Raw genomic sequence first — 72,089 nt, forward strand, 5'->3', positions numbered from 1 at the left:
ATCCGACTCTAGTTACGAAGCCGAATGTTTGTAATACTAATTTAGGCCCTGTAATGAGAATTTTTTTTTTTTTTTTTTTTTTTTTTTTTTTTTTTTTTTTTTTGGTCATCAGTCTACTGACTGGTTTGATGCGGCCCGCCACAAATTCCTTTCCTGTGCTAACCTCTTCATCTCAGAGTATCACTTGCAACCTACGTCCTCAATTATTTGCTTGACGTATTCCAATCTCTGTCTTCCTCTACAGATTTTGCCCTCTAGTACCATGGAAGTCACTCCGTCATGTCTTAGCAGATGTCCTATCATCCTGTCCCTTCTCCTTATCAGTGTTTCCCACATATTCCTTTCCTCTCCGATTCTGCGTAGAACCTAATCATTCCTTACCTTATCAGTCCACCTAATTTTCAACATTCGTCTATAGCACCACATCTCAAATTCTTCCATTCTGCTTTTGATGTCTTCCTTGCTCCGTCCGTCATTGGTTATTTTACTGCCTAGGTAGCAGAATTCCTTAACTTCACTGACATTGTGACCATCAATCCTGATGTTAAGTTTCTCGCTGTTCTCATTTCTACTACTCCTCATTACCTACGTCTTTCTCCGATTTACTCTCAAACCATACTGTGTACTCATTAGACTGTTCATTCCGTTCAGCAGATCATTTAATTCTTCTTCACTTTCACTCAGGATAGCAATGTTATCAGCGAATCGTATCATTGGTATCCTTTCACCTTGTATTTTAATTCCACTCCTGAAACTTCCTTTTATTTCCATCATTGCTTCCTCGATGTACAGATTGAAGAGTAGGGGCGAAAGGCTACAGCCTTGTCTTACACCCTTCTTAATACGAGCACTTCGTTCTTGATCGTCCACTCTTATTATTCCCTCTTGGTTGTTGTACATATTGTATATGACCCGTCTCTCCCTATAGCTTACCCCTACTTTTTTCAGAATCTTGAACAGCTTGCACCATTTGATATTGTCGAACGCTTTTTCAAGGTCGACAAATCCTATGAACGTGTCTTGATTTTTCGTTAGCCTTGCTTCCATTATTAGCCGTAACGTCAGAATTGCATCTCTTTTCCTAAAGCCAAACTGATCGTCACCTAGCGCATTCTCAATTTTCTTTTCCATTCTTCTGTATAATATTCATGTAAGCAGCTTCGATGCATGAGCTGTTAAGCTGATTGTGCGATAATTCTCGCACTTGTCAGCTCTTGCCGTCTTCGGAATTGTGTGGATGATGCTTTTCCGAAAGTCAGATGGTATGTCGACAGACCCATATATTCTACACACCGACGTGAATAGTCGTTTTGTTGCCACTTCCTCTAATGATTTGAGAAATTCTAATGGAATGTTATCTATCCCTTCTGCCTTATTTGACCGAAAGTCCTCCGAAGCTCTTTTAAATTCCGATTCTAATACTGTATCCCCTATCTCTTCTAAATCGACTCCCCTTTCTTCTTCTATCACATCAAACAAATCTTCACCCTCATAGAGGCTTTCAATGTATTCTTTCCATCTATCTGCTCTCTCCTCTGAATTTAACAGTGGAATTCCTGTTGCACTCTTAATGTTACCACCGTTGCTTTTATTGTCACCAAAGGTTGTTTTGACTTTCCTGTATGCTGAGTCTGTCCTTCCAACAATCATATCTTTTTCGGTGTCTTCACATTTTTCCTGCAGCCATTTCGTCTTAGCTTCCCTGCACTTCCTATTTATTTCATTCCTCAGCGACTTGTATTTCTGTATTCCTGATTTTCCCGGAACATGTTTGTACTTCCTCCTTTCATCAATCAACTGAAGTATTTCTTCTGTTACCCATGGTTTCTTCGCAGCTACCTTCTTTGTACCTATTTTCCTTCCCAACTTCTGTGATGGCCCTTTTTAGAGACGTCCATTCCTCTTCAACTGTAATGCCTACTGCGCTATTCCTTATTGCTGTATGTATAGCATTAGAGAACTTCAAACTATCTCGTCATTCCTTAGTACTTCCGTATCCCACAGCTTTGCTTATTGATTCTTCCTGACTAATGTCTTGAACTTCAGCCTACTCTTCATCACTACTATATTGTGATCTGAGTCTATATCTGCTCCTGGGTACGCCTTACAATCCAGTATCTGATTTCGGAATCTCTGTCTGACCAATGTGTAATCTAATTGAAATCTTCCCCTATCTCCCGGCCTTTTCCAAGTATACATCCTCCTCTTGTGATTTTTGAACAGGGTATTCGCTATTACTAGCTGAAACTTGTTACAGAACTCAATTAGTCTTTCTCCTCTTTCATTCCTTGTCTCAAGCCCATATTCTTCTGTAACCTTTTCTTCTACTCCTTCCCCTACAACTGCATTCCAGTCGCCCATGACTATTAGATTTTCGTCCCCCTTTACATACTGCATTACCCTTTCAATATGCTCATACACTTTCTCTATATGTTCATCTTCAGCTTGCGACGTCGGCATGTACACCTGAACTATCGTTGTCGGTGTTGGTCTGCTGTCGATTCTGATTAGAACAACCCGGTCACTGAACTGTTCACAGTAACACACCCTCTGCCCTACCTTCCTATTCATAACGATTCCTACACCTGTTATACCGTTTACTGCTGCTGTTGATATTACCCGATACTCATCTGACCAGAAATCCTTGTCTTCCTTCCACTTCACTTCACTGACACGTACTTTATCTAGATTGAGCCTTTGCATTTTCCTTTTCAGATTTTGTAGTTTCCCTACCACGTTCAAGCTCTGACATTCCACACCCCGACTCGTAGAACATTATCCTTTCGTTGATTATTCAATCTTTTTCTCATGGTAACGTCCCCCTTGGCAGTCCCCTCCCAGAGATCCGAATGGAGGACTATTCCGGAATCTTTTGCCAATGGAGAGATCATCATGACACTTCTTCAACTACAGGCCACATGTCCTGTGGATACACGTTACGTGTCTTTAATGCAGTGGTTTCCATTGCCTTCTGCATCCTCATGTCGTTGATCATTGCTGATTCTTCCGCCTTTATGGACAATTTCCCACCCCTAGGACAAGAGAGTGCCCTGAACCTCTATCCGCTCCTTCGCCCTCTTTGACAAGGCCGTTGGCAGAACGAGGCTGACTTCTTATGCCGGAAGTCTTCGGCCTCCAGTGCTGATTATTTATCAAAATTTAGCCAGTGGCAGGGATCGAACCCGTGACCTAAGACGTTTTGTTTATTAAACAAACCCGCTAACCTTTTTTCATTTTTTTCTTCTTTTTTTTTAAATCTCATTTTGTTCGTATCTGTTTTTTGAATCTTATCGCGGCGGACGTCTTAAGACACCCTTTTAAGTTCGTTGTTATTCTATTAACTCAGTTATTTGTTACAAAGGACAGCTAACCCTCTGACCACACACGCTGAGCTACCGCACCCCTAGACCGCCGGTGTACAATTGCCTTAAAGAAGCACGCCAACTTATAAACATAACTACTTTCGGTAGTAGAAGATTCTCTTCTTCCAGCACTTACGTTTGACGCCAAGCGTATATGGTACACTCAACAGAGGTCAAAGAAAAATGGACGAATGCTATCGTTTTTCAGTCGAAGTTTTAGAGTATTGTTGTATATCTTGGATGTGTCCTTAAGTATTTCTCAAGTGGAATTGAGATAACATTATCTGGCTGCCCTTCAGAAACGAAACATACAAAGACATATACTGAGCCCAACGGATATTCTTAGGAATCTGTAATGGTTTAAAATAGTTAACTGAGCAAATTTCTCATCATTGAGGCTAACCTTGGCTCCCATAAGCATCTCTTAGATTGCGCATTGTAGGAAAGGCACGTATTGTAATCTTGGATTCATTTAAGAATTTCAAAACTTGACTGATTGTATGTGGTAATACACACATCAAAAAAAGTTTGGAATCGGCTCGGTTCCGAGAGATCCGAAACCTGTACAGACATTTGAAATAGAGATCGACATAAAAATCATTTCCACCCGTTTCATTGCTCATGAAAACCACACATTGCTTTCTGTAGCACCATACGGCGTGACCTTCAGTGGTGGTGGTCCAGATGGCTGTACACACCGGTACTTCTAATACCCAGTAGCACGTCCTGTTGCATTGATACATGTCTGTATTCGTCGTGGCATACTATCCACAAGTTCATCAAGGCACTGTCGGTGCAGATTGTCCTTAACGGCGATTCGACATAGATCCCTCTCGTTGGTGCGTTACGTCGTCCATAAACAGTCCCTTTCTATCCATCCCAGGCATATTCGATAGAATTTATGTCTGGAGAACATGTTGGTCTCTCTAGTCGAGCGATGTCGTTAGCCCGAAGGAAGTAATTCACAAGATGTGCACGATGGGGGCATGAATGTCGTCCATAAAGACGAATGTCTCGCCAATATGCTGCCGGTAAGGTTGCACTCTCCGTCGAAGGCAGGCATTCACGTATCGTACAGCCGTTACGGTGCCTTCCATGACCACCAACGGCGTATATCGGTCCCACATAATGCCACCCCAAAACAGCAGGGAACCTCCACCTTGCTGCACTCGCTGGAGAGTGTGTCTAAGGTGTTCAGCCTGACCGGGTTGCCTCCAACACGTCTCCGACGATTGCCTGGCATATGCGACACTCATCGGTGAAGAGAATGTGATGCCAATCCTGAGCAGCCCATTCGGCATGTTATCAGGCCCAGCAACACCGCGATGCGTAGTGTCGCGGTTGCAAAGAAGTACCTCGCCTTTGACGTCCAGAGTTAATTTGCGCATCATGCAGCCTATCACGCACAGTTTAAGTCGTAACACGACGACCTGTGGCTGCACGGAAAGTATTATTCAACATGGTGGCGTTGCTGTCAGAGTTTGTCCGATCCATAATCCGTATGTAGCGGTCATCCACTGCATTAGTAGCCTTTGGGCGGCCTGAGCGAGGCATGTCATCGACAGTTCCTGTCTCTCCGGATCTCCTCCATGTCCGAACAACATTGCTTTGGTTCACTCCGACATGCTTGGACACTTCCCTTGTTGAGAGCCCTTCCTGGCACAAAGTAACAACGCGGACGCGATAGAACCATGTATTGACCGTATAGGCATGGTTAAACTACAGACAACACGGGCCGTTTACCTCCGTACTGGTGGAATGACTGGAACTGATCGGCTTTCGGATCCCCTCCGTCTAATAGGCGCTGCTCATGCATGGTTGTTTACATCTTTGGGCGGGTTTAATGACATCTGAGAACAGTCAAAGGGACTGTGTCTGTGATATATTAGCCACCGTCAACGTCTATTTTCAGGAGTTTTGGAACCTGGGTGATGAAAAACTTTTTTGTTTGTTTGTATATCGTTCCCACAAAACGTGGTTTTCAAACGAGGAAACGACGCTGGTCCAGAATTTTCGGGCAAAATTACGTTCTGAAATATGAAACAAAATATTAGTGTAACAGAAATCCTTCGGTCCCTACAGCGTCTTCAGTATAAGAAGTTGTTATCACGTAACTTTCAACTGAGCTGAAGGCAAAAGTAACATTAATCGTAACTACACATATCTCTCTACTACCCATTCTGTTTTGCTAAACACAGATTAGTACACTTTCACCGCGGCTTACCGAGATCATATACAAAGAACCCAGTACCTTGTCTTCCACATTAGGTTCACGGGGAAATGTTGCGTATAACTATCTGAATTACTCTCTTAATACAAACTGCAGATTGTTGTCATGTAGCCATACTTCCCAGTACAATTCACTGCAGAGAAGCTCATTAAAATACCACATCATACACAAGCAAAAGCACACTCTCACTCCCTAACACAATCGAACGGAAAGAAAGAAGAAGAAAGCTATGTTCCATTTCATATTTGTAAGCCAGGTGGACCGTAACAGCACATCTGCCTCCACTGACTGAGCCCACTCTTGTCACAAAGATCTTAACCAAGACGAACTAGTATATCAGATGCAGTAGTGAATATCCGTAAAATCTCTCAGAGGGAGCAAAGATGACAGCAAACATCGCTTGAGAGTTGTAGACAGGTAAAACACAAAGTAAGGAAATTGGCAAACTGTGACAGGACACTTTCGTCTTGCGGATACTGGGGCAACCTAACCTCTCCTACGAACTATAATCTATCCCTGGCCTCAATTTCCTTGAGTTACGAGCAAGGCTGCCTGGACATTGGGGCTTGAAGTTTATAGGAAGTCGTACTAAACTGTGACTGACCCAACGTGGCCGGACATTTCGTATTTTGGTGTACAGGACCCATGCCACCGCAGACGCTCAAACCTATTACATGAACTAACTGAAGTTCACTTTTCGCCAGAACAGGTACAATCAGAGGCAGACAGTAAACACTTTGAGTTGTTGATGTGCTGTAAGTGCAAGGATAGCTGGAGACCGTTGTGTATACCATAAGCGGTACACACGTACTGCACGTAAGACTTCTCTTGATATTTTCTCGAAATTGTCTATGTAGTACGCCTTGATACGTGCACGCTATGTTGCCCTAATGGATTATTGAAAGTATATAAAGTCTGAAGTAAATCCGTGATCCGAACGCAGTGACCTCCCATTGAAAGACTACTTCTTCGTCTACGATACTGTGAAACTAATCTCTTCTACTGCAATTTTTTTGGATCACATATGTTGAGAAGTGTTAGAATTGTCTAGGACAAGAAAAAAAGTCTAGCAAACGTGAGCTCTGAAGTGCAAGCATCAATAGCTACGAGCAGTCGTTCATCTTCGCTACTGCGAAACACGTCTCTTCTACTGACCAAATGTTCATAGCTTTTAAGGTATGCATTTAAGGCCACATCTTTACTAGAGATTTTTGTTCCGATTGATCGTTGCCGTCATATACCTGAATACGGACCAGGCCTTCCGAGACACCGTGTATATTAAAACTAATTTAATCATATAAAACACATTTCGATGCAGTTCTTGCCTTGAAAGTAACAACTGAATGGAGATGGGTGTTAACTGTCGAGATATCTGTGGTATTTGACGAGATTATCTAGTCACACTACTGTGAGTTAACCAAATTCATTTCCCCTTTACAGCAACTTTTATAGTTCCTCTATCCTGCCTTACTATATGAACTATCCATTTTGACAGTTCTTTACGAGAGCCGCGATCAGTGGTAAGTCAACTTCATTAAGTGCAATATCACCGACCGTGTTCCCTCCATTCTGCCACTTTTAATTCCACCGCAATTAAATTTTCAATCACCGCCGACATCCGGAAGAGCGACGCGCTGGTGTGTTGGCTGCAGGCGAGTGGCACCCGGGAGCATTTCATTTCATTTCGTTCCAATCTCCTAAGTAGTATTTGCCTTCATAAGTTGGGAACAATGATGTTTGACCTTCCATCGAGTGCGTCAGATAATTAAAAGAGGAGGCAGGGGAAGAGGGGTAGCGACCCATTGTGCGATAACGAGGAGAGGGGAGGGCAGCTTCGCCGGGCCACGTCTCCGGGTCGCTGCGGAAGTCATCGAGCGGAGTGCTGACTTAGAGGACCTCCGGGGCCAGGAGGCGAGACCAAGTTTTCGGCAGTCCCACCAGACACCGGCAGCCGAACTCCTGCACAGCTCCCTTCCGTCGCGCTCTTTGTCATCGTAATTACTCCAACGACTTCCCTCTCGCATGATTGCCTCTACAACTGAGATGGCGAAGTTTAGTAGAATCGTTTCGAACTGTGTCACAGACGAATGTAGCCTTATTAAATGATTTTTGTTCTTTCTTCCGGACATCACAGTCTGGGTCACGTACATACGTCAGTAACCTGAATACCACCTGATGGTGTAAAGTGGCGAGTACTTACGAGGAGAGAACACGGCAAGTGCCATAATCCGATTTCCCAGAAACTTCACTGGGCGAAAGAACGTTCAAAATAAAGTAACACGGCTTTTCCGTACACTCTTTATCGTTCCTGAGTCAAAGTCTTCAGAGTGCTTTAGGTGCCTTTGAACGCTTGATATGTTCAACAGAACAGTCACAGTGCTCGGAGTTTGTATGTTCCGAATGTTTCTGCGACCGGTATAATCCAACCGAATGCACCAAATCATCCTTAAGGATAAGCATAAGAATAAAACGTGAGAATTTATATAAGAATTGTCATAAGACCTAAATAGAAGATTATGAAAATTTAAAAGAACTGTAATCCCTTAAAATAGCATACACACGTATATAACACAAAAATGACATTTATTGTGAAGCCCAGTCCAAATTTTACAATTAACATAACGCTCTCGTATCCCTTAATTTGGCAAGAATCATTTGTGTAGTAACCTTCTATAGAAACGGGAAGATAAATGAAGAAAATAAAATAAGAAATCGAGTTTGCATCTTGAGCCTTTAAAGTATGAATTCGCTGCGCCAGTCACTGTACCCTCACTTTGGCCGAACCTACAGCATGTTAACATGCATATATGTTACGGAGAAAACTTTGATCGTCGTTTTCTCAGAAACGGTCTAGTACCTATGGATAAGCATAGACTTGTGTTCAGTTGACTCCTCTTCCACTGAGTGAAGTTACTAGGAAATAGGGTGGTGGCACTTGCCGTGTTCTTCTCGTGAGTGTACATCTGCTACTCCAGGTTAAGTACGCCACCGTAGGTGAGTGGCCAGTGCGACGAGATGCATGTTAAGGGGCCCGGGTTCGATTCCCGCCTGGGTCGGAGATTTTCTCCGCTCAGGGACTGGGTGTTGTGTTTCTTTCATCACTTCTGCGTCAACTCAAAAGACGCACCAGGCGACCGGTCTACCAGACGGGTGGCCCTAGCCACATGAAATTTACATTCGAGTTAAGACGACTGTTTTTATGACTCCATACCAGGACCATGTCTTTAAAATTACCTTAATGGATTTTCCACAACATATATTTTGGAGAGGCTTTATGTTGGATAACACTTTTGGAAAATTAAGCCCTCGGAATGTTTTATAGTAAACAACGCCATGATGTGCAACGTCTGTGCTGCATCATCTGCCAACGGAAATGGGTCAGCATTTCCGTGACGCTGTCCCCCTAATTAAAAGTGTTCATGATGTAACTCTCTGCTATTCGACCTGTATTTCCTCCCTGATAAGGGTTCCAAAGAGTTATTTAGCAGCGAAGTATGGGTACTAACTTTGATTATTAGTCTAAACGTCGTGAGTCTCAGGTTGGAGTCCAGACATGAGCAAAATTTTGACTAAAAATCTGCAACAATGTCGGGAGACGGCTACTGTCACAAGCAATTACCCTCCTTGTGCCAACAGGCTTGTCAAAGACGGGAGAAGAGCGCTTATAAAATCAGGGCACCCCATTTTCCATTGGCTAGGAAACCATCAGTAAAAGGCAGTATACTCACCAATGACCAAAGACGTGATGACTCCGACGTCAAAGGAAGCCATCGAATCTAAGACACATAAGGTTAACCCATAAGTTGTGTCAGCTGTATCTGAAGAGGTGTCATCATCTCTGCATTGGCAACGGATTCCAGAATACTCCCTATTGGGATCTCCCGGAGGGGACTGGCAAGAAGGTAACAACCACGAGAAAGTGAATACCAAGGAATGAATGAGATTCTATGAATCGGAGAGTGAAGTGTCATAAGCCACAACACAGTATGGACGATAGAAAATCTAAAGAGGGGAATACGGCGACTAAACATAGAGAGGGGGTGACGGAGCAACGACGTGAAAAGAAAAGAAGACTTTTTAGTCAGATACGGACAGGGTAATTTAACAACACAAGAAAATGATAACTGGAAATGGACTCGTTATAATTAGGAGTGTAGGCTAAAGTGTGTGTTACCACGAATAGTCTTGTGAAAGGGTTGTCAGCAGAATCCAAATCAGAAAAATACCAACAACAATTGTTCATGTACACATGTCGAAGTCACAGGCCGAAGATGAAAAGATAGATTAAATATGTAGGGAGCTGATAAAATAAGTTACCAATAATCCTACGCTGTGGCGACAGAGTATTCGCAGAAGAGACAACAGGGTGAGTCACTAGCTATTGCCACCAAAAATAACTTCCAAAGTAAGATAGTTGCTGAAAAGTTTGTGAGACCAAAGTTGCACGGGACAACAGGGGCGATAACATGATGGTCTTTTGTTGCTGGGTGGAGTCGCTTAAGAGATATGACGGTCAACTTTGATTTTTAAAATGTGATGCTATAGTTTAGTACTTATTTTCTGATAGCGGCTATCGAGACGAATCCAATGATGTGTAACAGTAAGGTCTTTACAGTTCAACGAACTTAAAAAAGATAGCATGAATGTCCATTTACAGAAGGTGCTGAAATCATCTTATCATTGATTGAGTGGTATTCCTCATCACTTCGACAATTATCGAAACACATGCCCTTACTTTTCTCTCTCATATATCGTACAAATAGTCAATATTCGCAGAATACGGCGCATCCACCTAAAGTACCATTAGCATGTTAAACTGTTCGAAGGTTTCGCAATAGAACCTTAATAGGAAAGTATCGTCGAATCAAGGGAATGTCAATGATGTATTCCATCGAAGAACAAGTCGATATGCTGCTCATTTACGGAGAATGCCAAAGAAATTCGGTGAGAGCTAGAAATTTATAGTCTGTAAGATATCCACAACGTACTCATCCTACACATCGTCCATTTAGATATGTGTATGATAAATTGAGAAGAACTGGATCTTTAACGCATCAGAAACAAATCCGGCAAAGGAAAGTTACTAACGAGGGAACGGAAATTGGTACTCTTGCCACTGTGATTCGACATCCTTTTGTTAGTTCGCGTCAAATCGCAAGGGAATCTGGCATGAGCCTGAGTAATGTTGTTCATGTTCTCCATCTCCATAAATATCATTCTTCCCATAATAGTCTCCACCAAGATTTAACTGGTACGGATTGTATTCGTCGCATTGAATTCTGCCGATGGTCTCAACTTCAAATTCAAAGGGATGACAAATTTATTAATTTGATTTTATTTACTGACGAGGCTACATTCACGAACCATGAAAGTGTTCTTTGCATAACATGCATTATTGGGCAAATGAAAATCAATGTTGCCTTCGGAAAGTTGTGCACCAGAAACCGTGGTCGTTGACTGTATGGTGTGGGATTCCGAACGACGGTATTATAGTACCCTATTTCACCGAAGGAAACCTTAGTGGTACGAAGTACACCACATTCTTGCAAGAAACATTAGGTCTGTTATTGGAAGAAATACCTTTAGGAGCAAGGAATAGAATGTGGTATCAACACAACGGGTGTCCCGTACATTTTTCACTGATGGCTAGAAACGAGTTGCACAGACAATGCCCAGTAGTTGGTTTGGACGCGGGGAGATGTTTCGTGGCCGGCTCGTTCGCCAGACTTAACGCCTCTGGATTTATTCTTGTGGTGATTCATAAAAGACATTGTTTATAAACACATTCCTACTACACCTGAAGATATTCGAGAGAGAATTGCCAGAGCACGTGCTTCGGTAAGTGCTGATATGATAAGGAATAGCATTCAGCCCATGATAAGAATATTGCAGCACTGCATTGATACCAATGATCATCACTTCGTACACCTTCTGTAAATGAACGTTCATTCCATCTCTGTGACCTGCGTTGATCTTCAAAAACCTTACTCTTACACATAATTGGAATCGTCTCGATAGCCGCTATCAGAAAATAAGTTCCAAACTACAGCATTCATTTTAAAAAATCAAAGTTGACCTTCATATCTCTGGAGCGACCCCACTTAATAACAAAAAAAAAAAAAACGTCATATTATGGCCCCCGTTGTCCCATGCAACATCTGTCCCACAAAAGTTTCAGCACAGTGGCACTGGATTGGATTCATGAACAAGAAGCGGATTTCTATGGTCAAGCAAATGAGCGAGTGGTAAAACATTCCGACGTCTGTTTACATTGATTTGGTAGCTGTGTTGAAAAACTTATTATTTGATGTCCTTTCATGTATGAGGACATACAACAGGTCATTCAGTGTGTAAAGGGAGGTGCTAACGTAATAATCATGAGGTTTGTGACTCTGTGGTAGATGAAGGAACGTAAGATTTAGGTACAGGAGACTAAGGGTTCTGTGGTTGAAATGACAGAGGTAACAACAGTGTACGATTTATGCAATAAATAATTATGGAATATTCCGTCGGTACTAGGAGGAACATAGATGTATTAATAACTTGAGAAGTATTAATGCTCCACAATAATATTTATTAGTTAGTTATGAACCAGCTTTCGGCTTCTTAGGCCATCGTTAGGTAGCTTAATGCTAAACACATAGCCCACACAATTTCAGCCAGAATTCATAGCTGTACAAAGATATGCGACATTTTATGACTAAATCGATACAATATATAGGCATGATGTAACACCTGAAGAGACACTGAACAGATAAATCTCATATTACAGTATATTCAAATATTAAAACTACTTGAGTGTACAAAACAGAAACATTCTATAAGTGGGTGATGGCACAGGCTGTTGTGTCATATCGACAAAGTGCTGAGTGTAGCGAACAGAACAAATAAAGGGAGGGGAAGAAAGACGTCTATGGAATGTGGGTGTCGAACAATTATAACAAGCTAATTAGTTAAATGCGGGAGGAATAATAACTGGCTACTGCTTTAATAATGGTGAGTAATGGAAGTGTGTTTGGATATTAAGTACCAGGTCAGGATTCTTTGATTGGCCAGAATTTCAAGTAATATTAGTTTTCTCCCTTTACTTTATTTATGGAACACATCACATTTCATGTAATATGGAAGAAATTCATTCAGAGCATGTTCAGCTGCTAAACTATCTGCTTAGCATTAAGTTATCGGACGATGGCCTAAGAAGCAGAAGGCCGGTTTATAAGGAACTAATAAATGTTATTGTGGAACATCAATACATCGTGTTCAAGTTATTGATCTGACCCTCCAGGGTAACCGAGAGCGCAAATTCGCTGCTTCCTGGACTCGGGTAGGCGCGCCGGTCCCAGATGGAATGCACCCGGCGGATTAACGACGGCGTATGCCAGCCTGCCTGGATGTGCTTTTTAGGCGGTTTTCCATAACCTGCAAGGTGAATACTGGGCTGGTACCCTCGTTCCGCCTCTTACACGACTCGCAGACATTTGAAACACGTTTTCACTGTTCCATGACTTGCACTAGATGCAGACAGCTGGGGTACACGAATTACATCCTGAGGGGTACGGGGTGGCGGCAGGAATGGCATCCAACCACCCTCTGCAACTATCACTGCCAAATCAATTGTAACAATGCCGACCCCGCATTGCAGCGGGAATAAGGCAAAGAAAATTATGATGATTCAAGCTATTAACCTTCAGTAAACTGTAATTAGCAGTAGTAAATACATAGTTCAGAAATCAAAGTTGTGGAGGGTACTTTTCAAAGGTGGGGGAAGGGAAGATTCCATTGGATTACATCATGGTCAGACAAAGATTCAGAAACCTCATATTTGACTCTAAGGCATACATACAGATAATTATAGACTCAGGTCACGATTTAATAGTGAATATTAGGATGAATTTTAAGAGAATCATTGGAAAGACTAAATGGACAAGGACGTCAGATACAGAACTACTAAGGAAGATGTTGTTTGAAGTTCTCTGAGGCAACATATACTTCTATAATGAGAACAGAGTAGGATGTTCAGCTCAATAGGAATGGACATCACTACAGAGGACTATCACAGTAAGTGGACAGACAACATAGGTGAGCCGTGTGGGGCTCGCAATCGATATGCTGTGCCCTGATTTCGTGCATTATTCACTGGCGCTACTAATGGCAGCGCGAATCGATTGTAGCTTGTCGCTGATTTCCTCTGGCAGAGCGAGTCCTAATGCAGGGCCTCAGTAGCGTTGTTGGGGCACTAAGACAGAGGCAGCGAGTGACAGCGGACTAGAGGGCACGACTTGCCGAATTCCGTACATAGTGGGTCGGTTGGCCGTTAGCTCTGTTTACGTCAAGACTTGATGTAACTGGTGCAATCAGACTTACAACGATGCCATGTGGGGCTGGGTGCCGGGATCCACACCAGATGTTTCCAGCACTGACACACACTACGTTTGTGATCAGTATTTCTCACACTACGATAAATTCACCTCTGTTGCCTGAGCTTGATGGCTTGCTGAATATTTGTTTGAGCGTAACTGCCTGAGCTAAGTGGAATATTTGGCTGTATATGTAACTTTGCATGTACGAGGATTTCTGTGTACCACTGATAGTTTCATTGTAGTGTATTTTTGTCGGCTGTATACAGTATGGAAGACTAAATTCAGTGGTTAGCCTTAATGTAATCTTTTGCCATTGCTATGGCCGCCGGCCTTCCTTGCGCCATAGTATTCTGGGAGAGTGTTTTGGCAATAAGCCATGGCAAAAGTTTTGCTGATTAAAGTGCGATCTTAGCTGTATTTTCTGTATTTAATACATGTATGACAGTTGTACCGTAGATTTTTCATGTTGTATACCACTCAAGGAAGCATTAATTGTAAGATGTATTTATTAAGTCCGTCTCGTTGAGTTAAGCTTGTCAATTTCCTTACATAACTGTTTGGTCGACGGAAGATTGCTTGCCGTGTGGTATGGCTAAGTTACAGTAACATCTTATTCTCTGGGCACCTCTTAAGTTTTCCTGTATGAAATTTTATTCAGCTAAATGGTTTAAGGGACATTATCTTCGTCACTACTACGTATTCTTGGTAATTTGTAAGTTTGATTAAAGATAATTTTTGGAAATTTGGTGACTTGTTAAGAGGCTTTATGCTGATCATTTCCCGAGAAGGTAGCCATCAATATTTGCGTAACCTTTTGTTTGGCCTATGTTTCACCTAAGTGGTATTTGTCTTCTGAGCTTCGCGGATGGTTTTTCAATGGTTGGTGACCGCGGGAATTTGTTTCTCTCACACAACGTCTTGGTGTTCATTGGCTGCTTTTGAGGCGCGTTCGCGCTGCCTGCTAATAAATTTTAAGATACGTAGTGGCTATATTACTTAACGTTATGATCAATGGAACCTTACTTAGTTTTCCTTAAAGTTGTACATCTCCTTTGGGAATATACTTGTATTGCCTACGAAATGAATTTATGGTATCCATGTTTTTTCTTCTAATCTTGCTTAGGCACAAGGTACTGTTTTGACTATTATGTTACGCGAACATTTGCAAATCACGTTTGAGCCGAAAGTGGGATTCTACCTTGCCTTACGTGTGGAGAGCCGCAACATATTTTGCTGTTTTGGTAATTGATGACACTTTCAGTAGATTTTGTGCTGTTTTTAGCACCCTGTTTGCACTCTTTTCCGTTAAGGGCCTCTTTCTTGCAAAAACTTTTAGTTTTCAGAAATTCCTATAAAGACCCTAAGGGACCGTTTCCTAAATTGTCTAACGTCAGCTTTGCTGCTGCTGTCTGATCAGCTTCTGCTTTCTAACTATAGAATCTTTTTTTTAAAAAAAGGAATTACTCTTTATATAATATATTGTGGTCCCAACAGTCGGGATACCAGTTACTTTGGAATAAGACTGGGCATCTCGGACATATTCTGAGTCGTGGTCACCTTTGTGCTCATACGGCAAAGACTACCAAATCCACCGGTTAGTCCCTCAGCTGTTAGGGGTAAAACCCAATGGGACTCGGGGCAAGTAAGGCTATCAACCTCCTTCCCTGGTACTTTAAATATGAAGCTGTCAGAAATCAGAGCTAAATGCCTCGGACCTTGGGAGATGACGGAGTCCCACCTCAAACTGACAAAATAGGCACTCCTAAGATACGACTTGACAAACAAATGGTAATGAGATGGGGAGCTATTAATATCAATGGGGGCTACTCTGGGAAGAAGGAAGAGCTGGCAGAGGCTGCAAGTAAGATGGGACTGGACGTTTTAGCTGTTAGTGACATTCGGGTAAGGGGTGAGAAAGAAGAGGAAGTGGGGAATACAAGGTCTACCTGTCAGGAGTCAAGGCAGGAATAGCACAATGGGGTGTAGGGCTTTACATCAGGGAAGAAATGGAACCCAGCGTAGTTGCAGAAAAGGTATGTAAACGAACGACTGATGTGGATAGATTTGAATGTGTCTAGCAAGAAATTAGGATTGTGTCAGTATATTCGCATTGTGAAGGGACAGATCAAGATAAGATGGATAGTTTTTATGAGGCACTCAGTGATGTAGCTGTTAGAGAAAAAGGACAAGGACAGTGTTCTGCTCATAGGTGATTTTAATGCCAGGATTGGAAATCGAACACAAGGGTATGAAAAGGTTATGGGTAAATTTGGAGAGGATATGGAGGCCAACAGGAACGGGAAACAACTCATGGATTTCTGTGCCAGTATGGGCATAGTAATCACAAACTCCTTTTTTAAACATAAGAATATTCACCGGTATACTTGGGAAGGCAGGTGAACCAGATCTGTCATTGACTATATAATAACAGATCAGTAATTCAGGAAAGCTGTGAGGGACACAAGTGTATTCAGGGGATTCTTTAATGACACTGATCATTATTTAATCTGCAGTGAAATTGGGATTGTGAGGCCGAAATTGCTGGAGGTCAGGTCACTATGTAGGAGGATAAGAGTGGAGAAACTTCAGGATAAGTAAATCAGGCACAGGTACATAACAGCGATCTCAGAAACGTACCAGGTAGTTGAATGTAGTCAATCACAGTCATTGAAAAAGGAATGGACAAGGTTCAGGGACACAGTACTAGAAGTGGCTAAAGAATGTCTTGGAACAGTAGTGTGTAAAAGTAGGATGAAGCAAACAGCTTGGTGGAATGACACAGTCAAGGCAGCCTGTAAAAGGAAAAAGAAGGCCTATCAAAAATGGCTACATACTAGAATTCAGGTAGACAGAGAAAGTTATGTTGAAGAAAGAAACAAAGCCAAACAGATAATTGCAGCATCCAATAAGACATCTTGGGAAGACTTTGGAAACAGGTTGGAGACTATGGGTCAAGCTCCTGGAAAACCATTCTGGAGTGTAATTAGCAGTCTTCGAAAAGAAAGTAAGAAGGAAATAACAAGTATTTTGGACAGGAAAACTGCTGGTGAATCCTGTGGATGCCTTGGCAGATGGAGGGAATATTTTGAAGAGTTGCTCAACGTAGGTGAAAATGCGATCAGTAAAGTTTCAGATTTCGAGGTAGAGTGGGATAGGAATGATGATGGAAACTGGATCTCATTTGAGGACGTGGAGAAAATGGTTAATGGATTGCAGTGCAATAAAGCAGCTGGGGTGGATGAAATTAAGTCGGAACTCATCAAATACAGTGGAACGTCAGGTCTGAAAAGGCAACACAGGATAATTGAAATGGCCTGGGAGTCGGGACAGGTTCCATCAGACTGGACAAAAGCAGTAATCACACCAATCTTTAAACATGGAAACAGGAAAGATTGTAACAACTACAGACGTATCTCTTTAATCAGCGTTGTGGGTAAAATCTTCTCAGGTATTGTTGAAAGGAAAGTGCGAGTATTTGTTGAGGACCAATTGGATGAAAATAAGTGTGGGTTTAGGCCTCTTAGAGGTTGTCAGGACCAGATCTTTAGCTTACGGCAAATAATGGAGAAGTGTTATGAGTGGATCAGGGAACTGTATCTATGCTTTATAGATCTAGAAAAGGCATATGACCGGGTTCCTAGGAGGAAGTTATTGTCTGTTCTACGAGATTATGGAATAGAAGGCAAACTTTTGCAAGCAATTAAAGGTCTTTACATGGTTAGTCAGGCAGCAGTTAGAGTTGACGGTAAATTGAGTTCATGGTTCAGAGTACTTTCAGGGGTAAGACAAGGCTGCAGCCTGTCTCCACTGTTGTTCATATTATTTATGGATCATATGTTGAAAACAATAGACTGACTGTGTCAGATTAAGTTATGTGAACACAAAATAAGCAGTCTTTCATGTGCGGATGACTTAGTTGTGATGGGAGATTCGATTGAAAGTTTGCTAAGTAATATTTCAGAGCTAGATCAGAAATGTAAGGACTATGGTAAGACAAGGCTGCAACCTGTCTCCACTTGTTCATATTATTTATGGATCATATGTTGAAAACAATAGACTGGCTGTGTGAGATTAAGATATGTGAACACAAAATAACAAGTCTTGCATGTGCGGATGACTTAGTTGTGATGGGAGATTCGATTGAAAGTTTGCTAAGTAATATTTCAGAGCTAGATCGGAAATTTAAGGACTATGGTATGACGATTAGCATCTCCAAAACGAAAGAAATGTCAGTGGGAAAGAAGTATAAACGGATTGAGTGCCAAATAGGAGGAGCAAAGTTAGAACAGGTGGGCGGTTTCAAGTACTTAGGATGCACATTCTCACAGGATGGCAACATAGTGAAAGAACTGGAAGCGAGGTGTAGCAAAGCTAATGCAGTGAGCGCTCAGCTACGATCTACTCTCTTCTGCAAGCAGGAAGTCAGTACCAAGACTAAGTTATCTGTGCACCGCTCAATATTTCGCACAACTTTGTTGTATGTGAGCGAAAGCTGTGTGGATTCAGGTTGCCTTATCAACAAGGTTGAGGTTGCGGATATGAAAGTAGCTAGGATGATTGCAGGTACTAGTAGATCGGAACAATGGCAGGAGGGTGTCCACAATGAAGAAATCAAAGAAAAACTGTGAATTAATTCTATAGATGTAGCAGTCAGGGTGAACAGGCTTAGATGGTGGGGTCATGTTACACGCATGGGAGAAGCAAGGTTACCCAAGAGACTGTTGGGATCAGCAGTAGAGGGTAGGCGGAGTCGGGGCAGATCAAGGAGAGGGTACCTGGATTCGGTTAAGAATGATTTTGAAGTAATAGGTTTAACATCAGAAGAGGCACCAATGTAAACACTGAATAGGGCATCATGGAGGAATTTTATAAGGGGGGCTATGCTCCAGACTGAACGCTGAAAGGCATAATCAGTCTTAAATGATGATGATGATAATATATTGTGGCACTGCGTTTAGTGGCTTGTTAAGGTAAAATCGTTTGCTAAAGCCGATTATTGCTGCAAGCATCTTATTAGCCTTACCCTGTCGCACATAATTATTTGTGGTTAATGCATTTATTCTTGCTACTATGTGGTTGTTAAATAAACACAGCCATTCTAACGACAGATGATGCTGCTATTGTGGGTTCGCTCTTTCATGCTTTCCTTGTCCTACCCCATACTACGTTCAGGGATTTCAATAGGAACAAAAAAGATAACTGGTAAGAGGCCTTGCCGGCCAGAAGATGAAAGAAGAGTAAAATGCTCAGGAATAGCAACAAATAAAGCAGTAATAGTCACTTACGAATGATATAAATAAAAAAACTCCAGTCATATTATAATTTTTTTCACTAAAGATAAGTGCAGCATTGCATTAAATGTCTACATACGCAAACAGAGCGACCCGTATTTCGCAAGATCTCTGTTTACAGAACCAATTTTACTGCATCAATTTCGTTCTCCTGATATATCACTATGAATGAGTACAGAATGTGTTATACATTTCTATAGCAGACTGAATCTAGCGTTTTATGCTTATGATTATGAACCATGGACCTTGCCGCTGGTGGGGAGGCTTGCGTGCCTCAGCGATACAGATAGCCGTACCGTAGGTGCAACCACAACGGAGGGGTATCTGTTGAGGAGACAGACAAATGTGTGGTTCCTGAAGAGGGGCAGCAGCCTTTTCAGCTGCAAGGGCAACAGTCTGGATGATTGACTGACCTGGCCTTGTAACACTAACCAAAACGGCCTTGCTGTGCTGGTACTGCGAACGGCTGAAAGCAAGGGGAAACTCCAGCCGTAATTTTTGCCGAGGGCATGCAGCTTTACTGTATGATTAAATGATGATGGCATCCTCTTGGGTAAAATATTCCGGAAGTAAAATCGTCTCCCATTCGGAACTCCGGGAGGAGACTACTCAAGAGGATGTCGTTATCAGGAGAAAGAAAACTGGCGTTCTACGGATCGGACCGTGGAATGTCAGATCTCTTAATCGGGCAGGTAGGTTAGAAAATTTAAAACGGGAAATGCATAGGTTAAAGTTAGATAAAGTGAGAATTAGTGAGGTTCGGTGGCAGGAGGACCAAGACTTTTGGTCAGGTGAATACAGGGTTATAAATCCAAAATGAAATAGGGGTAATGCAGGAGTATGTTTAATAATGAATAAAACAATAGGAGTGCGGGTAAGATACTACAAACAACATGGTGAACGCATTGTTGTAGCCAAGATAGACACGAAGCCCATGCCTACTACAGTAGTACAAGTTTATATGCCAACTACCGCTGCAGATGGTGAAAAAATTGATGAAATGTATGATGAGATAAAAGAAATTATTCAGGTAGTGAAGGGAGACGAAAATTTAGTAGTCATGGGTGACTGGAATTCGACAGTAGGAAAAGGAAGAGAAGGAAAGGTAGTAGGTGAGTATGGATTGGGGCTAAGAAATCCAAGAGGAAGCCGCCTGGTAGAATTTTGCACGGAGCATAACTTAATCACAGCTAACACTTGGTTCAAGAATCATGAAAGAAGGTTGTATACATGGAAGAACGGTGGAGATACTGGAAGGTTTCAAATAGATTATTTAATGGTAAGACAGTGGTTTAGGAACCAGATTTTAAATTGTAAGACATTTCTTGGGGCACATGTGAACTCTGACCACAATCTATTGGTTATGAACTGTAGATTAAAACTGAAGAAACCGCAAAAAGGTGAGAATGTAAGGAGATGGGATCTGGATAACCTGAAAGAACCTGAGGTTGTACAGAGTTTCAGGGAGAGCATAAGAGAACAATTGACAGGAATTCCTTACAGACGAACGGAAAAACTGGTAGAAGCCGACCTCGAGAAGATAAGTTGGGATTCCGTAGAAATGTTGGAACACGTGATGCAATGATGACCCTACGACTTATCTTAGAAGAAAGATTAAGGAAAGGCAAACCTACGTTTCTAGCATTTGTAGACTTAGAGAAAGCTTTTGACAATGTTGACTGGAATACATTCTTTCAAATTTTGAAGATGCGAAAGGCTATTTACAATTCGTACAGAAACCAGATATCAGTTATAAGAGTCGAGGGACATGAAAGGGAAGCAGTGGTTGGGAAGGGATTGAGACAGGTTTGTAGCCCCTCACTGATGCTATTCAATCTGTATATTGAGCAAACATTAAAGGAAATACACTTAAGCAGATTCAGAAGGATATAGGCTGCAGTAGGGAGATGAAGAAGCTTGCACAGGATAGAGTAGCATGGAGAGCTGCATCAAACCAGTCTCAGGACTGAAGACCACAACAACAACAACAACAAGAGTTATGTGCGTGAGTTCGACGAGTTTTCTCGAAAATGGAAAGGATGTGATACATTTTCCTATCGCTTGGCACTATGATACATCTGCTGGTGGCCACTTCCGCCTACTCGCAACGCCAGCGGTCCAGCGAGAGGGGAAAGTTGGATCCCATAGAGCGAGTGCCAGAAACGCTAAAATAATTTTTACTATATTGAAACAAATTCTGAATATTTGTCTTATTTCTCATAAAAATAGCACAATTTAGAAACTTAAGAAATAGTCACTTTCCCCAGACCAAAACTGTTACAGTACGGAGAGATAAATCAGCTTTGTAGCTACTCAACAAGAAGAATTTATTCATTATGAAAATGCTCAGGTAAGTATATGAAATTTCACTACAGTGAAAATACATTAACTATCAACGCTACGCTGCTTCCTAGTAAAAAAAAGTGATTTAAAATACATACATATAAAAAGTTACACAGAAAACCATTATGCAAGGAGCAAATTCTACTTCAAGTCTTTAAGAGAATTTTTATAGTAAAAACACAATCAAGCTTCGCACCACGTGCATTTGATTTTTCTTTATGTTCTGTGCAATCAACCCGCTCCTTATTTAACTGTCACGTTCCAAGTGATGCTTATTTTGATCCATTTCTAATATAAAACTTCTCATAAGGATTTGAAATCGAATTCGCTAACTGCATAATTGTGTTGTATCTTTTAATATGTTTATATATTAAATAATTATTACCAAGCAGCATTGATACTTCATCTGCTTTCACTGTGATGGGATTTCATACATTTACGTCAGCATTTTGGTGATGAATAAATTCTTCTTGTTGAGCAGCTACAAACCTGAGTTTTTTGCCCGTACTGTAGCATTTTTGGTCAAGGAAAAATAACTTTGATTTTAATTTCTACATTATGCTATTTTATTAGAAAATAAATATTCATAACTTGTTTGAATAAAATAAAAATTATTTTAGCAAGGATTAAGACTCATTAATACCTCAATCCTAGCCACCACTCCCTCTAGCGCCATACCTTGGCAGCAGATTGCTAATGTGGTCAAGTTGAGCTGTAGGTGGTTAAAATTAGTGTTTAGATACTATTTTAGTGTTTCGGTGTTGGTTCTTTGCTGTGGCAAATACTACTTGTTTTCCGATCTGTTTCAAAATGACTGCCAGAGAGCTGTGTGGAATGATAGATTTGCTTACGGCTGAGCTGCAGTATGAAATGGAAATTAGAAACGCAGATACTGGTGGCAACGCAGCTGACATCGCGCAGTGTTTCCGCGAGGTATTCGACCAGCCAGCGCACATGCAGTTGGCAATGAGTGAGGCCGTCTTCGGCATTCAATCTGCTTTAGGCGAGCTAGCTTCACTGGTACGGGTACTTGGGGTGCGTAACACTCACGTTCGCAGACTGGTAGAGTTCAGGCCTGGGTTTTGCATTTTACGAATAGTATCGAGGATATGCGTAGCTCCAAGTTTATAGAGACATTTGATAAGTCCATTTGTCCAACGCGCGATGCAGTGAATTGTTTGCAAGGTAGGATTCTCGTGTTGTTGGGTAATATTCCAGAAAGTTGTGGTAATGATGTGGTGATTGGTGTGGTGGACAATATCTATGGTGTGTGCACAGGACAAGGTTAACGCATGTCCCATTTTTTCGCTAAATTGTCAAATCCTCTCACTGGATTATTGCGTGAGAATTGCATTCTGTCCGTTAAATGTAAACAGATTGAAAGTACGTTACAGTTTCTCTTAGACTCGCAACACACAAGGGAGGCACTAGAATTGAGTGATTTTCAGTATTATCATTTGTTGAAAGCCATGATTTCAGGACGTTTATAGGATGTTTTACTGGAGGTTAAGGAAACTAAGCTATAGTTTACATATTGTCGTCAACTGATCTGCAACAGATTCCCTTATAATAGGCTGCATCTTGATTAATGAGTAAGTTGCGTTTGGAAACACAGAGCTCCGATATAACCTTACAGGATTTTGTGTTTAGAATAAAAAGAGTAGTTTGGTTTCTCTCTCTTTCTGTGCCCTGAAGACACTAGGAGAATAATGTTCAGAGCACGGCTGAGTAAATTCACTCAATCGGAACAACTCATAACACAGTTTGAGGCTATCAGGGAAGCTGATAAGAAGCGCTCCAGAGGTAGCAAGGCAAGAATAGAATAGGAAAATGTTGAACAGATGTTGAGTGCTGCACATAAGACGAAAGAAAAGAAATGTTACGCAAGTAATCGTTCGGGATATTTGGCAGGAAACTGTCCAAGTAATCGGGGGGGGGGGGGGGGGGGGGTAGAGGGAGTTAATAGATGAAGCCAGAGGAATGGGGTGCCGCAATTAGTCCCTCGCAGTAATAAGGTAATACCGGCACCCGCAACTTGACTGTCTTTTGTCTGTGCTGAGATTAATGGAGGGTCTGACTGTGTCCATTTGGATTCAGGTAGTTCTTTTACATTGATTAGTAAAGAGTTTTGTGACAAATTTAAGGATATTTGTAAATTTGGCTCGTTAACCAAAAAGAAGAAAAAGAGTAAATTAGTTAATTGCCGTGATATCTTGTTACGAGGAGAACTGAATGTGAGATCGCAAATTCAGGGCTCTACATGGCCCTTGAAGGTGAAGGTTGCTGTCGGCTTGCCGGTTTATATGATTTTGGTGGCAGATTTTGTTGGTCATGGGGGCACTGGTGCCGAATTTGTGTTGTATGAAGTCTTCATTTCAACTTGAGTTGTGTTAGGTTTTTGAATATTGTAAGCATGGTGTGCATATGGGAACGCATATGATTGCTGAGAGCATTGATAGTGGTAACGGGCTATGATTTGGGTCATTTAAATGGGTAACAACGGAAGCAATTAGAACAACTGTGCCAATAATTTCATTTTGTTCTTACTGATAAGTTAGGTTTGGTAAAGTTTGGTGAATATAACACAGAACTGAGTCATAGTAAACGGCGAGACAGTTCCTGTACATCCTCTTCCCACATTGCGTGAAAAAGCTGAGCCATGGTTAGAACAAATGTTGAGAGATGGCGTAATTAGACCCTCGAAGTCACCCTATGCTTCGCCTATTTTCTTCGTTCCAAAGTCACAAGGTGAAGCTACACTGATGAACTATCGATGGCTTAGTAAGAAAAGGGTTTTGCAGTCTGTTCCTTTCCCAAATCGGCACTCCTGTTGTGCTTGATTCCACAAAGCAACAAATTTTACGACCTTCTATCTCAACCAAGTATAATTCTAGCAGCCCTTTACTGATTTTTTAACCGACAGAATTTACATGTATACAGTCGAGTACCATTTGGGATGTTCGCGTGGGCAAAAATGGTGCCACATATTTTAGATATTTTTTTTTATAGTTTGAAGTCGAATTGCGACTACGACAATTTAGATGATGTAGTCATTTTAATCACAATTTTCCAAAAACATGTAGGGCATGTTAGGACGGTATTAAAATGATTACGAGAAGTAAGATTTACGGTTAAGCCTAAAAGATATAGTTTTCCAAGGCCGCAATTTCGTTTCTGGGACACATTGTGTCACCGTAGAATGTCAGTACTGATCAAACGTGAACCGAATCTATTCATCCATGACCCACACCAAAAAATGTTAAAGGGGTCTCCAGTTTTGTAGGCATGGCAATCGTTTCTAGAGAATACATCTCTGATTTTGCCCTAATGGCGGCTCCTCTTATCGGGTTACACAAAAAGGGAAAAATAGTTAAGTGGGGTGTCCCCCAGCAGGCAGCTTTCGAATGCTTAAAACTGCACTGACAAGTGCGCCAGTATTGGCTACTTCCGATTTTGAAATAAGAATTATTCTCCAGATGTATGCATCGACATTTTTGGTGGCCGCCTTGCTGCTCCAAGAATATCCTAGTGGTAGGAGCCCACTGATGTATGGCTCTCGTAGTGTCTCACCACTGGAAGTTAAATAATCGCTGTACGAATCTGAAGCTTTGGCGGTTTTGTTCACTTAAGCGAATTTTAAAAGTCTGGAACACAGAACCCTCCAGTTATATAACCAAGGTCTTAGCACGGCCAAGGCGCACAAGTCGTGTGCGTGGTGGGACGTGACAACACTGGCTTTTTAATTTAAGGTTAAACATATTAGATGAACTGAGAACAGGGTTGCGAATGGTCTAAGCCGTATGTTTGGTGATGACGATGAAAGGCATGCTGGTGCCAGTGGCTTCGTGCAAGTCATTGACGCTGCCCCCGACGTAGATTTATGCCTTGTTAGGACTGGGTTACTCCTTGTTGATTGGGTTTTTGAACCAGGAAAGGATGTTGAACTGCACATACTAAGGGGCGTTTGCGGAAAGAGGTAACAGTCAAGCCTTATGTAATGAAAGGCAATGTCTTATTTTGTGATTATTTTGTGCTACTCGAGATCGCAAAGGCGACAAGGTTGTTTTGTCATCTGAGCTAGTGCCATGTGTATTTAAATACTTCCATGAAACACCGTTGGAACTACACTTTGGTAACTTCAAGACTAGGATGAAAATTCGTGAGAAACTCATTTGGAAGGGTATGGATAACCAGATTCAGGAATTAGTTCCAGAATATATGACTTGTGCTATTAGTAAACCGGCTGCGAATTCCCAGCAGGTGTTGTTGTACTTTGACATAGAACTACTGCCTCTGAGTCAAATTTGTATTGATTACGTTGGTCCTTTCCCGAGATCAAAGGAGCGGAACAGGATCTCAGTGGTATACGTAGATGCATGTACGCAATTTTTGTCGTTACTTCCAACAAGGAAAGTTAATGTACCAACGACCATAAAATATTTGAATAGTGTTTTCAATACCTTTGGTCCTTATAGGAATAGCCCAGATAACCATTGCACGTTATTATCTAAACGCAGTATTCGCTGAGAGAGCTAACGGAAACTTAAGGCCATTGTTCGTCGCCTTCCATCATGGTGGTCGTTACAAGTGGGGCACATCCTTGTGTTGGTTACCTTATGCCACTAACTCTGCTATCCATGATGCACACAGGTGAACGCCAGCTAGTGTTATTCTGGTTTTTAAACTGAATTGAGTTGTATCCAATCTGTGACCTTGAACCGATCTATTACTGGAGAGCCTTGACACTGCGCAAATTCGCCAGTCATGGAAAAGAGCTAAGAAAAATTTAAATATTAGTCACAATAGTTTCGCGCAGCGTTATGTGTGGAGATGGTCCACTGCCTTGAAGACAGGGGCCCACGTATATGATAAGAACTTAGAAGCCGTAACCAAGGGTACCGAGAATGGTATGTGGAAGTTGTTGCGTCACTTTCTTTCTTTCTTTCACTTGTGCCTTTTCCCCCAGTTAGTCAGGATCGGCATGGTTAATCAGATGTGGCAATGATAGTGGAAGTGGTGGCCAGATGCCCTTTCTGCCGCCATCCCGTACCCCCCCCCCCCCCCCCCCCCCTGCCCCACCGGGGGGCGGAATTAGTGTACGCCAACTGTCTGCGACTAGTGTAATCCATAGAATAGCGTGAAAGTGTTCAAATTTCTGCGAGCCGTGTGACTGAGGTGGAATGTGGGTGTGGGGACCAGCCCAGTATTCACCTAGGGGATGTGGAGAACCGCCTAAATACCACAACCAGGCCGTCGTCGTTAATCCGCCGGGCGGATTAGACCCGGGGCCGGCGCACTTACCCGAGTCCAGGAAGTAGCACATTAGCGCTCTCGGCTAACCTGGCAGGTCAGTTGTTGCCTCGTTTTAAGGGGCCAAAATTGAGATATACATCAGATACCTTACAAGGAATACAAAAACCAGACATATCTATAGAGTTCACATTTCTCAGGAAAAGCCATGCTGGAGAATGGTCATTAATTAAGTAATTTGTCTAGTGTAGTAATTAGTGTTTAAATATGTAGGAAGCACCTATGTATCTTGTTTTGGGAAGTATAAAAAGGTAGGCAAAGACGTTCGACATGGTTTTTATGGTCTGAGGTTCTCAGAGGTTTGGGCAGCGAGGATGTGCAGTCACAAGACGTCACTCAGCCGCCACACGTTGAAACCTGCGCCATTGCGCACCCTACATAGTTGAGCAGCTCAGTGGTGCGGCTGCGCCACATGTATCGAGACACAGGTGCAACCAAGAGAACCACCGCAGCGAAGCTTGCTGCAAGGAGTCTGTTTTAGACGCCGAGCGAGTGTGTACCTGGGCGAAAACTCAGTAGTGGAAGCGGTCGTTGCATTTAACGGCACGCCGTGGCTGCGCTGGTGGATAGCAACAAGAAGGTAGAGAGTGTTGGCCGAAGACCTGCGATACGGCGAGACGAGCGCAGTTTGCTCCAGCGTTATCTGGCTGGTTGTTACCGAAGCAGAACATGGAGAAAGCGGAACTGCTAGTGTGAATGTGTTACTAGGCATTGGTGTTCTCGTGTCTTGGAGGTCTGAGATATCATAAAGTGGAAAGCGTTGCTGTTATGTACAGAGTGAATTCAGTTTGGTAAGCACACATTATAAAACAAGTACTTGCCTATGCTACACATCCGTCAATTATCGATTCCCTAAGTTTTTCAGATGCGTATTCTTGGATGTGACGTCATTTGATTTTTTGCTATATGCAGTTAACCCACTCCTTATTTAACTGTCACGTTGTAGGTGAAGCTTAATAGGATTGCATTTTTATTATCAAACTTCTTGTAAGATTCAAAATGGTTCAAATGGCTCTGAGCACTATTGGACTTAACTTCTGAGGTCATCAGTCCCCTAGAACTTAGAACTACTTAAACCTAACAACCTAAGGACATCACACACATCCATGCCCGAGGCAGGATTCGAACCTGCGACCATAGCGGCCACACGGTTCCAGACTGTAGCGCTTAGAATCGCTCGGCCACTCCGGCCGGCTTCTCGTATGGATTTTAAGTGGAATTTGCTCCTTGTGTAATGGTTTAGTGAGTATATAAAAATGTATATATTTTAAATCAATTTTTACTGTGAAACAGCACTGATACTTTACTGTAGTGAAATTTCGTTCTGTTACGTGTTGTTTGTTGAGTTGCTGCAAAGCTGATTTGTTTGGCCATACTGTAATAGTTTTGGTCTGGAAAAAGTAATTGTCTTTTAAATTTCTAAATTGTGCAATTTTTATTGGAAAATTTAAATATTCAGAAATAGTTCAAATAAAACAAAAGGTAATTTACCTAGGAGCGAGAACCACTTACAGCTCAACCCTGTCTAACCACTCCCTCTTATGGCATAAAAGCAACAAACTTGAGACCCTCTAGGTCCCACGCAGTCGTTACAAAGAAATGTTACGTGGCTGCTTTTACAGCACCTAAGGAATGCAGAAAAACGTCGGAACAATATGCAGCCAACGCTGGTAAGAGCCTTGACAGTGAAAATGAGAGAAAGACACCAATTCTAGAGTCACACAGCAGCCCACATAATAAAGAAAATTTACATCCAGCACAGCGAGGTATGATCACGAAACGGTGATCAGTCACTGGGCGGCATTGCAAATTTAGTCCAACAATGGGAACGTTGCAAGCAAAATTGCAACTAAATAAAATTAATGGAATCGGTTTTGCAAGAATTCATCTCCGAATAACTACTGAAACCACCATCCTTTTGAATCCGCTTAGTGTATTCATCTCTTGGTCTCCCTCTATGAATTTCATCCTCCACACTTGACTCCAGTACTGAATTGTTAATCCCTTGATGCCTCAGAACATATCCTACCAACCGACTCCTTCTTCTAGTCAAATTGTGCCACACATTTCCCTTCTTCCCAATTCTATTCAGTACCTCCTCAATAGTTACGTGATCTACCCATCTGATCATCAGAATTCTTTTGTGGTACCACATTTCGAAAGCTTCTATTCTCTTCTTATCTAAACTAGTTATCGTCCGTGTTTCACATCCATACATGGCTACACTCCACACAAATACTTTCGGAAAAAACTTCAATACACTTAAATCTATAATCGATGTTAACAAATTTCTCTCATTCAAAAACGCTTTCCTTGAAATACACAGTCTACATTTTTTGTCCTCCCTATTTCGATGGTCATCAGTTATTTTGATTCCCAAATACATGAAGTCGTTGACTACTTTGTTTGATTTCCTAATCTAATTCCCTCAGCATCGCCTGATTTAATTCGACCACATTATCCTCGTTTTGTCTTTGTTGACGTTCATCTTACATCCTTCTCTCAAGTTACTGTCCATTCCGTTCAGCTGTTATTCCAGGTCCTTTGTTGTATCTGATTTAATTACAATGTAGCCGGCAAACCTCAAAGTTTTAATTTCTTCTCCATGCATTTTAGTTCCTACTCCAAATTTTTCATTCCATTCCTTTACTGCTTGCTCAGTATAAAGATTGAATAACATCGGAGAGAGGCTGCTTCCATTTCGTGCCCCTAGACTCTTATAACTGCCCTCTGGTTTCTATACAAATTGTAAATAGACATTCACTCCCTGTAAGTTGCCTCTGCCACCTTCAGAAAGTATTCCAGCCAACACCGTCAGAAGCTTCCTCTAAGTCTACAAAAACTAGAAACGCATGTTTGCCTTTCTTTAACCTAAGATAAGTCGTACATTCAGTATTGCCTCGCGTGTTCCAGCATTTGTAAGGAATCAAAACTGACCTTCTCCGAGGTCGGCTTCTGCCAGCCTTTTCATTAATGTCTAAGGAATGTGTGTTAATATTTCCCAACGGTGACTTACTAAACTGATAGTTCGGTGATTTTCACACCTGTCAGCTCAGCACCTGCTTTCTTTGGGATTGGAATTAGCTGATAACATTTCAGATAACAACAAATAAAGTGTGGGATAAAACATTGCCATTTACGGAATTGCTGAGAAGGAAAATATTACTAAAAAGTAAACTAAACTCCGTCCGCGCAGGCCTTGGAAGGCCCAACGTTACCAACTGGCCGCCATGACATCCTCAGGCCACGGGCGTCACTGATGTGGATATGGAGGGGCAGATGGTCAGACACCGTTCTCCCGGCCGTATGTCAGTTTCCGAGACCGGAGCCACTACTTCTCAATCAGGTAGCTCTTCAGTTTGCCTCACAAGGGTTGAGTGCACCCTGCTTGCCAACAGCGCTTGTCAGACCGGATGGTCACCCATCCAAGTACTAGCCCAGCCCGAGAGCGCTTGACTTCGTTGATTAAAGGCACGTAAAATGCTTTTAAATCGTAGCTATGGCCATCGTATTCTGAATGGTGTAAATAATAATTCCATCAATGGATTGTGATGTTATCAGTGCAAAATACATAAGATTCTATAAATAACCAAGAGTAATTAAAGACTAAGTCATGTAAAGAAAATAACAAGTCCTTCCTCTCTTTTATGGATCTCTTCAATTACAAAACCTATTGACTTTTTCTTCCTTAGACGACAGACTAGAACTGAATACAACGCCTTGCGGAAGCTTAGTATATATATGGCTCTGAGCACTATGGCACTTAGCATCTGAGGTCATCAGTCCCCTAGAACGTAGAACTACTTAAACCTAACTAACCTAAGGACATCACACACATCCATGCCCGAGTCAGGATTCGAACTTGCGACCGTAGCAGTCCCGCGGTTCCGGTCTGAAGCGCCTAGAACCGCACGCCCTCTGTGGCCGGCTGGAAGTGGAGTCCTCAACCTGGTGGCTGGTATCCCCAATCTACATCCTGGTTGTCGTGGACGAACACATGGACGAACACAGCGATCTGGATTTCGAGCAATATTTGTTCATGCAGCACATGTTGATTCCTACAGTAGATATTTTCTTCGTATGACTGGTTCCATCCTTCTCGAACTCACTTCGAGAAAAGTTTATGGATTCCATGAAGATTCCTACAAAAGATATTCTGTTCATATGACTGGTTTCAGCGAGTCTGCTGTAGCTTCAAATGCACTTGTTCTTTCCTTCTCGAACTAGACAACAAATTACGAATTCTCCCTATAAAAATTTCTTAATTTTGTTGTGAACCTGTAATTCTATGACATGTATCACTGTAATTGGCATTCACACATGAATTAAAATGCCTCTACCACTATTACCAACACTTCTGTCGTTTAAAGATGAGTATGGTTGCCACTGGCATCTCGCGCTACTGTCGAAGTTCGGCTCCATGTTTCTTAATTATTACGGCGTAAAGTCAAACGCCGGCACGGCAGTGAGGAACGACAGGTAAGAAGAGGCTGTGAGAAGAAGTCAGACAATCGCAGGCTGACAGGACCTCCCTCCAAGACGACAGCGGCGGTTCCTATGTGAAGAGGACATAAGCGCCGCGACCGACTGATGACGACCCCAGTTCAACATCAGCTTCAAGATCAGAAGCTTGGGGAGCAGCGTCAACACTAGTAACTTCGCTTGTACTCTCTATGTAGCACAGACTTGTGGTTGTTTGTACTGAAGTGTATTCAAAGCCTGCTGCAGGCATTAGCAAAAGTAGCAAGGAAACAGTTTCTTCAGTGCTACGCCAGTCCAGCAAACGTTCTAACCATTTGCATCTTAGTGAAAACCGTGTGAAATTTCAGTCATGAACAGGTGTCACTGTTACACTGCTGAATCATAAGACATATGAACTGTTAGGCTCAAATGGTTCAAATAGCTCTGAGCACTATGGGACATAACTGCTGAGATCATCAGTCCCCTAGAACTTAGAACTACTTAAACCTAACTAACCTATGAACATCACACACAACCATGCCCGAGGCAGGATTCGAACCTGCGACCGTAACGTGTTCGGCTCACCACGCCTGTCTAACACTAGCATGCACCTGACCGCTTATAATGAACAAGACATTCCTGTTTTCGGAAAATATACATTACCTGCAATGTATCGCTCTCACACGTAAACTGCGACTTTCACTGTGCTACAATCACGCGACTGAGAGACAATATTTGGCCTTTTCCGTTTGATGTGTTTGTTTTCAAATTAAGGACAATGAGTCGTCGGTGACTGCATTCAATGCCAAAGAAAGTGTTGCAAGCTTCCTACTTTCAATTACAATCAAGACTTTATTAAAAACGACAAAGGTAATGTTAATCAGAACACTGGGAGGAGTTGTCATCTAAATTACAATAGATTCATTTATACTTAACAATACAAGACAAAAAATGGCTACAGAAACTGCATACAAAAAATGTTAATTAGAAGAACGCTTTCAATGATATGTAGTCTATTTGAACAAAGCGTTCAGATGGGGATCAGCACATGACACTAACCAGAACTACGCTACTGGCCATTAAAATTGCTACACCACGAAGATGACGTGCTACAGACGCGAAATTTAACCGACAGGAAGAAGATGCTGTGACATGGAAATGATTAGCTTTTCTGAGCATTCACACAAGGTTGGCGACGGTTGCGACACCTACAACATGCTGACATGAAAGTTTCCAACCGATTTCTCATACACAAATAGCAGTTGACTGGCTTTGCCTGGTGAAACGTTGTTGTGATGCCTCGTGTAAGGAGGAGAAATTCGTACCATCACGTTTCCGACTTCGATAAAGATCAGATTGTAGCCTGTCGCAATTGCAGTTTATCGTACCACGACAGTGCTACTAGCGTTGGTCGAGATCCAATGACAGTTAGCAGAATATGGAATCGGTGGGTGCAGGAGGGTAATACGGAACGCCGTTCTGGATCCAAACGGCCTCGTATGACTAGCAGACAAGATGACAGGCATCTTATCCGCATGGCTGTAACAGATCGTGCAGCCACATCTTGATCCCTGAGTCAACAGATGGGGACGTTTGAAGACACCAACCATCTGCACGAAAAGTTCGACGACGTTTGCAGCAGCAGGGACTATCAGCTCGGAGACCATGGCTGCGGTTACCTTTGACGCTGCATCACAGACAGGAGCGAACGCGATGTTGTACTCAACGACAAACCTAAGTGCACGAATGGCAAAACGTCATTTTTTCGAATGAATCCAGGTTCTGTTTACAGCATCATGATGGTCGCATCCGTGTTTGGCGACATCGCGGTGAACGCACATTGGAAGCATGTATTCGCCATCGCCATTCTGGCGTATCACCCGGCGTGATGGTATGGGTTGCCGTTTGTTACACGTCTCGGTCACCTCTTGATCGCATTGACGGCACTTTCACAGTGGACCTTACATTTAAAAGTGTCACGACCCGTGGCTCTATCCTTCATTCGATACCTGCAAAACCCTACAGTTCAGCAGGATAATGCACGACCGCATGTTGCAAGGTCCTGTATGGGCCTTTCTGGATACAGAAAATGTTCGACTGCTGCCCTGGACAGCATATTCTCCAGATCCCTCACCAATTGAAAATGTCTGGGCAATGGTGGCCGAGCAACTAGCTCGTCACAATAATCCAGTCACTACTCTTGATGAACTGTGGTATCGTGTTGAAGCTGCATGGGCAGCTGTACCTGTACACGCCATCCAAGCTCTGTTTGACTCAATGCCCAGGAGTATGAAGGCAGTTGGGTACTGATTTCTCAGGATCTATGCACCCAAATTGCATGGAAATGTAATCACATGTCATTTCACGTATAATATATTTGTCCGATGAATACTAGTTTATCATCTGCATTTCTTCTTGGTGTAGTAATTTTAATGGCCTGTAGTGTAATAACTTTACCTGATTTCATGTATGTGAATCCATTATATGGCACAAAAACTACGCTACTATCAAGTAACTATACCCTACTACCCTATAAAGAAAAATGTGGTTCCAATGAACAAGGTGCTGAGAAACATGTATTGGAGCCCTTTGCCGTAGTGGTGAATACTTTACCTTCCTGCTGGTCAGCACCGCACATCACGATGCACTCGGCGACTGGAGTCATGGACGGCTGAAATCTGTTCTTAGTAGTGTACACGCGAAAGTGTGCAACTGCTAGGTCTTGCGTTCGGCTAATTCGCAGCGCAGGTACTTCTCTATGAGACTCCGAAAGTCTGGTGGACCCGTTTGCTGGGCTGCCAAACCAAGTTGACTCCGTCCCACGACTGTGCGTGACAGAAAATGTCAAATGTTTAGACGGCTGACTCAAAACAAATAAGTACACCCACGCATCACTCGTTGTGTGCGTGATGCTAGAAGCAAAACCTCTGACGGTTCAGATGGTGACTGGCACAGGCTCTAAGTGGCAATCTAGCAAAGGACACAAGTCTCACCGCTTAGGAAAGGACCTGCAGTTCTTTACTAGAGAAGCGACAGTACAAGAGTGTGTTCTTTCCTTTCTCTCAGGTTTCCTCTTCACATAAGCAGCAAAGTAGTTTTACATCTTAGGCTACTCCCACTTTACTAAAAGCCAATCAAGAGCTGGAGTGCGGCATTCGGGGGCTGGGCGATCGCGTCTTGCTCTGCATACACAGATTAGAGCATTCAGCGACTTTAAAAATTAATTGGGAGAAAAGGAAAAAAGATTCAGCTTCGGGACCGCTTTCCCACGCGTTTGTGCAGTGTATTTGCTGAAAGGGCGACCTGGGTGGTACCTCACCTTTCTATAAAAATATCGTTATCTTCCCTGTTTCTATTTCAAACTTTCCAAAAAAACAGTCTTAAGCGTGGTAAGTCTCGTCCCTTCCCAGATATGTTTTGTAGCAGAGTCTGAACGCCTGGGCGCCAGTGACCCGTCCCATGGAAATTCGCAAAAACACAGTCGTCTCATCAGCTTCCTGCCTAACAAGGACCCATCCCCCACTTTATTTCCGGTCATCAATGCTCTGCCCATAGCAGCCGTCACTCCTTGGCGCTAGTCAGCCTATCTGGAGATGGCGGCTGACTAACCGGCTCCATCCAACGTGTCTGCACAATGAGACCAAGAAACTGGACAGTCCACTACGTTTTCACCCAGTTTCCACTGAAAAAAACCCTGCGCTTTGCCTTCAGCCGCCATACGATTTTACTGTAGTTTTTTTAATCGGCACCCTCTTCCTTCTAACGCAGGTAAAGCTTATCGCTATTCCTTCACTAGAGCATCAAGATAGAGCGTTAACTACTGCCAACCATTTCAGCATATGACTGAAGTCAGATCGTATCCAGTATAGCAACCAAGTAACAGAGATCATCTTCCCTCTGAACATGAAGAATCATAACACCTTATCAGAAGTGAGAGTGTCCTGCAAGCTCTCACAGCCTCCCCATTCCTCTCAGATTTATTCTTGGGGAGTGTCACACTTTAAACTGTTAGTGTGACACGGAAAAAAATAGATTGTGTCACATGATTTGGCTCGTCATAAAAGAAATATACATGAATGAATCTTTGTTCAGCATAAACCCCTGCGCATTGTTATACCCTGTCTTTACCACATTCAACCAGGGGTCATATATACACACTTTGCTGCATGCCTACAAAATTAAAGTGAGAAATAAAGTCTGATGGGCACACCATAGGGTCATATTCTTGTAGACCCAGACTTTAATGACAATTACGAAATGGTTACAGGGTCATGCACACATTTATCTACTCATTCATTCTAAAACTGGGGCCAGACAAGGGTATTTCCCTAACCAGATATAACATTGTTGTCTTGAGGATACTCCGGCCCAAGGAAAATTACTACACGTGCTCAGCTATACACATGGCTGCATTCATCCCTTGACAGAACATCGATCATAAACGTTCTTACAATCACCCAATATAAAAGATTTCTAGCGTTCATTCTGCATGTGTCATCTGTTTAGCTTATTTCTTTAATATGTGGCAAACTGTTCCTTTAGTACTAAGATGCAAGTGTCAACACAACAAAACAACATATAAGTGACATAAAACAAGTGAATACACAAAACGAACACTATTAGATTAGTTCATTAAGAAAAAATAACTTTCTAAGAAAACACAGAAAATACATGTAATCTTATAAAAATGAAATCAGCAAGGCACATCTCAAACAAATTAATGTAAAACAACAAATACCTCCTACAGCACCCTTCTCAAAGGTCTTTTCAGAGACCGATTTTCAAATTTACTATTCCCACACCAATAAACACAGCACCACACGTGTCATGTAACAGGTTAGATGGGGCAGCTATGTGCAATGTGATTTCCAAGATAGGTTACCCCTTTTACTTGTCATGTACAGCAGAGGCAGAACCCTCAGTGTGGCAGGACATTGTCTGTCGGCAGCAATCAGTGGCGTCTCGATTACTGACCATCTAGGATGATGTGGTAGTCTGAAATGCGTTGCCCCTGTCGAAGACGTTCATTGGATGACCCAGGCAGCCTATGGACACGGGTTTGAGGTCAATCACCGCCTGACATCGCCGCCTGTGATGACCCGTGTCTCCAGACACATAAGTACCTCCATTCGGCACTCCGCAGCCCCGTCCCGGTGTTGCGTGCCCTCCCTTCCAGTGAGTGGCAAGTCCATCGGGAATCTACAGTTGGAAGCGGTGGCGAAAGTGCTCGCATACTGCCAGGGGACCAGCTCTGTGTTGACAGCTCGTGGCGCAAAGAGGCTCGGTCCGCACCTGCCTCCATTCACACAGCCCGATGACGTCATATCGACCAGCTGCCATGCGGTGGCTATGTGGGTCACTGCTGCCTGCTGTGCCACCTCCGGCTCACACGGCTGCCAGAAGACGTCAACCGCCACTGCAGTCTTTGGCGCACTGTCTACTCAGCTGCTATGGCCGCTCTTGTCGGCGACCTCTCCGTCTGCCTGATACATCGCCATCCATTCTGCTTCCATAGTCTGCACAGTGCTTAGATGGAGACTTAATGCCATGTTTTTACAAATATGTTTACAGCTTAAATACAGATAGAATTATAACGAAATGGTAAAGGATTGCTTTACATGATTACTCCAAGAACAAAAAAAAAAAAAGAAAAAAACATGGTTTGCAGCGCTCTTTTGAAAAAAAAGTCTTATTCTATACTAAAATCATTCTCTGATTTTACTACAGCAATAATTTTAAATGATTAATTTTCTGTGTCTAAATCTTTATAATCGTAAGTAGTGTTGAAGTTTTGTAATGTCTGATAGTGTACTGTTAATTTCCCACAACCTTTTATGCACTCAAAGTACGAAGCCAGCTTAGACTCACATTCTTCACTCTTATATCATCTAAGTCTACTACTTCTTCATGCAACCAAACTACTATAAAAGATATACGAACTACAGGAGGTACTAGACTTACAATTACTTTGTCATTATAGTGGAACTAACGATGGTGTATGGCGTGAATCTCTATGAATGCCGGCGTCACCAGTCTGCACGCCGTCCTAAGTGGGAAAAATAATTCCTCTGTGAAATTCTCTTTTTGCTTAAACTGACCTAAAGTTCCTCTGGTTGGCGTACGAATTTTCCACTCGAGCTGCTGAAACAAACATAAAAAGCACGAGGTATTATCAATATGTGACTGCGAACCTATATTTCTTCACAAACTGGTGGCGCGCCTCGCTCGCTCTACAAAAACATACCAAAGGGTCTCGCACATTTCGTGCTCTCGCCACATAGTATAAACTATCGCGAACTACTCGCGAAAGCCCACACGAATATCATCGCACAATAGTGCAGAAAACCACATGTGAAAACCACAAGCGAATAGCCACACTGAACAACAATCGCCTATGACACGATAGCTTATCTGTGTAACCACATTCGAATAAAATATTCCATTTACGAGAAACATCGCACCAAGGCGACATCCATAGACCAAAAAAAAAAAAAAGCTACGAACACATCACGCCACTTGCGATGACAATAATCACCCCACATCGAAGGCATATTGCACTGAGGAACGGTCACAAACCATGGTGGAACACACAACAAAGTCAACACGCCTCTCGCGTGGACATGCATGACCATCCTGTAAAATACCTCCATGGGTCTCGCATGCTAATCTCAATGGCGCCCCTCTCGCACGCAATACCATGAATTATATACTAGATTGTACAAGGGCGTTTACTGCAATAAACACGCAATAAACATAATAAATATGATTGTAGCTGAACTCCAAGATGTTACGAGAAGAATGCCGTCCCCAATACTCGTGCTCTAGTTTCGAAGACATAAAATTGTATCCTTGTTGCGTCACCTGATTCTGTCATTCCGTGCAAACTGAAAAACTGCTATGAGAATATATTAACTCGAGCAAAATAGGAGTCAAATAAACAATGAAGTTTCAATCGTGAAATCGGCACATTTCTACTCTCAACAAATGTAATTAGTCAGCTCTGGGATAACAAACTGTACATCTATAGACTTGAAACATGCTACAAAGAAATAGTTATACAGTGAAATTCTAACATATTCTTACGACAAGCAGTAATGGGAGAAGTTCCTATGCTAATTAATATCGTGAATCACAAAACATCTAAAGAAATGATTGTTGTCTGTTGTACAGAAAAAATGACAAATAATCTAAACAAATGATAGTACAGAAGAATCTTCTAGCAACATTTCTTCTACATCGTCGTATCTACGCGTAATACCATTGATGAGGCTATTCCGAATTTAGGTGCAGATGCTTTTGTGCCTCTTCTGCATATTTAATTAGCCTTTTCCGTTGGTTGTCATTTCCTCGCACCCCTCGTCCGGAGGTCGGTCCCCGAATCCGTTTCCTCGGCTTGACCTCCACTTTCGTTTCCTCCGTTGTCCATTCGCACCTATCTTCTATTGTCATTGAAACCGATCCATGGTTTCGCCATCCATTGTTTTGTGGTCCGTAGCATTCATTCCTCCTTCCATTCCATATTCTATTGCGTAATACATAACTATTGCGGTTCTCATTCCAGTCACTTCGTTGTTCAACTCCATTATTCCCGAAATTTCCGGCCGTGAATGGATTCCGTAAGGCGTGCCATTCCGTACATTTCTGTTATATTGTGGATGCAACATAGGGCCTGCGACGTATCTGTCTGTGTTCTCTGATATTTTCTGCTCGGAATACGTACTTTAATTCGGAAAGATTGTTACGGAACGTACTGAGCTTGACATTTCTCCTGCCAGCTGATGATAATTATGCTGACGGAAGTTTGGTGTAACAGTGACGCATGATTTGACAAGCAGAGCATGGTACGTTAAGATACTGGTTCTTGTCAATCATTCCATCAAGGAACATGACTGGTTTTTTTTTTAGCCTGAACCCTTGAAATCTTTGCCAACAATCATCTCGTACTTTATGCGCTCTTGCGTCTCATTGGGCCAGTAGATATTTAGGAAGCTGTCCTTAAACTTACGAACCTTCAGCATCGGAGCGCGTCAGCAATCGTTGGTAAATATATTAAAATAGTAGAAACCCGCCTGATTGCGAAATAAGCACCTAGTGTTAACATAGGTTTCGGCGTAGATAACTACACCTTCTTCTGAACAATAAAACCCACAAGTCCTAAGAAGACCTTTGTCAATGATTAAAAGAACACCATAGCTATACATTTACAAACGAAAACAAAGAAAACACAAACAGTACATATGTACAAAGTCAAAACCACTACTTAACTTAATGGTGTACACTCCACCTCACAGTGTTAACTTAAAGCCTTTCATTGCTTTGGTGTTTACTTTTGTTTTCCTGGATTTGCTTTGCCCGTGAATTCTGTTCCTTTCGTATCTGATTTACTTGATCACCGATATTAATTATGTCCGACCTCGCCTCGTTATTAAATCGTACTAACTCATTAATTTTATCCTCCATTCCACTTAGTCCATTAATCTTTTCCTCCACTCCTTTTAGTCCAGCTTCCATTCCTTTTAGTCAAGTTGCTTCTCCATTCCAATCAAAAATGCCACCAGATTCAAGTCCTCTTCCTTCTCCTCAGTATAGTGAACGACCGAACTCATACTTCTGCAGTGTTGTATCCGCATCATTGAATTCTGATACCGCCCTGTCTTTTCTCTCCAGATTTCTAACGATCACCTCTGCTTCGATATTTTGTGATACGCTCACATCTTCTGTCACATGCGATCTGACACTATCTGTCCCCTCGAGAAAAGTCATATTCCATTCATATCCCTGATTCGATTGTTGCACAACATCACTGTTGCTAACACTGTTCAACAGAAATGCCTCTCTACGTCCAAATTGTGCCTACACCATTTCACTGCGCTCTTCGTCCATGATGTTCGTTTTATTTTCCTGCACCCTGTCTACTTGTCTCTGTTCCCTACTTCTCGTTATCATTCATATTCTCTCTCTACACTAACTTTAATTATCCTTACAACATGTCGACAACCGTATTATCTAACTCATGAGATGTACGCAGTACAATGCAATGATGTCAAAAAATTACCAAATCTGTAAGCAGTTTGCGACTACAACAATAGTACATGAGATTCAGAATCGACAGAAACCAAATCCAAAACATATACTCTGGAACCGCACGCTGTGAGCTTTGAATCCGCACCAGATGGTACGGACGTCGAAGACCACTAGAGGCCTCTGCACTGTCGCGCTGTAAGCCGTGGTGGCGCGAGCCTCCTGGCCCATGCATAATGTGAGAGCGCGCACCATGGAACTTGTGGTCCCAGCGGCCAATTGCGACGTAGCCAATCACGTATTTAAGAGCCTGCCTGTCACTCAGCCAGTCAGTCTGATCTCGCCTACAGACATCGTGTTTACGTTACTTTGTTCCATGTACGAGTGGACGTGGTTGATTCGCGAGGTTTTCTTGTATCTCCGTTACTTCTTGCTTGTTGTTGTTCATAAGGTCTCGTTCAGTTGTCCTTCGTTGTTCGTGTCTGTCCTTTCCTGTTTGTGTTGTTGTTCACGGGCCGCTCCGTGGGTCCCACCACACATTCCTTCACGGCATCCGCATTACCGTTCATGTCGCATTTACAACAAACACAATTGAGAAAACAACAAAACTAATACGACAGGGCTGAAAACAAAGATGTGAAAACGGTCAACATGTGACACTGAAGTCACTCACAAATGAATTGTAAGTGAAAAAAAAACACATAAACAACACAATCGGAGAAGTAAGTGTCTACAGCATACTGCTGAACTATATTTTCAACTATCATAATATGCACCTGTTTACAAGGATGCTAAATGACATTGTCGCAAAAGTCCAGAGGACATAGATCCTGGCAGGGTCGCCAATTGCAAGTTTCCTGCTTTCAATTGCAATGAAGGTTTTAATAAAAATTGCAAAGGTAAATTTAATCAGAACACTGGGATGAGTCATGGTATAAATGACATTAGATTTATTTACACACAATATCACAAGACATAAAATGAATAAAACGTTCTCGGTTTTCCAACCTCATCAATTCGAAGAAAATGCTTGAAATTTCGATGGCCATCTCCGCCGACGTCGTCAGGATTTCAATGGTCATCGAAATCTTGAGCATTTTATTCGAATTGACGCGGCTGGAAAACCGAGAACGTTTTATTCATGTATGCTGGCGCTAAGACTCTGAGGACACAAGACATAAAATGGCTAAAGAAATGGCACACAAACATTTTTATTGGACAAATGCTTTCAGTGATATGTGGTCTATGGTGAACAAAGTGATCAGATGGGGATCAACTCACGACACTAACCAGAACTAATCGCTTTACCTCACTTCATACATGTGAATCAGTGGTATGGCACAAAAACAACCGTACCATCCTTTTACTGACCTCCCAGTTCAGATAATACAGATGCAGAAAGGCTCAAAGAAAACTTGATTTTCATTTCAAACAAGTACCCGACTCATACGATAATAGTTGGTGGTGACTTTAATTTACCCTCGATACTTTGGCGACAATACGTGTTTAATTCCGGAAATACACATAATATATCATCCGAAATTGTGCTAAACGCATTCTCCGAAAATTATTTCGAGGAGGTAGTTCATATGCCCACGCGAATAGTAATCGGTTGTGGAAACACACTTGACCTCTTAGCAATAAATTATCCTAAGTTAATAACCAGCATCAAAACCGATTTACGGATTAATGAACACAGGCTTGTCGTAGCGAGATTGAATATTGTAATCCCAAAGTAAGCGAAAAATATACCTAGTCCAAAAAACAGATAAAAATTCACTTGACGCCTTCCTGAGAGACAGTCTCCACTCGTTCCGTATTAATAATATAAGTGTAGACCAAAAGTGGCTTAAATTAAAAAAATACTATCGGCAGCAATTAAGAGATTTATATCAAATAAATTAACAAACAATGGAGCTGATCCTCCTTGGTACACAAAACGGGTTAGAACACTGTTGCAGACACAGCGAAACAAACATGCCAAATTTAAACAGACGCAAAATCCCAAAGATTGGCGATCATTTACACAAGCTTGAATCTTAGCGCGAAGTTCAATGCGAGACGTCTATAGCAGTTTCCACAACTAAACTTAGTTTAGAAACCTGGCACAAAATCTAAGGAAATTCTGGTCGTATGTGAAGTACGTTAGCGGCAAGAAACAATCAATGATTTCTCTGAGCGATAGCAACGTATACTATCGAAGACAGTGGTGCCAAAGCAGATTTACTAAACACAGCCTTCTGAAATGCCTTCACAAAAGAAGACGAAGTAAATATTCCAGAATTCAAATCGAGAACAGCTGCCAATATAAGTAACGTAGAAGGTAAATATCCTCGGAGTAGTGGAACAACTCAAATCACTTATAAAAGCAAGTCTCCTGGTCCAGACTGTGTTCCGATTAGGTTCCTTTTGGAGTATGCTGATGCATTAGCTCCATACTTAACAGTCATATACAGCCGTTCACTAGACGAAAGAACCGTACCCAAAGACTGGAAAGTTGGACAGGTCACACCAATATTTAAGACAGGTAGTAGGAATAATCCACTAAATTATAGCCCTATATCGTTAACGTCGATGTGCAGCAGAACATATATTGTGTTCGAACACTATGAATTACCTCGAAGGAAACGGTCTATTGAAACAGAGTCAACATGGGTTTAGAAAACATCGTTCCCGTGAAACATAAGTAGCTCTTTATTCACATGACAAGGGTTTTGGTTCAAATGGCTCTGAGCACTGTGGGACTCAACTTCTGAGGTCATCAGTCCCTTAGAACTTAGAACTACTTAAACCTAACTAACCTAAGGACAACACACACATCCATGCCCGAGGGAGGATTCGAACCTGCGACCGTAGCGGTCTCGCGGTTACAGACTGTAGCGCCTAGAACCGCACGGCCACTCCGGCCGGGCCTTCTGACAAGCGATTACAGATCGATTCCGTATTCCTGCATTTCCGGAAGGCTTTTCACACTGAACCACACAAGCAGCTTGTAGTAAAATTGCGTGCTTATGGAATATCCTCTCAGTCATGTGAGTGGAATTGCGATTTCCTGTCAGAGAGGTCACAGTTCGTAGTAATTGACGGAAAGTCATCGAGTAAAACAGAAGCGATTTCAGGCGTTCCCCAAGGTACTGTTATAGGCCCTTTGCTGTTCCTTATCTATATAAACGACTTCGGAGACAATCTGAGCAGCTGTGTTTGGTTGTTTGGATATGACGCTGTCGTTTGTCGACTAATAAAATCATCAGAAGATCAAAACATACTGAAAAACGATTTAGAAAAAATATCTGAATGTTGCGAAAAGTGGCAGTTGACCCTAAATAACGAAATGTATGAGGCCATCCACATGAGTACTAAAAGCAAGTCATTAAACTTCGGTTACACGATAAACCAGTCTAATCTAAAAGCCGTAAGTTCAACTAAATACCTAGGTATTACAATTACGAACAACTTAAATTGGAATGAACACACAGAAAATGTTGTGGGGAAGAATAAAAGAGAATTGTGAAGGTGATTCGATGAACCCTCTGCCAGGCACTGAAATGTGATTTGCAGAGTATCCATGTAGATGTAGATGAAGCAACTATACACTACTATTCCATAAAGAAAAAATATGGTTCCCAAGAAAAGGGTGCTGAGAAGCATATGTTGGAGCACTACGCTCTGCCAGTGAATGCTTTACCCTGCTGCTGTGGCACAGTCCACCACGATGGGCTTGTCGACTCGAGTCATGGACGCCAGCAACCTGTTATTAATGGGATGCACCTGCAAGAATGCAAGTACACTGTCTTGCGTTTGGCTAATTCCGAATGCAGGTACTTCCCTATGAGACGGTGAAACCCCAGTGGATTCCAGTGTGCAGGGAGACCCATTTTCTGGTCTGCAAAACCAATTTGACCCCGTTCCATGACTATGCGGGACGGAATATGTCAAATGTTTAGACGACAGACTCAGAACAAATTAGTACACCCACGCATTACTCGTTGTGTTTGTGATGCTAGAAGCTGTACCTCTGACAGTTCAGATAGTGACTGGCCCAGACTTTAAGTGCCACACTAGTAAAGGATACAAGTCTAATAGTGTAGGTAAGGACATTCCATTCCTTACTAGTGAAGCACCAGAACAAGTATGCATTATTCACTTTCAGCTTTCCTCGCCAGCTCTGTAGCAATTGACATTTACATCTTAGACCACTCCCACAGTATCACTAGCCAATCACCAGCTGGAGCACGGCATTCGAAGCTGGGAGACTGCCCCTTGCACTGCACACACAGATTTGACCAATCAGCGACTTTAAAAATTAATTCGGAGAAAAGGAAGAAAGATACAGCTTCACGACCTCTTCTCCATACGTTTACGCCATATCTGCTGAAAGCATGACCTCTATGGAACCACGGCCCTCAATAGAAAGATCGTTGTCTCCCCTGTTGTGTCCATTTCGAACTTTCCAAAGAATGGCCGTAAACTCGCTAATAGCCTCACGCCTTCACAAATATGTTTTGTAGCAGAGTCTGAATGCCTGGGTGCCACTGATCTGTCCCATGGAAATTCGCAGAGACTCAGTCGTCTCATCAGCTTCCTGCCTAACAAGGGCTCATCCTCCGCTTTATTGCCGGTCATCAATATTCTGCCCATTGCAGCAGTGACACCTCGGCGCTAGTCAGCCTACATAGACGCGGCCGCCGACCGACCATCACCATCCAACGTGTCTGCACATGAGACACAGTAACTGGGCAGTCCTCAATGTTTCCACCCAGGTCGTGCAGAAGAAACGCTCCCTTCAGGCCTCAGTCTCCGTACGCTTTACTGAGGTCCTTTAAACTGGCACCATCTTCGTTTGAACGCTGGTAAAACCTACCGCTATTATTTCACTAAGGCATACATGCAAGAGCATCCATTTCAGCATATGAGTGATGTCAAATCGTGTCTGGTATAGAAACCAAGTAATAAAGATCATCTTCCCTAAGAACATTACGAAACATAACACTGTATCAGAAATGAGAGTGACCCACAATCTCTCAGTGTAGCTAGCTTGTTTAAAGAGTCCCCTGAACTGTTTGCTGAAGGTTTAGGCAAGGCTAACAAGTTTTCTTGCACATATGAATGACAATGCTTTGCCAAAATTTGGCTGTGCCAGAACTGTCCCCATTGCGTCACAGGTCAAAGTGGCTGTTGAATTTAAAGAACTGCAAGATAGCGGAGCTGTTGCGCCCATACAATTTAGTCAGTGGGCAAGTCATTTGTTTTACTCCCAAACCTTCAGGGCGCATTCGCTTCTGTGTTGACTTTAAGTCTGCAGTCAACCCACAAACTGTCATTGATGCTTATCTATTGTCACGTCCAAAGGATATCATGGACACATTTGGGGCTGCTAGCTACTTTTCAGAAATTGATTTGCGCGATGCACATCTTCAAATACCGCTCGATGAAGAATCATAGACCGTGTGTGTTGTGAAAACTCATTTGGGCTTGTTTAAATATTTGCGTTTGCTATTTGAAATTGCTTCTGCACCAGCCGTTTTCCAGCAGTATTTGGAACAGCACACTGCTCAAGTACCAAATAGTTCAAACTATTTGGACGATATTGGCATGGTAGGTCGTACATCTGAAGAACTCATTGCAAATTTGTGTGCTTTGTTTCGTGTGTTATCTGATGCAGGAGTAAAGTATAGATTGGACAAGTGTGATTATTTCAATCCTGAGTTGCAGAATCTTGGAGATGTCATGAACAGTCATAAACATCCTCTTCAGTCATATTTGTTAGCCATGCGTGACCTGCCAGTTCCTCGTAGTGTCACAGAATTGCTGTCAGTCTTAGAGAAAACTAAATATTATATTCGGTTCGTACCGAATGCTGCACATATCGCACCACCATTTCATCGCTTGCGTCGCAAGAAGGTCTCCTTTATTTGGACAGATGAGTACCAAGAAGCTTTTCAAAACCTTAAAGATGCATTGCTCAGTGATCGATGCTTGGTTAACTTCGATCCTGACAAACCAGTTGTGTTGCAAGTTGCTTTCTCTTACGGAATGGGTGCAGTGCTTTCACACACAATTGGTGATAAAGACAGAGCCAATGCTTTCGCATGAAAAGTGTTGTGCAAATCCTTTCTTCTGAACTACAGGAAAGTTGCACAGTCCACGGAAGCTGATTCAGATTTGAATATTTTGCTAAAATACATTCGCACCCCTTGGCTCAATGCATAGCATAAGTAACTCAGTAGTGCGCCAATACTTTGAAGGTCTGCTTAGCCTCGCTATACAGCAAGGTATGATTCTAGTTTAAAATGACAGTGGCCAGTCACGTGTGTTGATCCCAAAAGATTAGCAAAAAGAAGTCTTGCAGTTACTTCACCAAAGACACTGAGGCATTGTTCATACGAAACAGATAGCCCGTCGACACTGTACTTGGCAGGGTATGAACACCAAAATAGAGCAGATGACGTCACAGTGTCACGAATATGCAGAAAATCAGTCCGCTTCGCCACAAAAATTCTCTGCCTTGCCTAATTCGCAATAACCATGGGCACATAGACTCTGCGGGACCTTTTTGGAACACTCGTTGGTTGTTTGTGGTATACTCTTACAGCAAGTGTTCTTTTGCTGTGTCAATGAACTCGACAACGTCTCGTAGCACAGTTCATGTGTTGTCGTCTATTTTTGCCTCGAAGGTTTGTCTGAAGTCATAGTGTCGGACAACGGCCCTCAGTTCACGTCAAATGAATTTGAAACATTCTGTGAACGCAATGGCATACAGCATCTAATTAGCGCACCGATCCATCCACAGTCCAACGGCGAAGCGGAACATTTTGTCAGAACCTCCAAGCAGCGGACGGGCAACTCTCACACCGCATATTGTTTCTCGCCTCTTATCGTTCGCCTCCACAAGTTGATCCATCGCCGGCGGAATGGCTTCAAGGCCGCCACCATCGTACACTGCTTCACCTGCTCCATCCACCTGAGCATCCGGCGCCGAAGGACGGCCGCAAGAATCGCTTCGCACCATTAGATATTGTGTTTTACAGGGTCTATAGCGGCAGCAGACGGTGGGCGCAAGGCGAGATCATTCGTTAATTTGGCGCATGCATGTAACTCATTTCAGGCCCAGACGGATTACAGCGTCGACAACACAATCAAATTCGCTACTGTCATGTGCACGCTTCTTCTCATGTATCTCTTCCTCCAGATTCACCGACCTCGAGGACAGCGCGGCCAGGAATGCCGCTAGAGGATGCCCTCACGACACCGCGGGATGACCCCATGGTGACAGAGCCTTCGCCTCCTCCACCTCCTTTTGTCCTACCGATGGAGCTGGACCCCCTACGTTGCAGCAGTCGACACATTCTACATCATGGAATGGGTCTCAGGAGGCGGAGGCATACCCTTCTGGGCGTATTCTGAAGGATGTGTTCACCAGAGCGAAGGCCAGATGGCGTGGTACGACCGGAAGTCTGACGTCCCTTCCAACCACGGCTTCCTGTCCATCATGGCGTCCACGCTTCTGCCTCCCCTCCCATTCTCGTGCCCCATACACGACGAGAGTCCGTCGCTTAAGGGGGGGAGGGGAATGTTACTGCGTAAATTCAGCCCCGGCACGCCAGTCGGGAACGACAGGGACGAGAATGCTGTGAGAAAAAGTCAGCCAATCGCACGCTGACCGGACCTCTGTCCAGGATGACAATGCGACAGCAGCTGCCCCTATATGAAGAGCACTGGTGACGGCCCCGTGTTGAATAGCGGCTTCAAGATTAGTGACTTGAGAACCAGAGTCAATACTAGTAACTTCGCTTGTACTATCTATGTAGTAATGACTTGGGATTGTTTATACTTTGCATGTTGCGCTTTCCTAGCGACACATCTGTGTAATTGCAAAAGGTAAGTATTGTAATTTTCATTTTCTAATAAAACTCGCTAATACGTTTTGTTTTAATGTTTGTCTAGAGAACCTAGTAACCAGGTTTCCAAAACATCACAGAAGTGTCTTTTGTTTATATTTAAGTCTGATATGAACAAAAACCTGTATGAGAATGGTGATAACTGAAACACATCTCTCCTTGAGTGCTTTAGCAAGTCAAGCAATTGGCTTGTAGTGGAGGGTCGATAGGCACGACATTCATAAGCGTTGCCATTTGTGGCACTGAAAACACATCAGTCACACGCACAGTACAGTCATCAAAAAATTCAACAAACGTTAGATCTTTGGAAGTCTAGCATGGTTGTGTCTCAACGTGTGTAATCGGGCCGAAGTATGAAGGTTAACTTTCTGTCGTGTGACAAATACAGAAGCATCTTAAAATATAGGTCTCTAGCCTGGCACACCGCCGTCTTGGCGCAATGAACAACGTGTGTTAATACCACAAGTAAAAATTTAGTGTTAAAGACTTCTAACTGTTGTTAATACTATGATTCAGTCCTCCTGCACAAACTCAACTGGGGACCACCTGCTGAAGCGTCTTAACAAATATTTGTTTGATGTGCGCACGTTGTCAAGGACAGAAAAAGAAAAAGTAAAATAACTGACATATTTCTCTTTCTTCATCCAAAAATGTCATACTGTTAAATTTCAGGGTAGTTCACGACACCAGTTCAAGCGCATATAATAAAAATTATTTGAAGTTTTGGTTAGGCTTGGTTGACGAATTGAGAGTACTGACTACAGTTTCTCTCCCTCTATGTCTCTCTCCCGCTCTCCTTAATGAAATTTACAATCCGTAAAGTATCCCTTCTTCGTATTATTTGTTCAGTTCATGGAACAAATACGACAGGATGTACCATGGTTAAATGCAAAAACTCAAGAATGCAGTAATAGATACAGAATGTTTAAATAGGTATGGATCAGGAAGCGAGCCGTTTTGTAAATAATTGAAAATGTGAGGTTAAAAAAATGGTTCAAATGGCTCTGAGCACTATGCGACTTAACTTCAGAGGTCATCAGTCGCCAAGAACTTACAACTAATTAAACCTAACTAACCTAAGGACATCACACACATCTGTGCCCGAGGCAGGATTCGAACCTGAGACCGTAGCGGTCGCTCGGCTCCAGGCTGTAGTGCCCAGAACCGCACGGCCACTCCGGCCAAAATGTAAGGTTATTTCCTATCACTGACTTCAGTATGAAATTTTATCATGCTTCCTACAATTATATTCGACATATAAAATTTTCGATTAGATTTCTAAGTAACTGGTCTCCAATTAAACCTATGAATACTTCAGCAAGAAATACAATAATAGTTCAGCATATTACACTCGTTTCTGATGTAGACGTTTTTCCACTAGTTCTCGCGCTTGAATGCAGCACTGCTCTCGTGCCTCTGAAGCGAAATAACTTTTCTTTCAAATACCACGAATTACCTCATAGGCCTTCACAAGTCTGCGTAGTTTGCCGTTCCATTACTTAAAATGAATGGCCGTATGGGTGAGGGTACTGCTTTCTTACTCTTTTAATATAATTGCAGACAGAAAAATGTAGAGAACTGATCAGGTGGCAAAAGGTTTGAGGCCGAGGCACAAACACTACATCTTGGACAAAACTAGCGCATTCGATGTCGTCGTACTAATATATGCTTTTATTCGTATGATAGTTCGCTTCATATCAAGTTTAGTTTCTAGTTTTTTTTGTAATTATTTTTTGGTAACCTTTGCATATTAAGGTGTTTTAGGTACAGCAACTGAGATATACACTCCTGGAAATTGAAATAAGAACACCGTGAATTCATTGTCCCAGGAAGGGGAAACTTTATTGACACATTCCTGGGGTCAGATACATCACATGATCACACTGACAGAACCACAGGCACGTAGACACAGGCAACAGAGCATGCACAAATGTCGGCACTAGTACAGTGTATATCCACCTTTCGCAGCAATGCAGGCTGCTATTCTCCCATGGAGACGATCGTAGAGATGCTGGATGTAGTCCTGAGGAACGGCTTGCCATGCCATTTCCACCTGGCGCCTCAGTTGGACCAGCGTTCGTGCTGGACGTGCAGACCGCGTGAGACGACTCTTCATCCAGTCCCAAACATGCTCAATGGGGGACAGATCCGGAGATCTTGCTGGCCAGGGTAGTTGACTTACACCTTCTAGAGCACGTTGGGTGGCACGGGATACATGCGGACGTGCATTGTCCTGTTGGAACAGCAAGTTCCCTTGCCGGTCTAGGAATGGTAGAACGATGGATTCGATGACGGTTTGGATGTACCGTGCACTATTCAGTGTCCCCTCGACGATCACCAGAGGTGTACGGCCAGTGTAGGAGATCGCTCCCCACACCATGATGCCGGGTGTTGGCCCTGTGTGCCTCGGTCGTATGCAGTCCTGATTGTGGCGCTCACCTGCACGGCGCCAAACTCTCATCGCTGAAGACGACACGTCTCCATTCGTCCCTCCATTCACGCCTGTCGCGACACCACTGGAGGCGGGCTGCACGATGTTGGGGCGTGAGCGGAAGACGGCCTAACGGTGTGCGGGACCGTAGCCCAGCTTCATGGAGACGGTTGCGAATGGTCCTCGCCGATACCCCAGGAGAAACAGTGTCCCTAATTTGCTGGGAAGTGGCGGTGCGGTCCCCTACGGCACTGCGTAGGATCCTACGGTCTTGGCGTGCATCCGTGCGTCGCTGCGGTCCGGTCCCAGGTCGACGGACACGTGCACATTCCGCCGACCACTGGCGACAACATCGATGTACTGTGGAGACCTCACGCCCCACGTGTTGAGCAATTCGGCGGTACGTCCACCCGGCCTCCCGCATGCCCACTATACGCCCTCACTGAAGGTCCGTCAACTGCACATACGGTTCACGTCCACGCTGTCGCGGCATGCTACCAGTGTTAAAGACTGCCATGGAGCTCCGTATGCCACGGCAAACTGGCTGACACTGACGGCGGCGGTGCACAAATGCTGCGCAGCTAGCGCCATTCGACGGCCAACACCGCGGTTCCTGGTGTGTCCGCTGTGCCGTGCGTGTGATCATTGCTTGTACAGCACTCTCGCAGTGTCCGGAGCAAGTATGGTGGGTCTGACACACCGGTGTCAATGTGTTCTTTTTTCCATTTCCAGGAGTGTATATACCAAATAAATCAACAAGAGATGGAGCTGGACGTCCATGGTCCACAAAACGGTTGAGAACATGGCTGCAGAAAAAACGGAAAGAGCTTGCCAAATTCAAAAGAACATAATATTCCCAACATTGATGAATTTATACAGAAGCTTGAAGTTTTGCGCAAACTTCAATGCGAGATACTTTTAATAGTTTCCACAATGAAACTCTATCTAGAAATCTAGCAGAAAATCCATAGAAATTTTACTTATAGTACCGCAGTGGCAAGGTGAAATCAATACCTTCCCTGCCAATAAGAATGGCAATGTCACAGATGACACTGCCACTAAATCGTAATTTGCTCTGAGCATTATGGGACTCAACTGCTGTGGTCATAAGTCCCCTAGAACTTAGAATTACTTAAACCTAAATAACCTAAGGACATCACACACATCCATGCCCGAGGCAGGATTCGAACCTGCGACCGTAGCAGTCGCGCGGTTCTGGACTGAGCGCCTAGAACCGCTAGACCACCTCGGCCGGCTAAATCGTAATTACTAAACACAATTTTCCTAACTGCTTTCACCAATGAGAACGAAGTAAATACTCCATAATCTGAACAATTGCCAACACGAATAGCTTAGAAGTAGATATCCTTTTCACAGCGAAGCAGCTTAAATCAATAAAGGGAAGACCTACGGGTCAGACTATATACGAGGCTGGTTCCTTTCATATTACACTGATACAATAGCTCCATATTTAGCAGTCATACATAACTGCTCGCTCATCGGAAGATACGTGCCTTAGCATTGGAAAGTTGTACATCAATAACCAAGGAAAGAAATAGAAGTAACCCGCTTAATTACAGACACAAATCACTAACGTCAATTTGTAGTAGGATTTTGGAACATATACTGTGTTCTAACACTCTCAGTTACCTCGAAGAAAACGATTTATTAATAATTAGTCAGCAAAGATTCAGAATATATCGTTCTTCTGAAACACGACTAGTTCGACAGGAGACGTCAAATTGATATCATATTTTTAGATTTGCAGGAGGCTTTCAAGACTGTCCCTTGCAACCGACTTCTGATCCAATTGTGTGCCAATGGAGCATCGTCTGAGTTGTGTGACTAGATTCGTAAGTTTCTGTCAGGAAGGTGACAGTCCGTAGTAAGTGACGGAAAGTTATCGAGTAAAAGAGATGTAACATCCCGCTTTTTTCGAGGAAGGTGTTCCTTTTGTGCTTAAGGGACGTAGGACACAATCTCAACAGCCCTCTTAGACTGTTTGCAGATGATTCATTTACCGCCTTATAAAGCCATCGGACGATCAATACCAATTGTCAAATGATTTAGACAAGATATCTGTACGGTGCAAAAGTGGGAATTGACTCTAAATAATTAAAAGTGTGAAGTCATCGACATGAGTACTAAAAAAAAAAAAAATACACAACGTTTCTTTTGCACGTCAAGTCACGCAAATCTAAAGGCTGTCAGTTCAACTAAATACTTAAGCATGACAATCAAGAGTAACTTACATTGGAACCACTAAAGAGATACTGTTGTGGGGAAAGCACACTAATGACTGCGATTTATTGCTGGACCACACAGAATGTGCCGTAAGTCTGCTAAACATACTTCCAACATCACGTTTGTCCGCTCTCTTCTGGAGTATTGCTATGCAGTGTGGGATCCACGACCTATTGGACTCACGGAGGACTCCGAAAAAGTTCAAAGAGGGGCATCTCCTATTGTGTTATAGCGAAGTAGGGAAGAGAGTGCTACGGACATAACTTGGGGTGGTAATCATTAAAACAATGGTGTTTTTCGTTACTGCGGGTCCTTCCCGTGAAATTTCAGTCAGCATCTTTTGAAGCCCACCTACAGAGAAATAAGTGATCATCATGGTAATATAAGAGAAATCAGAGCTCGCACAGAAACATTTAAATGCTTGTTTCTCCCACGCTGCTTCGAAAGGAGGGAGGTAGAGAAATAGCTTGCAGGTGATTCGATGAACCGTCTGCCAGGCACTTGATTCTGAATTGCGGACTAATCATGTAGAAGTGGATGTAGACTTTTAGCTGTGTGACACTTCTTGTGTTAAATGTGTTTCTAAAAGACATTGCATTACTTTCGTATCCCGCCTGGAAATCGGCGCGTGAGTAGGAGCTGTAATTGATCGTAGAAACTGCGACGGAAACATTTTATTACGTGACCGTGAGTTTTTTAATTAGTGTCATATTGCCAAACGTAGGCTAGAAGAATAAAAATATGGAACCACGTTTCGTGTTTCAGTTCAGTCATGAGTAATCCTCTTTGTACTCGCTGAACAGACGCATTTATTATCAAATATATTTCTGCAACCATACCCGTCACTGATCAACTATTTCCGTATCAGCGAACGCAAGTTAGTTAACAGAAATAACGGCGCTATTTTAAATTGTTCGCACTACTTCCGAAGCACGTTTGAATGGATATTAACTAACAGCCATGCAAATTGGTAATTCCGTCACTGGAACGCTCAGCGTATGGACACAGCAAAAATAAAATTACTGAAGAGTTCTTTCAACCGAATGAGTTCATACAGTTAATGATTTTTTTAAAACTTTTTTGCCTATAGCCAAGTGGAGGTTGTACGTTAAAATTGGTACTACAAAGGTGAAACGAACGATGAGCAGGTCAAATAACCTATAGGTTATTAACTGTGTACCACCTGTAACTCCGAAGGTCTGTATCTTGTCGGCATTCTCAATATAACATACTACCAGCGAATGTCTGCCTACGCTGCAGACATACTCTACGCAACAAACCTGACAGATAACGTTTTAGAAACCGTCGTTGTCTCTCACTGCAACACTTAAGTTGTGAAATTTTGCTGAAAGGTGCCCAGGGATATCTTCTGTAATGGTGCAAGGGCGTGACGCTTCCAACTCGCGGCGCTTCGAACTTAAAAATGTCAACATTTGTAAAACCAGCCTAAAGCTCAGAAATTCATATGAGCTGTAAGGTGGTTAATAATATCACACTGGAAGTAAATTTCGCTACAATTCTGCTGACCGCCACCGCGGAGGTGTCATGACATGTGAACGTCTTCACAGTCCCACAGCACCCAGCAGCTTACTATTGCTAGATACAACGCTGCTTTGTACCAATGTCGCCCAGTCTACAGACAACAGCAAGGTTCTTCTTTTTCTTTTTCTGCTCATTCTCTTCACTTATTAGGCGAAATTGCCTGTTACGGTACCCATCGTTGCCGGGGTCTTCCTCTATCTGTTCTTTCTTGGCGCTTATAACTTTTAGCCCTTAAGTGGAGTCTGTCACAGTGCAATCTTTCTAGATATTCGTTCCATTATCTCCTTTACTATACAATTTATCACGAGACTAAAATTGTTTTAGTTCTTCTTTAATAGCGTGACTCCTTAGTTTATTGCGCAACCTTTAACTCGTCTCAGGAATTTCGTTTCTTGTGCCTCAATAATATTTTCTCGCTTTTTGCTAATCATACAGGTCTTGTTTCGACAGAGCAGTGTGGGAACTGCAACTGATTTGTACAATTTAATTTGAGTATCTTTCCTAAATTTGTTTTCAATGTATCTGTTAATTGTTACACATGTCCGACTAAATTTACCAAGCTTAATTTCTATATTTTTGCTGTAGCCATATGTCGCCTCACATCATAGTTAAGTGCTTTAGTTGCTGTAATATCTTTTGACCTACGATCATATTGGTCCTAAGACGTTCTTTCCCAGTGAAGGTCATTGTCTTACTTTTCTCTTTTGAGATCTCGATGTCAAATTTCAGTTGTTTTTTTTTTTCAGCACTGACAGGCGAAGACTTCCTGCATAAGAAGTCTCACTCATTCTGCCATCGGCCTTGTCAAAGAGGGCGGAGGAGCAGCTGAGGTTCAGGGCAGTCGTTGTCCTTGGGGAGGGAAACTTCCCCTAAAGGTGGAAAAGTCACCAATCATCAGCGGCATTAGGATGCAGAAGGCAATGGAAAACACCGCTTCAAAGGACAAGTGGCCTGTAACTGAAAAAGTGTCATGATGATATCTCCGTTAGCAAAAGATTCCGGAATGAAACTTCTGATTCCGGAATAGTCCCCCATTCGGATTCCGAGAGGGGACTGACAGGGAGGAGATGATAATGAGAATAAGATTCCACAACCAACGAAACCATAACGTTCTATGAGTCGTGGCGTGGAATGTCAGAACCTTGAATGATTTAGGGAAACTAGAGAATTTGAAAAGGGAAATTCAGAGGTCAGGGGTCAGTGAAGTGAAATGGAAAGAAGAGAAGTATTTCTGGTGTGATGAGTAAATGCTAATATCAACAGAAGCAGAAAGTGGTATAACGGGAGTAGGATTCGTTATGATTGGAAGGTAGGGCACACAGAATGTGACTGTGAACAGTTCAGTGATAGGGTTGTTCTTATCAGAGTCGACAGCACGTCAATACCGACAGCGATAGTTCAGGTATACATGCCGACATCGAAAGCTGAAGATAAGAAGATAGAGAAAGTACATGTGGATACTGAAATGGTAATGCAGTACACGAAGGTAGATTAAAGTCTAATAGTCATGGGGGATTGGAATGAAGTTGTAGGGAAAGGAGTAGAAGGAAAGGTTACAGGAGAATATGGGCTTGGGACAAGGAATGAGAGAGGAGAAAACGTAATTGAGTCCTGTAATAAATTCAAATAGTAATAGCGAATACTTCGTTCAAGAACCACGAGAGGAGGAGGTTTACTTGGAAATGGCCTAGTGAAACGGGGAGATTTCAGTTAGATTACGTCACGGTCTGAGAGATATTTCGGAATCAGATACTGAATTGTAAGGCGTACCCAGTAACAGATGTAGACTCATATCACAAAGTAGTAGTGATGAAGACTATGTTGAAGATTAGGAGTTTAGTTACGAAGAATCAATATGCAACGATGAGGTACACGGAAGTTCTAAGTAATGAGGAGACAGGCTTGAAGTTCTCAAATACTATAGTTAAACAATAAGGACTATCCCAGTAGGCAGTACAGCTGAAGAGGAATGGACATCTCTAAAAAGGGGAATTACAGCATTTGGAAAGAAAAGTATAGGCACAAAGAAACTAACGGCAAAGAAACCTTGGATGACACAAGAAGTACTTCAATTGATCGACGAAAAACGGAAGTACAAAAGTGTTCAGGGAAAGTCCGGAATCAGAAATACAAATCGCTGAGGAATTAAATAAACAGGATATGCAGGAAAGGCAAGACGAAACGCCTGCATGAAAAATTTGAAGAAATCGAAAAGGAGATAGTTGTCGGAAGGACTGATTGAAATGAAATGTCGTGTGACGAGGGCCTCCCGTTGGGTAGACCGTTCGCCTGGTGCTAGTCTTTCGATTTGACGCCACTTCGGCGACTTCCATGTCGATGGGGATGAAATGATGATGATAAGGACAACACAACACCAAGTCCCTGAGCGGAGAAAATTACCTACCCAGCCGTGAATCGAGCCGGACACTCAGGAATAACATTCTGTTACCCTGACCACTCAGCTACCGGGGCGCACAGGACTGATTCAGCATATAGGAAAGTTAAAATAAGGGTGGTAACATTAAAAGTGCAACGGGAATTACACTGCTAAATGCATAGGAGAGAGCGGATAGGTGGAAAGAGTACATTGGAGGCCGCTATGAGGGGGAAGATTTGTCTGATGTGATAGAAGAGGAAATAAGAGTCGATATAGAAGGGGGATCCAGTATTAGAATTACAATTTAAGAGAGCTTTGGAGGACTTAAGATCAAATAATGCCGAAGGGATAGACAACATTCCATCAGAACTTTTAACATCATTTGGGAAAGTAGCAACAAAACTACTATTCAAGCTGGTGCATAGAATGCATGAGTCTGGTGACATACCATCTGACATTCGACAAAATATCATCCACATAATTCCTGCGACGGCAAGAAGTGACAAGTGAGAGAATTTTCGCACAATCCGGTCAGCAGCTCATGCATCCAAATTGCTATCAAGAATAAAATACATAAGAATGGAAAAGAAAGTTGAGAATATGTTAGACGACGATCAGTTTGGCTTTAGGAAAGGTAAAGGCACCAGAGAGGCAATTCTGACCTTGCGGTTGATATTGGAACCAAGACTAAGGAAAATGAAGACACGTTCATAGGATTTGCCGACTTGGAAAAGATGTTTGACAATGTAAAATGGAACAAGATATTAAAAATTCAGAGAAAAATATGGGTAAGCTTTAGACAGAGAGAAGTATTATACACTCCTGGAAATTGAAATAAGAAAACCGTGAATTCATTGTCCCAGGAAGGGGAAACTTTATTGACACATTCCTGGGATCAGATACATCACATGATCACACTGACAGAACCACAGGCACATAGACACAGGCAACAGAGCATGCACAATGTCGGCACTAGTACAGTGTATATCCACCTTTCGCAGCAATGCAGGCTGCTATTCTCCCATGGAGACGATCGTAGAGATGCCGGATGTAGTCCTGTGAAACGGCTTGCCATGCCATTTTCACCTGGCGCCTCAGTTTGACCAGCGTTCGTGCTGGACGTGCAGACCGCGTGAGACGACGCTTCATCCATTCCCAAACATGCTCAATGGGGGACAGATCCGGAGATCTTGCTGGCCAGGGTAGTTGACTTACACCTTCTAGAGCACGTTGGGTGGCACGGGATACATGCGGACGTGCATTGTCCTGTTGGAACAGCAAGTTCCCTTGCCGGTCTAGGAATGGTAGAACGATGGGTTCGATGACGGTTTGGATGTACCGTGCACTATTCAGTGTCCCCTCGACGATCACCAGAGGTGTACGGCCAGTGTAGGAGATTGCTCCCCACACCATGATGCCGGGTGTTGGCCCTGTGTGCCTCGGTCGTATGCAGTCCTGATTGTGGCGCTCACCTGCACGGCGACAAACACGCATACGACCATCATTGGCACCAAGGCAGAAGCGACTCTCATCGCTGAATACGACACGTCTCCATTCGTCCCTCCATTCACGCCTGTCGCGACATCACTGGAGGCGGGCTGCACGATGTTGGGGCGTGAGCGGAAGACGGCCTAACGGTGTGCGGGACCGTAGCCCAGCTTCATGGAGACGGTTGCGAATGGTCCTCGCCGATACCACAGGAGCAACAGTGTCCCTAATTTGCTGGGAAGTGGCGGTACGGTCCCCTACGGCACTGCGTAGGATCCTACGGTCTTGGCGTGCATCCGTGCGTCGCTGCGGTCTGGTCCCAGGTCGACGGCACGTGCACCTTCCGCCGACCACTGGCGACAACATCGATGTACTGTGGAGACCTCTCGCCCCACGTGTTGAGCAATTCGGCGGTACGTCCACCTGGCCTCCCGCATGCCCACTATACGCCCTCGCTCAAAGTCCGTCAACTGCACATACGGTTCACCTCTACGCTGTCGCGGCATGCTACCAGTGTTAAAGACTGCGATGGAGCTCCATATGCCACGGCAAACTGGCTGACACTGACGGCGGCGGTGCACAAATGCTGCGCAGCTAGCGCCATTCGATGGCCAACACCGCGGTTCCTGGGGTGTCCGCTGTGCCGTGCGTGTGATCATTGCTTGTACAGCCCTCTCGCAGTGTCCGGAGCAAGTATGGTGGGTCTGACACACCGGTGACAATGTGTTCTTTTTTCCATTTCCAGGAGTGTACAATACGTACAAGATCCAAGAGAGAGTAATAAGAGTGGACGACTAAGAACAAAGTGATCGTATTAAAAGGGGTGTGAGACAGTGATGAGGTCTTTCGCTGGTTTTATTCAATCTGTAAATTGGAGAAGCAATGATGTAACTAAGAGAAAGGTCCAGGGCTGGAATTAAATCCAAAGTGAAGGGATATAAATGATACGATTCGCTGGTGAAATTGCTATCTTGAGTAAAAGTGAAGGAGAATTACGTGATCTGATGAATGTAATGAACAATCTAATGAGCACAGACTATCGATTTAGAGTAAATCGAAGAAAGACGAAAGTAATAAGAAGTAGCACTAATAGAACAGCGGGAAACTTAACATGGTCACGAAGTAGATGAAGTTAAGAAATTGTACTACTCAGGCATTAAAATAACCAATGACGGAACTAACAACGAGAGGAAAGGTAAATGTGGAAATCACTGACAAGGAGAATGGGCAGGATAATAGGACAGTTTCTAAGACATCAGTGAATGATTTCCATGGTACTAGAGGGAGCTGTAGAGTGCATAAACTCTAGAGGAAGACAGAGATTGAAATACGTCCAACAAATATTTCAGTACGTATCTGAGATGAAGAGGTTGACACAGGAGATTTGATGACACAAAAAAATCCTTTATGAAATTCCTCTTCTTTAGCTGCTAGTATGACTGGATCATGAGTATGTAAGTTATCTAAAGGAGTCCTCATGTCTAGGTATATACTTTTCTGAAATTATGCGCGAAATTAATAGTATTATCTGCTGTACGTAATTTTTAACAAAGTTCGGAAGGTGAAGCAGTCTCGTTGTAGTTCTTTTCTGGTTGCACCTCATTAGAAATTTTTCCGTTTGGATCTAGAATGTTAGTCGTATTCTGATACAAACTTTTTATGGCATTTATTAGATCTTTCGGATATGCATGATTCGTCAGTCATTTTCCAAAAATTCTATATAGTAACATAGTAAAAAGCTGTTTTCTTTTTTTTATATGGATAAAAATCTGCGTTTTTATGATATCTATTCCAAAATAAAAACCATATCTATCGGAGAGCGTTCTTTCCTAAGGCCCATTTGTTCCTCATGCAGTACAACTTACATTATGTTTTTAAGTCATATGTTTGTAATTTTGCGTACATGTTGTATGCTGAGTGTAGCAAACCTATTCCTCTGTAGTTGCTGAACAGGCAGTATATATTTCGAAAGCCCTGCAGATATATACAATTGTTGAACACACCTTCAACGTGATTTCAAACATGTGACTGAATTCTCTCTTGTGCAAAAGTAAAACACGCCCTCAGAGTGGAGATAAGCCACAATATGTTCTGCTGCTCGACTCGTTGTGGTTCATTTCGTCCCTTGCCTCCACCAGCCGAAATGTCCGGATGCGGAATGCTAGGGTTCCTGATGAATGCCATCTCGAACGATCGTGGCGGCAAGAAGAAGGCGAAGAAGGCAGCGCAGCAATGCTACTAATGGCAAAAGAAGGGGCATGTGGCGAAGTCATGCAAGGTCACAGTCACGTGTTTGGAATGCGCCAAACGCATGATTTGTTACTGTGAAAGGCCGAGACGTGTTGCTACTACGTGCGTGATTTCGACGGTGCTCTAGCCGGTAGCTTGCGCAGCTGCAGTAACATAAAAATCCTGGAAACTGCAGACAGAGCCACCACACGCCCAGAGGCGGTCCAAGGCAACGCGACGGCCTTCCCGCCACCTACACAAGGGAGGAAAGCGGGCTGCGCCGCTACGAATAAGACGCCACATACGACGCGCTGCCTTCCCTCAAAGCCGCAATGGCAGAGAAGGCACCATGAAGGAGGAGCTCGCAGATGTCCACCGCCAGCTTCAGTAGCTATGGGACGAGCTAAGAGCCGAAAAGAAGACGTCCGTCCCTGCCAACATCTTCCCTCTGAAACTGAAGGCGAGGGTCGATGACACCATCCATCCCTCAGCAGAAATGCCGGAGGCCGCGATGATGCTAACGGACGGGGTGGCTGACCAGCACATGCAAGACGAAGAGACGCTCACCGAGACAACCTCACAATACGAGATAGAGTCGGTGGAAGATCTGCACGAATGCCTGCCGCTCCCAGACGAGCCCAGTGTGCAGCTTGTGCTAAAGAAAGCCGTGTCACTTCGAGACGGGACGTACTCACACCCTAGCAACCCATATCCCTTTACCCCTGCGGATATTCCTTTATCTCCTCTTCCCTACAAGTCACACGATTTCTACGAAATCCACGACCTCATGTGTAATGCCATATCGACGAAGGAGTTTAGGATCATAAATGCCAATCGTGTACTCACCCCTGCCCTATAGGGAACACCTCTGCCATGTCTTAGAAACGTGGGTGAAGGAGGAATGGGTGAAAGAGGAATTTCGGTCAGAACGGACAAAACTTCCACCGAGGATATGCCAGCCATCAACTACTTCAACCACCTGAAGAAGTTGTAATAATGAAACATTAATTTAAAAGCTATTTTGCTAGATGCCGTGGTTTCTTTCTGCTCCAGCCCAACTCCAGGATAGTCCATCAAGGGAAGACCAATATCATCAACTAGAGAAGATCGAGGAGGAGGATCAGACTTCTGTTAAGCCTCCAGAACGTCGGACCAAAGTATGGGTCTGTCTGTCTTGCGACCTTGCTACAATATATATGCATGCTCAAGGGCACCCACGACCAGTCGTGTAGTATAGCAATTTACAACGGACACTATGCACTCAAATCATGTACACCAACCACTGGCTGTCCTCAGTATACACTGCACTATGAGGATCTGATGGCACATCAACTGCTCATCGAACACTGAGCACTGTGGGCCATTAAAGCGCACTCCTATTGTTGTTCCTTTCTACACCAACTGGTTGGAGAAATTCTTTATTCCTTACCATCTCAGACCCGTTACTTTTCAACATTCTTCTGCAGTGCAAAGTCTCAAACGCTTAGAGTCGCTACTATTCCAGTTTTCCCACAGCCCACCATCGACTACAATATAATGCTGTTCTCCAGACGCACATTCTCAGAAATTTCTTCCTCAAACTAAGGCCCCTGTTTCATATCAATAGATTTCTTTTGACTAGGAACGCCCTCTTTGCATTTGTTGGTCCGCTTTTTATGTTCTCCTTGCCTCGCCTGCCTTTGTTATACTGATTCCTAGGTGGTATAATTGCTTAACTTCGTCTACTTCGTAATCATCAGTTTTGTTGTTAAGATTATCGTTACTCTCATTTCCGCCACTGGTCATCATAAGGTCTTTCTAAAAATTCCGGAACTCTCACAGTTTCGCTTCAGTGGTGTGTTGGAGCGAAATACGGTTGACATCCCTGCACATACCTGTGTTTAATGTGCAACTACAGGAAGTTTTAGTGCTGTATGCTTCTGATTTATTGTTCAGTGCTGTATAGAGTACAACGTTTTCAAATTTCAAGATGGCTGAGTTAGGAGCAACGCATGTGCATTTGCGTGAAACTCGAGAAAATCTTTACAGTGACAAATCAAATGGTTTAGGAAGCCTACCGTGATTGGTGCTTAAGCCGTACTCAGTGTTACGAATGGTTCACACTGTTCAAAAATGACCGGACGGAAGTTAAAGGTGACCCTCATTCAAATGCCCTTCGACGACACTTATGTCAGTAACGTCAAAGAAATCGTGTGTGCCAGTAGAAGACTGACTGTCGGAGAGGTTCCAGAAGAATGTAACATTTCAGTTGGATCATGTCATGAAATGCCGACCCTGCTTCTTGGAATGCATCGTGATGCCACCAAGACCGTCCTACGGCTCGTGAGTCAAGACCTCCGCCTCGCAATCCGTGAAGAACTTTTGTATTGCAAAAATGAGAACCAGATGTTGCTTAAGAGATTCATAATTGGTGATGAGAGGCGTGGTCTACGGTTATGATGTTGACATCGAGGTTCAGTATCCACAATCAGTCATATAGTTGGAACAGTATGGAAGAAAGGCTTATCCACACCTTAAACCTTTTTTAATCGGGACATGTTGTCCTTGTTCTTCCATTCTTATTACCCCCTTTTTGTTTTGTTCATATCGTATATTACCCTTCGCTTCCTGTAGCTTACACCTACGTTTTTAAGAATTTTGACCTTGCACCACTATAAATTATCAAACGATTTTTCCAGGCAACAAATCCTATGATAATAACTTGACTTTCTTCAGTCTTACTTCCATTATCATGCGCAACATCACGAATGCCTCTCTGGTGTCTTCATTTCCTAAAGTCAAACTGATCGTCATCTAAATAAACTTTTTAAATTTGTGTTAAGAACTGCTAAGGTCATCGGTCCCTACGCTTACACACTAGTTAATCGAACTGAAACTAATTTACGCTATGGGCAGCACTCACACCCATACCTGAGGTAGGACTCGAACTTCCGACTGCGGGAGGATCGCCATCTAACAGACCGTCAATTTTCTGTTCCATTATTCTGTATATCATTCTTGTCAGCCGCTTGGCTGCTTGACCTGTTAAGTTGATCGTGCGATAGCCCTCGCAACAGTTCGCTCTTGCTAACTACGTGGCTGATATTTTCTGAACGTATGATGCGATTTCACCTGTCTCACAGCTTTTGCACACCTACTTGAATCGTCGTTTGGTTCCCACTTCCCCCAACAACTCTGTAAATTCCAATTAAATGTTATCTATTTCTTCTGCCTTATCTGATCGCAAGACTTCCTAAGTTCTAATATAGCGTCTGCAATAAGTTCCACATCGAATTCCAGTTCTTCCTCAGTCACGATATCAGACAAGCACTCCGCGTCGTAAGGGTCTTCAACGTGCTCTTTCCACTTATCCGCTCTCTTTTCCGTACTTACAGTGAAATTTCCATTGCAGTTTAATGTTGACACCTTTGCTTTTACTTTCACCAAACGCTGTTTTGACTTCTCTGCTTGCTGGATCGTCATTGTGATGATTTAATTTTCGAGTTATTTCTTGAGCCACAACCCCTTGGCTGCGCTGTAATTCCTTCCTATTTCGTTCTCTGTCTTACCGTGAATATTTCTGTACTTCCTTCTTTCGTCGATTGATTGAAGTATTTCTACTGTAAAGTGAAGCAAGGTGCTTTCATTGTACCTATCTCCCAAACATCTGTGATTATTCTTTTGAGATATATCCAAACTTTTCAACTGAACTGGCCACGTGGTATTCATTACTGCAGTACATACACCTTTAAGGAAATTCGAATGCATCTACTCGTTTCTCAGCAAATCATTGCCCGACTTGGTTCCACACTAGTTCTTCTGTACGATTCGCTTATACTTCATTGTACTCTTCATCATTTCTAAATTGTGATATAAATGTATATCTGCTCCTGGATACATCTTAAAATCCAATGCGGCATTTTCGAAGCTCTGCTTGACCGTGATGTAATTCAGCTGAACTCTTCCATAGTCTCTGGGCTTTCTCCAAGTATACCTCCGCCTATCGCGATTTTTGAACACAGTATTCACTGCTATTCGTTAAAATTTAACGCAGAACTCAGTTACTTTTTCTCGTCTTTCATTCCTATTACCAAGGTCGTAGGATCACCAAATATTTTCTTCCACTACTTCTTCTACAACTACAATTCCAACTGACAAGACTATTGTTGAGACATGTCAACATACCTATGACTATTGTTATCAAAAAGTCTTGCTGCAAGTGCGCTGTCGGGTTTGTTATCTGTGGCCGAGGCGAAAGTGCTCCAGCGTTGAGTTATGTAGCCTCTGAGTCACGATTATACATTACGTGATGAAAAGTATTCGGGCACCGCCAAAAACATATGTTTTTCACATTAGGTGCATTGTGATGCCAGCTACTGTCAGGAACTCCATATCAGCGACCTCAGTAGTCATTAGACATCGTGAGAGAGCAGAATGGGGCGCTTCCCGGAACTCACGGTCTTCCACAGTGGTCAAGTAATTGAGCTGAAACGTCCCCTTAGAAAAATTGTACAAGACTGTGCTTAAACTGACACACAATATTTTTGGCGCAACGCAATCTTTCAGTAATCCCTACAAAAGAATGGCCCTGACTAACATTAACCTATATGCTTCACAAATCACTTACCTCACAAAAATCTGCGTTACTCGAACTACTGCAAAACAGTACGGAAGGCGCTAACTACTGATAGGCATAGTTAGCAAATGAAAGACTTTAATAGAGAACAAACAATGTATTTACCTTAATAGTCATAATGTATATAGCAGTTCATGACATCGATTCTTACAAATCTACTGTTTCTGATGGACACACCTCCAGATTATCCATTCTCAAAAATCCGCCATCTTACTTCCCCACATCCACCACTAGTGGCGGCTTGCCTCCAACTGCGCAACGCTACGCGCTGTTAACAGCCAACAGCCCAACACTACAATGGCAGAAAACAATGCAAACTAGCCACGGACTGCACATAGCACAACCAGTGATTTTCACACACAGCGCTACGTGGCGTTACCAATTAGAAAGCCTAAACAGCCTACTTACATAGCCCCCCATGCTCCCCACAAAAATTTTTACATATTGTTTTGGGTACTGGCCAATACACATTTGTTAAAAAAATTTTCACCATTATAATAACAAAGAAATCATATGCACACACTTAATGATACAATGTAGGTCAAAAGCTAAAATTTTCTCACAGTCCATAAAGACAGTGCTGACTCTTGACATGCAGACAAGTAATGGCCCACAACAGAGCAAAGCCACAGCAGAGTCAGTCGAACTTTTGAAGAATATTGGTAGGTAGGTCGTCACAGAGTAGACCCACTGTAGTCCTGCTAGAGATTATGGTATTGGTGGGCCACCAGAGGTGCAGACCCACTGTAGTACTTGTAGAAATAATGGTATTGGCGAGTCATCAAAGATGTAGACCCACTGTAGTCCTTGTAGAGATGGCTAGCAGCCATCCATTGCCACTGTGCAGGTGCACAATCAACATAGGAGAGTCTTGTGGACAATATAGCAAGTCCATGAACCACCACTTGTGCACTCACAATTTTTTTTTTTTTTTTTTTTGAGATGTACTTAGAACCAGCAATGCTGTTATCCAGTTCCGTGCTGAATTATTAACACACGTGCAAACACTATCAGTCCCTACTTCTCACATATTGTCCATGTACTATGACCAACAGAAATGTGTGCACTGAAAAGTAACTTAAAAGTTACTTAGTCCCCCATTCGGATCTCCGGGCTGAGACTACTCAGGAGGATGTCGTTATCAGGAGAAAGAAAACTGGCGTTCTACGGATCGGAGCGTGGAATGTCAGATCCCTTAATCGGGCAGGTAGGTTAGAAAATTTAAAAAGGGAAATGGATAGGTTAAAGTTACATATAGTGGGAATTAGTGAAGTTCGGTGGCAGGAGGAACAAGACTTCTGGTCAGGTGACTACAGGGTTATAAACACAAAATCAAATAGGGGTAATGCAGGAGTAGGTTTAATAATGAATAGGAAAATAGGAATGCGGGTAAGCTACTACAAACAGCATAGTGAACGCATTATTGTGGCCAAGATAGATACGAAGCCCACACCTACTACATTAGTACAAGTTTATATGCCAACTAGCTCTGCAGATGATGAAGAAATTGAAGAAATGTACGATGAAATAAAAGAAATTATTCAGATAGTGAAGGGAGACGAAAATTTAATAGTAATGGGTGACTGGAATTCGAGTGTAGGAAAAGGGAGAGAAGGAAACATAGTAGGTGAATATGGATTGGGGCTAAGAAATGAAAGAGGAAGCCGCCTAGTAGAATTTTGCACAGAGCAATACTTAATCATAGCTAACACTTGGTTTAAGAATCATGAAAGAAGGTTGTATACGTGGAAGAACCCTGGAGATTCTAAAAGGTATCAGATAGATTATATAATGGTAAGACAGAGATTTAGGAACCAGGTTTTAAGTTGTAAGACATTTCCAGGGGCAGATGTGGACTCTGACCACAATCTATTGGTTATGACCTGTAGATTAAAACTGAAGAAACTGCAAAAATGTGGGAAATTAAGGAGATGGGACCTGGATAAACTGAAAGAACCAGAGGTTGTACAGAGTTTCAGAGAGAGCATAAGGGAACAATTGACAGGAATAGGGGAAAGAAATACAGTAGAAGAAGAATGGGTAGCTCTGAGGGATGTAGTAGTGAAGGCAGCAGAGGATAAAGTAGGTACAAAGACGAGGGCTGCTAGAAATCCTTGGGTAACAGAAGAAATATTGAATTTAATTGATGAAAGGAGAAAATATAAAAATGCAGTAAATGAAGCAGGCAAAAAGGAATACAAACGTCTCAAAAATGAGATCGACAGGAAGTGCAAAATGGCTAAACAGGGATGGCTAGAGGACAAATGTAAAGATGTAGAGGCTTATCTCACTAGGGGTAAGATAGATACTGCCTACAGGAAAATTAAAGAGACCTTTGGAGAGAAGAGAACCACGTGTATGAATATGAAGAGCTCAGATGGCAGCCCAGTTCTAAGCAAAGAAGGGAAGGCAGAAAGGTGGAAGGAGTATATAGAAGGTTTATACAAGGGCGATGTACTTGAGGACAATATTATGGAAATGGAAGAGGATGTAGATGAAGACGAAATGGGAGATACGATACTGCGTGAAGAGTTTGACAGAGCACTGAAAGGCCTGAGTCGAAACAAGGCCCCCGGAGTAGATAACATTCCATTAGAACTACTGACGGCCTTGGGACAACCAGTCCTGACAAAACTCTACCAGCGGGTGAGCAAGATGTATGAGACAGGCGAAATACCCTCAGACTTCAAGAAGAATATAATAATTCCAATCCCAAAGAAAGCAGGTGCTGACAGATGTGCAAATTACCGAACTATCAGTTTAATAAGCCACGGCTGCAAAATAATAACGCGAATTCTTTACAGACGAATGGAAAAACTGGTAGATGCAGACCTCGGGGAGGATCAGTTTGGATTCCGTCGAAATGTTGGAACACGTGAGGCAATACTGACCTTACGACTTATCTTAGAAGAAAGATTAAGAAAAGGCAAACCTACGTTTCTAGCATTTGTAGACTTAGAGAAAGCTTTGACAATGTTGACTGGAATACTCTTTTTCAAATTTTAAAGGTGACAGGGGTAAAATACAGGGAGCGAAAGGCTATTTATAATTTGTACAGAAACCAGATGGCAGTCATAAGAGTCGAGGGGCATGAAAGGGAAGCAGTGGTTGGGAAAGGAGTGAGACAGGGTTGTAGCCTCTCCCCGATGTTATTCAATCTGTATATTGAGCAAGCAGTAAAGGAAACAAAAGAAAAATTTGGAGTAGGTATTAAAATTCATGGAGACGAAGTAAAAACTTTGAGGTTCGCCGATGACATTGTAATTCTGTCAGAGACAGCAAAGGACTTGGAAGAGCAGTTGAACGGAATGGACAGTGTCTTGAAAGGAGGATATAAGATGAACATTAACAAAAGCAAAACGAGGATAATGGAATGTAGTCAAATTAAATCGGGTGATGCTGAGGGAATTAGATTAGGAAATGAGACACTTAAAGTAGTAAAGGAGTTTTGCTATTTAGGAAGTAAAATAACTGATGATGGTCGAAGTAGAGAGGATATAAAATGTAGACTGGCAATGGCAAGGAAAGCGTTTCTGAAGAAGAGAAATTTGTTAACATCGAATATAGATTTATGTATCAGGAAGTCGTTTCTGAAAGTATTTGTTTGGAGTGTAGCCATGTATGGAAGTGAAACATGGACGATAACTAGTTTGGACAAAAAGATAATAGAAGCTTTCGAAATGTGGTGCTACAGAAGAATACTGAAGATAAGGTGGATAGATCACGTAACTAATGAGGAGGTATTGAATAGGATTGGGGAGAAGAGAAGTTTGTGGCACAACTTGACTAGAAGAAGGGATCGGTTGGTAGGACATGTTTTGAGGCATCAAGGGATCACAAATTTAGCATTGGAGGGCAGCGTGGAAGGTAAAAATCGTAGAGGGAGACCGAGAGATGAGTACACTAAGCAGATTCAGAAGGATGTAGGTTGCAGTAGGTACTGGGAGATGAAGCAGCTTGCACAGGATAGAGTAGCATGGAGAGCTGCATCAAACCAGTCTCAGGACTGAAGACAACAACAACAACAATTTGATTAACTGGTGTTAATTAAAATTTTATAACATAAGAATACAGTAACAAAGGTACAAAATATATCATGAAAACATAATAATACAGATAAAATTTGTAGTAATAGGAGCTTTACAAAGGAATAGAAATAAACATATACATCAGTGTTACAGGAATTACGACATAAGTAAATACATAAAAGAACAGAATAACTTTAGAAACATCAACTTCACACATGAGCATTAAAACAAAACAGAATAAATAATGTCTAAACATCTTTACAAAGTAAATAATATATTATCAGAATTCTACAACGTAACACTTATGAGATAAACACATAAAGACAAGAAGAACATAAATACCCATGGGTACACAAACACATAGTGGGATAACACAAGGAAAGGTCGGGGTTTGTTTTCAGTGTAACATTTGGTACTGCAGTCCAACCCAAAGCTTCATTCCATAGATCTTTCGTCTTACTTCAACATTTGTTTCCACCAAAAAAAATCCCTATCCAAGCATACTTTCTGTATTTATATGTTCACATATTTCTTACCTCATTATTTATTTTCCATTAACTTACCTTATCATTTATTTCCAAGAAAATCCTGCCTATACCTGCTTTCTATACGTTTTTGTATAAATTCTCAATGCATTTCTTGCAAATCATCGCAACTCATTCTCTTATATAGTCTACCCCTCTAAAGCTAACTTAAATCTACTCAGCTCAGATGCCAAACTAAGGGACGAGGCAATGCAGCAGCACAAAACAATTAATACAAACAGCAATGAAAAGAAACAGAAATTGTCAAAGCAAGCGGCAAAAAAATATAAATTAGCAAAGCAATTGCAATATTACAACTATTATAAGGCAATGTGCAGCAAAGAAGAAAAATATATCAGTAGTAAAACTGGCTTAACAGAGTAATACAAAGTGAAATTCAGTAGCACTGTGCCTGGCAAACAGCAGCAGCAAATGCAAAAACTTATACCTAAATATGACACTGCTCAAGCAGAAAAAATATTACACTAAAGACAACAATGGAGTTAAGGGAAATGTCTATTCACATCTTAATGTCTATGTAATTAAAGTCGTGCAGCACAACTTATTCTACGAAAAATATTACCAAGTAGCTGAAAAGAAAATTATGTATGCAAGTCCTGTGAAGGGAAATGTCTTTTTGTGCTACTTATTTTTTTTTTTGGAAGTAGATCATAAAGTTATTATTTATATTAGTACATCTATTAAATTTTATTTTAAATAATGCTGCAGTGCAGCTAGAAACTAGATATTAAACAAAGTGAGCAATGTCGGAACTAGAAAGACAATGGATGTAAAATGTTTCTCATCATTTCATTAGGCATTTTAGTAAATATCATAAATTAAGAGCTTCACAATATAATCTTATGTTTTCAAGTTTGAGCGTGTCGTATCTGTGATGCTTTCTACAAAGAAATTCAATAGCGAGGATAATGGCCTCTTTTTTTCCACCTATGCCTCTGAAAGGAACACACTAATGGCTTTTTTTTTCAGGCGACTGTCGTTCAGCTGAGTGCCCACAACGTATTACGTGAAGGTGGTCACTAAACTCTCTTAGCGAAATATTTACGACACCAGTTTGCACTACAGTGACAGTCTCAATTAAAAAATTTCACAGGTCGAGAATTTGCGTTAGAAATGTGTAGAAACAAAATCCTAGAAATGTAACAGTGTCAAAAAAATTTTCGCCGGCTTTGTGATACATTCACGCATATACACACATTTCATAACTCTTAAAGTACGATTCTTGGTTTCCAACATCCTTTTTCACAAACCATAGTCCCTAACCACTACTCTTTATTCCTTACCTTATTACACATATAGATATTCGTCAACACTTCTTCGATATTTCATCATAATAAATACATATCATAATAAAAATTCCTCAACAGCATAATACACATCGTCGCCGTAATAATAGCATCATAACACCTCAGTCAAACCTCAAAAACGTCGTAGGTTTTTGCAATAATTTCAAAACCTAAAAAAATATTCTCTGCTCATTTAAATAGTGTCATCTACCTCAAATGTACTTTAAAAAATCGCTCCCATACCAAATACATCATTCAAAGCTCTCATACTATCACAATGGTTCCAAAAATATGAAAAGTTCAAAGAGTACAGACAAAATACAGCTTCATAAGTGTGAAGTTATCCAACTGTGTAAATGTGTAAACATGTGTCACTGTTGTACTAATAAAAAATGTTTATCTCTCAGTTAAATGATCAGATAGCTGTGTAATTTATGTGTTAGAAAAATATGGTACCGATGTGTAAAGTGATATAAGCAAATACCATATTAGCTAGGGCTCCTTGTGTTTGCCACACACTTGGTAAACAAAGTAAGCGTGTACCCCCCTGAGGATTAAATAACAAAGCGAATGAGGAAAGCCAATTGCTTCCTGAGCCAGGACCAGTCTGCTAGCTGACCACGACACGTAAACTGGTGCTACAGCGTATGTAGGGAGGTACAACTTCAGCATTTATCCGTGTCACTAAACCCGATAGGATATAAAAGCACTTTGAAGGAAATCAAATTGTTGACAGCCCTGTACCAGGAGCAGGCCGCAGCCATTGATAGAAACGGGACGCTGACGTTGGTCCATTTAATAGTTAAACAGGATTGGGTCATGGAATCCCTTCCCAGAGGGTCAAAAGAACTTGGTAGTGAGTACCGTACGCTGCAACATGTCTACCCCCAAACAGCTGAGGCCTACATAGAATACTTGTATGTGCCTCAGCTTAACATCAATAGGGGATCAAGATGCGCTGGACGCCCTAAGGTGAACAGTCTAGACGTAAATGTATATAAGTCCTAAGCAATCGTCAAAATAGAGCG

The sequence above is a fragment of the Schistocerca gregaria genome, chromosome 6 (assembly GCF_023897955.1).
Source record: "Schistocerca gregaria isolate iqSchGreg1 chromosome 6, iqSchGreg1.2, whole genome shotgun sequence".
NCBI lineage: Eukaryota > Metazoa > Arthropoda > Insecta > Orthoptera > Acrididae > Schistocerca > Schistocerca gregaria.